General features: G+C 44.9%; 2 protein-coding genes across 2 annotated transcripts in view; both read right to left on the bottom strand.

The window, feature by feature from the left end:
* Positions 1 to 2,185: 2,185 nt before the first annotated feature.
* On the bottom strand, positions 2,186 to 47,911 carry SULT4A1 (sulfotransferase family 4A member 1). Its single transcript, XM_069102905.1, has 7 exons — positions 47,375 to 47,911; positions 21,916 to 22,046; positions 20,155 to 20,235; positions 19,941 to 20,067; positions 9,577 to 9,671; positions 7,575 to 7,713; positions 2,186 to 4,222 (listed from the first exon to the last, which is right to left on the bottom strand). The coding sequence occupies exons 1-7, from the start codon at positions 47,541 to 47,543 to the stop codon at positions 4,110 to 4,112; spliced, it is 855 nt and encodes a 284-aa protein (XP_068959006.1). The 5' UTR covers positions 47,544 to 47,911; the 3' UTR covers positions 2,186 to 4,109.
* An 8,711-nt stretch (positions 47,912 to 56,622) lies between these two features.
* PNPLA5 (patatin like phospholipase domain containing 5) overlaps positions 56,623 to 71,827 on the bottom strand; it is a 26,190-nt gene continuing 10,985 nt past the window's right edge. Inside the window, exons 6-12 of the mRNA XM_069102835.1 lie at positions 70,623 to 70,832; positions 68,169 to 68,229; positions 65,911 to 66,123; positions 63,019 to 63,151; positions 61,156 to 61,272; positions 60,592 to 60,707; positions 56,623 to 57,019 (exon numbers count right to left, since the gene is read on the bottom strand). Coding sequence (XP_068958936.1) covers positions 60,632 to 60,707; positions 61,156 to 61,272; positions 63,019 to 63,151; positions 65,911 to 66,123; positions 68,169 to 68,229; positions 70,623 to 70,832 — 810 coding nt within the window. The 3' untranslated portion in view covers positions 56,623 to 57,019; positions 60,592 to 60,631. The remainder of the gene's footprint in view (positions 57,020 to 60,591; positions 60,708 to 61,155; positions 61,273 to 63,018; positions 63,152 to 65,910; positions 66,124 to 68,168; positions 68,230 to 70,622; positions 70,833 to 71,827) is intronic.

Raw genomic sequence — 71,827 nt, forward strand, 5'->3', positions numbered from 1 at the left:
ACAGGACGCTGGCAAACCCTTTGGCTGAGCTTACATTTTCCTGTGTTCTTTGAACAAAGTTATTTCTTGCTTTATCTTTCAATGGATCTTGTATAATTTTGACCTGCACCTTGGAGGGGAGACTGGTACAGATACTGACTACTGGGGACCCTTGCTTACAGAAGTGTGCCTGAGGGGCGGCCAGGTAGCACAGCGAGTAGGAGCACCGGCTCCAGTGTTTGAGAAGACCTGGAGGTCGAATCCCAGGCTAAGACACTTAGCACCCACCCAGAAACACCTGGCCGTGTAACCTTGAGCAAGTTACTTAACCCCGATTGCTTAAAAAAAAAAAAAAGTGTGCCTGTTCCCTTCTGAGAGCCTTGTCAAGGATGTTTTCCATACATGTGTAGAATACTACAAGAAAAATTGTATAGATAAGTGCATAGGTTGGGCCTTTGTTTCAGAAAGAGGCTTAGCAGAAACTTAGTGGCTTCTTAAAAGCAATCCAGTCTGTCCTCCCAGAACCAGGGTTGTTCCAACTTGTATTTCTCTTATTTTTAGTGATTTGAGTAGTCTTTCATAAATTTCCTAATCGTTGGTAATCCTTCTTTTGAGAATTGTTCATTCCTATCCTTTGACCTCTAATCCTTGAGGGCTTATGTATTTATGTTAGCTCCCTGTGTGTCTTGGATAGCAGACCCTTTAGAAAGATTTTCCCCCCAATTGACTGCCTTCTCTTCTTATCCAAGTTGTTTAATCTTATTTGTGCAAAAGTTTTTCCATTTCAGGTAAATCAACATTATGTATTTTTTCTATGCTTTATGAGCACTTCTAGGACTCACCTCCTGGGCTATAGATATGAAAATACCTCCTCTGATACTTTTCTAATTCTGTTACCATCTGGCCTCTAACATTCAGGTCATTTTGAGCTTATTGTATAATATGGTATTGAATATATTTAATTTCTGCCCAACTGCTTTCCATTTTTCCCAATAATTTTTTGTCAACTAAGTTCCTCCCTAAAGAATGTATGTTGTTGGGTTTGTTAGGTATGGTTTCAGTGAGTTCAGCGGTCTCTGGTGCTTCCTTCTCTTTTCTGTCCCACTGATCTACTTTTCTAGTTTTTCACCAGTGCTAGATAGAATCTTGTAATATTTATTCATTGTTACTTTATAATATTTTATTTTTAAAATTCTCTCTGGTATAATTTGAAGTCTAAATGTACATCAAGGCTTTCCAAGTCGTTTCCTATCTTTTTCTTCTGAAGATCAAGCAAGCAAGCACTTATTAAGTGCCTTCTGTATCCCAGGTACTTTGCTCAGCTCTGGAGTAACAAAGACAAACAAAGAAACAACCCCATCTTTGGTGTAGTGGAGCAGGCATTTGTGGGAAGTCAAGAAAACCTGCATTCAGACCCCACCTCTAACATGTACTAGATGTGTGACCCTGGGCAAGTCACTTTTCCTTTCTGAGCCTCAGTTTCTTCTGGGTAACATGAAGAGTTTTGACTCAATGGCCCCAGAGATCCCTTTTGGCTCTAAACTTATTATACAGTAAGACGATGCATCCCATCAGGGGACACGACGTGTATGTACATGAATAGACCGTGAAGACCACAAGCTCCTCTAGTGCACATATGGGAAGGGGGTAGAACTCTGGAACTTCAACAGGCACCCAAGAATTTTTAATGGAATACAGGAGATATTAGAAGTTGGACTGCAAAGCCCCCCAGTGGATAGTAGGAAATATAGCCAAAACATAAGTAATAGGTAATTCGTTGACTGGAAACTCCACTTTTGCAAAGAAATTTGACCTTAATGTGACTGTGAGGAAAACTGGCTCTGACAGGGGTCTCACCTAGACAAAGGGGGATGGGCTAGAGGCCTGGATGTGTGATGGTCCCTGCAGCGATCTGCAGAGGTGAGCTGGGTTGGGAGCTTTGGCATGTCAGTGGAAAAGGAATGGAAAGGGTCAACCTTTATTAAGCGCTGGAGGCCCTAGACAGGAAACCTTTTCCCAAGGTTCCTTGAGCTTCGCCTTCAAGTCCTGGCTCTGAGACCCTCACCAGCAGGGGGTAGTGGGTGAGCCAAGTCCACTCACCTTGGCAGCAGCTTCTGCCCTGATGAAAATCCCTGGACTGTCTACAGCCCTTTGTGAATAAGAAAACATAAACTGTGAGGATGGAGGCATCCGAAAGGAGCCCAGGCACGGAACACATCTTTATTAGAGAAGCGAGCCAGCCAGCACAGAAAGGACATGCAGTGCTTAAGGTCGATACAATACGAAAAATAGAAAAATAGAAATAAAATTTCATGAAAAGCAGCCTCCCACACAGCTAGCCAAGAGAAGGTGCCAGGCCACGCTATCAGCCACCTGCTCTCCAAACGCCTTGTTCTTTTTTTTATTTCAAAAGGAATAAAAGTATAAACCCAGTGTTTATACCTGTGTTTCAAATAAAGCAGCCCAGAGCAGAGCCCTTTGGGGTGGTATCTGCCCTTCTAGTCCTAGAACCTGGGTAAGTACTGCATTTCAGCTGCTGGTTCATCATAGAAGAGACAGGCATTCTCTCAGTTCCCATCAAGAAAGTGATTCAGAACCAGACAGCAGCTGCCCACGTCCCCTCCCACCACCCTTCTGGCTCTCCTTTTCCCCGTGCTTTTCTCTGATGCTATTGAGAGTCTCTTTTCTTACCCCTCTGGGTTGTCTGTACTTCGGGGGAAGGCAATGATGATATAACCTTTTCCCTTCAGATACCATGAGGTTCAGGGCTCGTGTGAACAGGAGCAAGAACTGGTCTGAGGGAGGTTCAGTGTCGAGCTCGCAAAATGTTCCTCCTGCAGCCGAGGACTCAAGTACAGACAGAATGACATAAAGAGTATGGAAAAAGCAAGAATATTTTAGAAGTCTCATAGCGGCCAGTCGGCTTACCAGTTTCAGTTGACTGCTGTCTTAGGGGACAAAGAAAGGCAGCTGTGGAGTAAAACATCATTTCCGGTTGCAGTTTATGGCTAATGTTCTCTGTCGCTGTAAATGTCATCTTCCATGTAAATACTTCAGATTCTGTTACATGCCCATGTTCTGGATTCCCCTTGTCAGGCCTCCCTCACCGAAGTTCTCCAAACAGCATTCACAAGCCTCTAAGTCCACTCAAAGAAAACCGTGCAGAAAGCCCTCCCCGATCTGGAAAACCTAGTGGCCAGTTCCTGCATCTCTGGGCACACCCTGAATGACGTGGCCTCGGCCACCACCATCAACCCTGCTCTCACTTCGCACAAGCTCTCCCTGCTATCACTTGACTATTTGCCTCAGACCAGGTCTGATGGTTAGGAGTGATTCAAACCAGCCCTGGAGTACAAGCACTGTTAACCACCAGCCTTACTGTCTGATCCGTAATAGCATTCTGAGAGCATTAACTGCCCCTCTGGTATTGTTTTTATTAATGCCACACTTCCACAAGATCAAGGAACTATGTGAAGCAGGATCTGCCTACATTTCAGAAGAGGCACCAAAGACTGAGCCCTAGAAAAAATCAAAGAAGGAAGAGTTGTCTTCCAGATTCTTGCCCCATCCCCACCCCTCCAACTTGGAGCCATTACTCATCTAAGAACCAGATAATTGTGCCCTTTATGATACAACTACAAAAATAAATGCAACAGTTAACCCCTGAGTTCATTCTAGAATTCCATTTGGGCTTGTCACTGATTCCCCTCTGAAATGAACATTTATTTGGTTTACTATGTTTATTCAGAGTCTTGGTGAAAAGCTCTATAAAATACAATAAATAATCAGGATGGGGCAGAAAAGGTATACATTCTAATTGCATATATGTTACATACTTTGTACTTATATATAATACAGTCCATCACAGCCATATGTTTTTGTAACGGCTTACACTCATACGAGTAGATAAAGGACTTCAAACACTACAGGTTAGAGGACTGTTTGGGACTGAAGGTAATTACGTGGCCTACAGTTACTTAGCTGTTGGCTTTTTCCAGTTGTTTTACACAGAGCTACCAATGTTTGTCCAGCAAGTCATAAGGGAACGCATCAAGGGCTTCTAGCTAGTTGTACAGGACACGGGTGCTTCAAGCATGCAAAGTTTTTGTAGTTTCCGTTTTCTCTCTCTTTTATAAGTAAAAGTCAAAGACAAGATCACACTTCCCCATCTTCTGTTTGTATACCAGATCAAACTTCTCATTCATGGATACAGTAAAGATGTCCTTCCAGAGGCCAACTCTTCCTGAAATGAAAAGCAGAAGACGTGTCATTTGGTTTCTATATGCCTGCTGCATCAAATCCTCAACCACAGGGGCTCTGGGAACCCTGAGCAATGGAAACACCAGGCTCCAGACTCCACTCTAGAACATGGTGGGCTAGGGAAGGAGCCAGTAGATCATTTGTAGGACAACCATGCTTCAGTGGGAAATATGACTTGACCCCGGGCATATCTGAGTACAGGACCAGAGAACATCAGTGCTGGTGGGGACCTCCTCCCAGCTCATATAGCCCAACCAGGAACAAGTTACCATCCGGTCTCCTTTGAAGACCACAGGTGAGGAGGAGCTCGCTCCTCACAGTGCCTGGCATAGAGTGGTCACATAGTAAATGCTTGCTTATTCATTGACTGCTTGGCTACCTCCCGGGGCAGCCTGTGCTACTCTTGAATAATCTGACCTTTGGGAGCCAAGCAGGAGAAGGCTACTCCCTCTTCCATGGTGACCCTCTTGATTACATGGACCATTTCCTGCTGAATCTTCTCTTCACTAGGGTCCTAGAGGTGGAGATGGAAGCAAAGGTAGACTAGTCCAGCCCCCTCATTTGACAGAGGAGGAAACCGGGGACCAGAGAGGGCAGTGTGCTGCCCAAGGTGACACAAATAATAAAGTTGCAAGCTCAGCGCTTTCCACTACCTCATGCTGCCTCCCAGATGGGAGGGACCCCACAAAACATACCACTCTGCAGACATGAAGCTCTCAAGGTAGGACTCACACGTCCAGAATGTATGTACCAACAGACATCTGATGCTCTGATACAGGCACAGTTCAGTGGTGGACTGGTCAAACCCCAAGAGACTTTGAAAGAATTTCTCTGTATTACAATCTGACTTGCAACTACCAAGGAACAAAGGACCCCACCTCTGGTGCTCCCCTCTGTGCTATCATGGATAATTAACCACTTTGTGCTTCAGTTTTATCCTTTGTAAAAATGATTTCATTTGTAGAACAGTGGAGGGAATGAACTTCCCATTAGCATGAGGCATGTAGCACACTAAAAAGAAAAGCCTCTTTCCTGGAGGGATAACATAGGAACCTTCTCAGCCTCTAGGTTCTCAGGACAGACCTCGCCCTTCCCACTTTGCTCTCAGCTAAGGAAAATCTTCATACTGGCAAGACTGGATTGCCTTATCACATCTTTCCTCTGGATAACAATGAGAAAGAAAGGCAAGGACCACTCTGAGGCTTGGCCTTTTCTGCAGGAGAGAGATAATGGAAGACAACAGTCACCCGGTTTACAGAACTGTGCAAATGACCAAATCTGACCCAGAGCAGACTTTTCCCATTGTAAACTATTCAGTGTGACCATGGACATAGATCACCAAATCTGTATGATTGACAATGGACTGTTCCCACTAGCTTATAAAAGGGGCACCTCTACCTCAGCATTCAGTCACTAACAATGTAGCTCAGTTCAATGGATGTTTTCCAGCCCTTAAGCAATGGCTAGGATCTGATGGACTGCTCCGTGGTTGGCCTCAGATCATCAATTATTGTGTCCAAATCCAGGGAGAAGCAGTAGTCCTTCTTCTCTGGTCAGACTTCATTGGGAATACTGGGTTTAACTTTGTGTGCCACATTTTAGGAAGGATGTGGATAAGTGGGACAGAGCATGGAGGGGAGATTCACCAGGAAACCATACTATGTGATGGTCGATGGAGGGAACTGACAAAGGAGAATCTTAGGGGGAAATGCAGCAGCAGGCTTCTGGTATTCGAAGGGTTGGTGCAGGGTAGAAAGAATAATCTCATTTGGCTGGGTTCCTTAGGGCAGCCCCAGGAGCCTAGGGAGAGCTAAAGGACACTTTGGCTCAGCCCAAGGCAGTACTTCCTGACCGTTAGAGCTGTCCAAAGATGGGAGACTGCAGGCCTTTTGGGCAGCATGGAGTAATGAGAATGGTACTGGACTGGGAAGCGGGAGAAACCTGGTGTTGCCTTCCATCGCTGATGCATACTGCCTGAATGTTGATGGGCAAATCTAATTAATCCCATGTATCTGCTTCCTCCTCTGTAAAGTGGTGTTAAGACCTACCTGCAGCTCTGTTAATAAGACTAGATATATAAGCCACTCCACAAGTTGTAAAGCCCTCTAGAAATGCTAGCTGTTACTACTGGGCGTCTCCAGCACCTGGCACCCAGCAGGCATTGGTTGGCACAAGCCGCCTTGGCACTAAGGAGGAACGTTGTAGAAAGGAGCTGTAATTTGAACAGGAATGGACTGGAAGCCTCTGAAATCCAAGCCCACTATGAGGTTCTGGGATTCTAGACATTTGGATGCGGAACTCTGAAAGTAACTGGTGGTTTGTCTTATGAAAAACCTAGGAGTGAGTGATCCCAGGATTTGAAGCTAGAAAGGGCTGCATATTCACTTCAACTCAACAATTTGTCATATGGCTGTTATGGGCCAGGCCCTGTGCTTGGTCCTAAGAATCCCACCTCCCCAAAGAGGGAAACAGTCCCTGCCCTCAAGGAACATGCACTCTCCTGTAGGAAAATCACATGTGCACAGGTAAGTGTATACATCCTATATACAGAACAAATAAAGGGTCATTTTGGTGGGTGGGAGAGTAAATACAACCAGGGGGGAGTTAAGAAAGGCCTTCTGAGGAAGGGGCTCCTTAGCTGAACTGGGAAAGAGGTTAGGAATTGCATGGCCTAGGCAAAGGCCCAGAGTCATGGGAAGGTGCCGAGGTGGCAGATGGAGTATGGTGAGTAAGAAACAGAAGGAAGGCCCATGTGGCCTTGTGCCCCTTAGTGTTCAGGAATGTAATGAGACTGGAATGGTAGGTTCAGGCAAGATGGTGAGGGGCATCTAATGCCAAGCAGAGGACTTTACAATTGATCCTAGAGGCAACAAAGCACTCTTGATGCTTAGAGTAGGGGAATGACAGGTCGCACCTGTATTTTAGGAAAATCATTTTGCATCTGAGTGGAGGATGGCTGGCGTGGGGAGGAGACTTGAGGTGAGGAGATCAATGAAATGGCTCCTGCAGGGGTCTGGGCAAGAGCTGGTGGCAGCCTGGACCAGGGTGGTGGCCACGGGGCAAGGCCTGAGCAGCTGTCTCCTTCAGGACAGCATCTTTGCTCCCCTCTATCGGTGCTGACCTCCCCTCACCGAGCCTCCCCCTTACACGAGCCTCACATAACGCACTTAGAGGGCAATGCCGCGCACTTTTATGTTATCTGTGTTTGGATCTGATTGCCAAGATGGCGCGTTCTCTTGGGGCTGCCTCGGTGCCTACCACAGCACTCTACAGCAAGGGTGTGACAGAGGGTGGGCCACGTGCTGAAAATGGGGAGAAGGAAGGAAAGAACGCACCGCGCCCGACTGGAAGGGCCTCCGCGTTGCAGCACTGGTCAATGAGCTGGTGGCAGTGCTCCACCATGGACTCCAGCTGCGCCTTGTCATAAGATACACCCAGGAATCTCACCAGCTGCTCCACCATCGTCGCCAGGTCCTGGGGGGGAATACAGGAAGCGTGAGGGCTGTGCGTGAGCTGGAGGGCAGAGGGGCCCTCCTCCTCACCCCCTGCCCTTGTCGAGGTGGACATAGGCCAAGTCCCATATGGAACCAAGGAGGATGAAGGGAGGAACTGAGTCAGAGCTGAGCATGCAGCGAGCTGGGGCTGGGGACCAGCCTCGTCCCGTGTAGCAGGAGTCTGCTGGCTGGCCCAGAGCCCAGGACACTTGAGGATGCCACATTCTAAATCCCCAAAGAGGGAAGAGGCAAGATTTCACAAGCACTTTATCCTCTCTTAGTCATGGCATCTGGAGCTGGAAGAGGCCTGAGAAGTCAACCCCTCCTTTTACAAATGAGGAAACTGAGGCCTCAAGAGGGGAAATCAGAGTAACAAGGGTATACAGAGAAGAGTGGAGCTCCAGCTCAGGTCTCCAACTCTCAGCTCCCTTCTCCTGCCACTCTGAAATGCTAAATTTACGGGTCCTAAATGCCTGTCTTTTCAGCCTCTCGTGAGCCCCTCCAGGTGACCAGCTGCATGCTGGATGCTGAATGCTGTGGGGGAGACAAAATCCCCAGCCCTGAGTCACCTGGAGTTTTTGTGGGAGTCAAGACTTACTGAGTTGGAGCCATGGTATGGAGTGGTAGATTTGAAAGGCATCCTGGACTGTCATGGGGGGCCTGAGTTTGAGCACCAGCTCTGACATTTAAACAGCGTGTGTGACTGTGAACAAGTCACTTCCTTCTCTGGGCCTCAGCTGCTTCCCCTCAAAAATGAATCATAAAATTAGAAGCCAAAAAAAACCCTTAAAAATTATCTCTTTAATCCTGCCCCCTCATTTTACACACGAGGCCCAGAGAGGATCATGACTGGCCAAAAGTCCTAAGCACAGGTATCGAAGCCAAGATTCCAACTGCTGGCCACTTCCAGGAAGGGCCAGAGAGGAAGAGCCGAGGCTGAGGGCTTAACCCACCCCAGGGCAAGAGAAAAGAAGCTGAGAGCAGGACTTCCTGATCTGCAGATCTAACACCATCCTCTCCAGGCCCGACAGGCCGGTGGAAAGAACTAACCCAACTTGTCCGTTCTGCAGCAGTGAACACAATGGCTCTGGGCTGGGAGCCCAGGAGAGCAGAGGCTATACATGAGTGTGTGCACAACTGAAGGGGGACAGTGTTTGTATATGTGTATGGAAAAGGGCATGATAACATGTGTGAGCACATGTGTTGGTGTGTGTGACAGACGGGAGATTTGCACATGCACACACGATGTATGTGAGCAAGGCCAGTGAGAAGGGAACTGGGCTGGGGGCCAGGAGGCCTACAGTGCCACTTACCAGGTCTATGGCCTTGGGCAAGTCACATGCCTTTCTTAGACCTTAGTTTCCTCCTCTGTAAAATGAGGGGGTCGGCCCAGATGAGCTCTCAGGCCCCTTCCACTTCTGACATGATAACCTCCAAATCTCTTCATGTCAGAGACAGAATTGCTCCCCTAATTTGACAAATATTGTTCTCTCTGTTTCACCCTCCCTTTGTCTCTTTCTCTCTGTTTTTCCCTCTACCTTTGTCTCTGACCATGTCTCTGTCTCTCTCTCATATGCACACACATCCAAAAGCATATTTTGTGTGTGTGCTGAGGAATATAAGAATTGGTTTAATTCTTCATACCAGAAAATCCTCACGCATCCATTTTCCTGAAGAAGTCCTTCACCCCTGAAGGTGCCCCTAGCCATAAAGGATCTGATCCCATTTTAAAGTGAATCCATGGAAAGGTATGAGGAGGTGGGGCATGATGGGAACCTTGCCTGAGGGGAACAGGCAGTGCCTTCGAAAGCCCAGGGCACTGGTGCCTCCAGAAGCCACTCACCCGGTGCATGTCTTCATACTTGAGGAAAAGCACATTTGAATCCATATGATGGTCCCAGAATTCCTGGACATGCTCAAACCATGAACCGTATCCTACTGCAAAAACAACAGGGAACATGCTCGTTCACAGCAGGCCTGGGGCAGAGGAAACCTCTGTCCCATTGCCGGGTCCCCCCCAGAGCCCAGCTTCCCTGGTCTGTGGGCAGCTGCCCTGCCTCTGCTCCCCTTTGGGAGGCCTTGAATGACTCTTCCTGAGACAGGTAGGCCTGACACTGGCTTTCTTGTAATGACCACCACTAGTGCTAAACCTGCCCTCTGCAGTCCAAGAGCACAAGCCCGATGATGACTGTGATGATGATGATGATGGCCCCCACTCACCTACCCACCCCCATCAGTCTCCTCTTCTGCAAGCTAAGCATCTTTAATTCTTCCAGGGAGCTTCAGTCTTAAGGCCCTCCACCATCTTGGTGGCCCCCCTCTCAATGCTCTCCTGTTTGTTAATTCACTTTCTAAAAGAAACCCTGAGTGTGATCTAGGACCTGGGTTCAGATCCTGGCTCTGACCTTGGGAAAGCCACTTCATTTCTCTGGGCCTTGATTTCTCATCTGTCAGAGGGGTGGGAGGAGGGGGCTGATGAGATCCTCCTACATCCAACCTTCTTGTTCTTAGTTCTTAGGTCTCTCCAAACTCTGTATTCAATGCTCTCAGCCCTGATAGCCCATTGGAAGCCCTTTCCCCCTCTTTCAAGGGTCTCCTGATTCCCCTACCCAATATCCTCATTGCTGTCTTCCCTGGCAGCATTCCAGCTTCTCAGTCTCTCCTGATCTCCCTCCCTCCCTACTGACCACCTAGCAGCACTGACCTCTCCTACATTCCCTTCTCTGAGTGGTCTCCTCCCCGCTGGATCAGAGGAATGGGGGAAATCTGATCAGTTTGTGGGGATGGACCTTTCCCAGGTAACACATGTGCATTTTAATGATAGGCCTTCAGTTCCTTACCCCCCCCCACAAAAAAAAAAAAAAAAAAAAAAAAAACATTAGATAGGGAATTTTAGTTCCCATTGCCCTTTGGACAGAAGGGTCTTTAAGTGACCATGAAATCAAATCACATTCTTATGGCTTCTTTACCATCCATGTAGGCCCAGCTCTGACCAAAACTAATTCTTTATTTCCCTAAAGCACTGTGGTTCCAGCATGAGCCAACTCTGGATAAGGGTGAGGAGAGAGGTAAGGAGCATAGCTTCAGAGACTGCAAGCGTAACATGAGTTAACAGTGTGATGCAGAGGCCAACAAAAGCTATTGGGATCTTAAGAGAGGCCTGGCTTCCAGGAATAAAGGGGTGCCTGTGCCTTGGTCAGCCCAGCTTCTAGAGCATTGTGTTCATTCCGAGGAGGATATAGGCTTACAACCAAGAACAACTTACCCCAAAACAGAGTGTGATCCTGGAGCAGGGGGGAGGGAGGCAAGGGGGGGGAGGGGCAGGGAATGGATCTTTAATGAAAGAAAACTTCTAAGTATTCCTGATGAAAAGAACAGAACCGTGTAGAAAATGCAAAATGCAAACATATGACTCAAGGGAAGCATAAAAAAGATAAACATGAGTAAGAAATCATAAGAGACTAATGTTTACATTCTCATATGGGGATAATGTAACCTCTCAGAACTCTATTATCATCAGGGGTCTTACAGGGAGTCTAATTAGACAGAAGTCCTGGGTGTGATTCTGTTTTGTTTGGATGATCTTAAAAGAACAGTGGAAGGGTGGGGAGGAGAAATGCATCAGGAAAAGAGGGAAGAGAAAGGAAGAATGGGAAAATGATCTCATAGAAATTGGGTGTGCAAGAAAGTGTTAATACAAGGAAGGGGTGAGCAGGAGGAGTGGGCAACTCTTGAACCTCACTCTCATCTGAACTGGTTAAAGGATGGAAGAATACACAGATATACACAGTTGGATATAGAAATTCATCTTATCCAACAGGGAGGTAGGAAAGGGGTTAAGAGAAGGAAGAGAGAGGGAATAAGAGGAAAGTAGACTAAGGGAACCAGTAGTCAGAATCAAAACAGGCTCTCAAAGAGGAAATGGGGACAAAAGAGAAGGAAAAACATGATAGAATAAGATGGAGTTAGGAATCCTAATTGTGAATGCGAATGGGATGACCTCATAAAATGGAAAAGGGTGGTAGAATGGATTGGAATTCAGAATCCACCAATATGTTATTTATAAGAGGTATACTTGAAACAGCAAAATTCACATAGTTAAAATAAGGGGCTGGAGCAGAATCTAATATGTTTCAGCTGCTTAAAAAAAGAGTAAGGATAGCAAACATAATCTCAGGCAAAGCAAAAGCAAAAAACGATCTGATTATAAGAGATAAATGGAAACTACATTTTGCTAAAAGGTATTATAGATAATAAATTAATATCAACACTAAACATATATGCACCAAATTGTATAGCATCTAAATTCTTAAAGGAAAAGTTCAATGAGTTACTTGAGGAAATAGTGGGTGACTTCAATTTGCCCCTCTCAAAACTAGATAAATCTAATCATAAAATAAACAAGAAAGAAGTTAAAGAGATGAATGTAATTTTAGAAAAATTATATATAATAAACCTCTGGGAAATATTGAATGGGAATAGAAAAAGAATATGCCTATTTCTTAGCTGTACATGGAAACATCACAAAAACTGATATATTAAAGCATAAAATCCTCACAAACAAATGCAGAAAACCAGAAATATTAAATTCATCTTTTCCTAACAACAACACAATAAAATTTTTATTTTTAATAAAGACCTTTGAAATAAGGATTAAAAATTAATTGGAAACTAAATAAATTAATCCTAAAGAATGGGTACATCAAAGAAAATATCATAGAAATGCAATAATTTCATTAAAGATAACAATGAGACAATGTAACAGAATTTTCAGGATGCAGCTATTTAAGGGAAATTTTATATCTCTAAGCACATCAATACAAGAGAAAAGAACAAAATAGATTGGACTTGCAATTTAAAAAATTAGAAAACCAACAAATTAAACTCCCCCAAATTTAAAACCTAAAATGTAAATCCTGAGACCCAAAGGAGAGATTAGCTAAACTGAAAGTTTAAAAAAATAATAAATAAAACTAGGAACTTGGTTGTTCTTAAAACAGCAACAACAATCAAATAGATAATCCATTAGTTAGATTTTTAAAAAGAAAAACAAATTACCAACATCAAAAATTAAAAAGGTGAATTTGCAATCAATGAAGAAGAAATTATAGCAATTATTAGGAGCTGTTTCATCCAACTATATGTCAGTAAACCTGACAATTTAAATTAAATATATGAATATTTGTTGTTCAGTCATGTCCAACTCTATGTGACCACACAGACTTTGTCTATGGGGCTTTCTTGACAACGATACTGGAATGGTATGCCATTTCCTTCTTCAAAGTGTCCCCATTTTACAAATGACAAACTGAGGCAAATAGGGGTTAAGTGACTTTCACAAGGTCACACAGCTGCTAAATGTCTGAGGACAGATTTGAATTCAGATCTTCCTGATTCCAGGCCCATTGTTCTATCTGCACCACCTAACTGCACCAAGAATATTTACAAAAACATTAATTACTAGATTAACAGAATAGGAAATAGGATACTTAAATAGGCATATCTTAGAAAAATAAATTGAACAAGCCATAAATTAGCTCCAAAGGGGAAAAAAACGGGACCAGATAGATTTCCAAATTCATTTTACCAAACATTAAAAGAACAATGAATTCCAGTACTAATAAACTGTTTGAAAAAATAAGTAAAGAAAAGGACCTAACAAAATGCCTTCTATGTCAGAAATATGGTTTCCATGCCCAAATCAGGGAGGTTCAAAACAGAGAAAGAAAACTATGGACCAGTTTCCCTAGTATATATTAATGCAGAAAAGAAAATTGAATAAGAGATTACAGCAATACATCACAAAAAACAATCATACACCATAATCAGGCCGGATTTATGCCAGGAATGCAGGCCTGATTCAATAGTAGGAAAACTATAAGCATGACTGACCAAAACAACAACAAAAATCATATAATTATTTCAGTAGATTTAAATAAAAGTTTTTGGCAAAATACAATACCCGCTCCTGTTTAAAAAAGAAAGAAACTGGAAAGCATAGGAATAAATAGAGCTTTTCTTAAAGTGAGAAGTAGTATCTATCTAAAGCCAACATCAAGCATTATCTAGAAACCTTTCCAATAGGATCAGGAGTGAAGCAAGGATATCCATTATCACCATTACTATTCAATATTGTACTAGAAATGATAGATATAACAATAAGAGAAAAAAATAAATTAAAAGAATAAGAATAGGTGAAGGAGAAATAAAACTCACTTTTTTTGGTAGATGATATTGCAATAGTAATGGAATATAAAGATTCCCCTGTATTGTCTTGGTTTTCAAATTGTGTTAAAACCCAGAGCTTGTTAATCCCACCTGTGGGATGGACTTGTTGATGTGAAAAGAGAGTCCTGAACTGGGAGGAGCTGGTGAGGTAGATTTGGAGAGACAAGAGAGAGGCAGAGGAACTTTTTGGAAGCAGCACCTTGTGGAGGCAGAGAGAGACTGAGAGAATTGCTGGGGGCCACTTTGAATCGCCCTGGACTTTTGAGACCTGCCCCCTGAGCTGCCAAGGACTGAGAAGACATGGCTGTTTTGCTGGTACTTTGTCTGTCTGTTTTGATGTTGTTTTGCCAGATTTGTCCACTGGTGAAAGACAGTCCTTTTGTTGAAGAAGTCCTGGAACCTGGCTGCTGGCTAAGAGATCCTGAGACTGTCCTGCAGACAGAGAGTGAATACTGTCCACTGGTGAAGGACAGTGCTGTTGTTGCAGGGGTCTGGAGACTGTCCTGCAGACAGAGTGAATACTGTCCACTGGTGAAGGACAGTGCTGTTGTTGCAGGGGTCTGGGAACCTTTCTGTCGGTTCAGAAGCCCTGAAGAAGGATTTTCTGGTTGTATGTTTACAGAAATCCTGGGAGAGGGTTTTGCTAATGTTTTCAGGGGTTCTAGGACTGTTCTTCAGACAGAGGATGAATTCATGAAGGGACTGGCAATGTATCTTGTGGCCTTGCTAAGCCTTGTCTCCCCAGGAACTAAGATTGCTGAGAACTTGCCTCCTGTCCAGATGAAGAAAAGACCTCCATTTGGGTATTAAGTGCTGTGCTTAAACTTGATGTAACTCTGGGGTAGATTCAATTGTGATCCAGGGGTGGGGAACTTTTGACCTTTTTGTGCTCTGTGATTGAACAAATGAAGGTACTTTACTTATGTTTGGAAACTAATCTCCATTTGAGAAGAGGGGCTTTGTGGTGGACTAAAAAGGTGCAGCCTAGGGGTGGAGTAGTATTTAGAATAGGGACTTTGTAATTGATTGAATGAATGGAAGGTCCTGGGGTGGGGTAGTCCTTGGAGATTATTTAATCACACTTAGTAAATGCTGTATTTGGAATGATGTCATGTTTTGACCTTCTCTGTTCTTGGTTTGTCACTGAATAAAATGGAGAGCACCTATGCTGGTATTCTGAACCTTGGGAAGTTGCCTTTCCTTGGCATTATATTACAGATATGATGGTATATTTAAAGAACCCTAGAGAGTCAACTAGAAAACTAACTTAAAATGAACAACTTTAGGAAAGTTGCAAGACTAAAAAAATGAATTGATACAAACTATCAGTATTTCTGCATATTAACAACAAAATCCTGCAGGAAGAGCTAGAAAGAGAAGTCCTATTTAAAATAATTTAGATATTATATAATACTTGGGAGTCTACCTGCCAAAACACATGCAGGAACTTTATAAACAAAATTATAAAATATGTTTATACAAATAAAGGCAGATCCAACTATATACTCCAATAATTGGAGAAATTAATTAGTCATGGATGGGCTGAGCCAATAAAATAAGAATGACAATCCTACATAAATCAGTTTATTTATTCAGTTTCATATCAATCAAACTACCAAAGGACTACTTTATAGAACTAAAAAGAAAATCATCTAGAAAGGGAAAAATGTCTAAGAATATGAAGAGCATCAATGGGGAGAGAGAGACAGAGAGAGAATGAGGGAGAGAGGGAAAGAGAGAGAGGGCAGGGTATCTAGCAGTACTTGATCTACAACTATAGAATTATAATTGCCAAAACATTTTGGTACTAGGTCAGAAAAAAAGAAAGCTTAATCAGTGGAATAAATTATGTCTACAATATATAGAAGCAAAGCAGCACAATTGGCTAGTTTTAACAAACCCAAAGATCCTAGCTACTAGGGCAAAAACTCACGATTTAATTAAAAAAAAACTTGTTGGGATAACTAGAAAACAGTCAGAAACTAGGGATAGACCATCATCTCACATCACATACCAAGATAAGTTCCAAATGAGTACATGATATAGACATAAAGGGTGACATCATAAGGAAATTAGAGAAGTATGGAAGAAATTGCCTGTCTATGGATCTCTAGATAACAGATAAGGATAAGGATGATTCATGACCAAACAATAGAAAGAGAGGGTCACAGGAGGTTAAAGGGACAACTCTGATTATATAAAATTTAAAAGATTTTGCAGAAACAAAACAAATGTGGGTAAAAATAGAAGAGAAACGGGAAATCAGAATAAAATATTTGCAGCAAGTTTCTCGAATAATGGTCTCATTTCTAAGATATACAGGGAACTGACCCTTATTTGCAAGAATAAAAGCTAATCCCTAATTGATAAATGGTCAAAGAATATGAGGGAGAAATCAGTAACCATATGAAAAAATGTTCTAAATTACCAATAAGTAAAGAAATACAAATTAAAACAACTCTGAGGTACCATCTCAACCTATCAGATTGACTAAGTGAACAAAAAAATGAAAATTACAAATTCTGGAAATGTGGGGAAATAGGCACACTAATGCACTGTTGGTGGAACTGTAAACTGCCCTAATCAGTTCTGAACTAAGCCCAACAAACTATTAAAATGTGTATGACCTGTGACCCAGTAATATTGCTGTTACTAGGTCTTTACCCCAACAAGATTCAGAAAAGAGGAAAAGGACCCCTTGTAATGGGAATGTAAATTTAAAGATCTTCCCTGCCCCTAGGCTAAAGTGCACCTGGAGCCTGGGGAGGGAGGCTTGTTTTTCAGTAGATACTTTTTGATTAGCCAGTGGGTCCAGAAGGTTGTTACATTCTCTGAGCCAGGAGAAGGCTATATAAGCCCTGATGTGTAGCTTTGTTTTGGGGCTCACTTTGAGAAGTGTTCTGTGATTTGATCAGATGAGACTCTGGGAAGCCGTTGGTTGTTGAGACCCCTCCCCCTCCCCACCCCCGGCTTTGAAAAACCCAGATGTTGATTTGGTATGGATGTAGTGGTTGGACAGTTTGGAAATCTGTCTACTTGATCTGTTTCTGTCTTGATAATTCTGTCTGTATATTCTGAAGTTCAGGGTGCTGACCTTTTTCCCCTGAACTAGTTAAATGATACATATTTGACTGATTTAAGTAAGCTTGTTAACCCATTTTGAGTTGCTTTCCTTTAACAAAGCAGATCTAAGAACCTGTATTGGCAGACACCCTGGGGACGCTGGGGTGCTTGCTGATACACCCCTAGGTGCAAATATATATATATAGCAGCTCTTTTTCCTGTAATTGGAAGAATTGGAAACTGAAGAGATGTCCATCAGTTGGGGAATGGCTGAACAAGTTGTGGCATATGATATGATGAAATACTCTTGTGCTGTAAGAAATTATGAAGGAGATGGTTTTAGAAAGCCCTAGGAAGACTTTTTGATACAAAGTGACATAAGCAGAACCAGAATCGTTTCTACAATAGCAACGATATTGTAAGGATGATCAACTCTGAAAGACTTAGGAATTCTAATTAACACAATGACCAACCACAATTCCAAAGGACTCATAATGAAACATACCATCCACCTCCAGACAGAGAGAGCTGATGGACTCGGAGAGCAGATGGAAGCTCATTTTCTTTTTTATTAAATGACATACAATAATATGTTTTATATGACTATACATATTTGTAATAGACTTTGTTTTTCTTGCCTTCTCAGTTGGTGGAGGAGGGGGGGAGGAAGGGAGGAATTGAAACTGGAAATAAATTTTTAAAAAGAAATCATCTTGGGAAGGGCTTCCTTGAATGGAGGAATTGAAAGTTCCATTATTTAGTAGGCAGTGAGGAGTCATTGAAGGCTTGACCCTCATTTTAGTCACAGTGGCAACCTAAGAAAATTACTTGAGTTTGGGGAAGGGATCGACTAGAGGCAGCAAGGTTAACTGTTACACTAGTCCAAATGAGAACAAATGAAAATAACACATTCTCTAAGGTTTTAAAAGCATTTTTCTTCACCACAACCCTGTAGGAGGCACAACAATTACTAGTCACATTTTTCATGTGAGGAAACTTAAGCAGAAAGATGCTAAGGGGCTTCAGTTTTTAGCAAATACATATTAAGCAACTATTTTGTGCCAAGCACCTTGCTATAAGCTAGAGATACAAAGACCAAAAGAACGTGGTTGCTGCCCTCAATGAGTTTGTATTCTACTCGAGGAATATAAAACGTGCACAGATAAGCAAATAAAAAGTCATTTCAGGAGGGAGAGAGCACTGATTCTTGTGGAGGTGGGGAGAGGGAAGACTCCTGGTAAGAGATGGCACCTGGAAGAAGCCAGGAATTCTAGGATCTGGAGACCCAGGCATGGAGATGGGAAATGACCTATAAAGTGTAGGAAATAGCTACTGGGCCAAATTAACTGGAACAGAGGGCTTAAGGGAAATTATAGGAAAGGCACTTAGAAAGGTAGGTGGGAGATCATTAAATGCCAGTTTTTACTTTATGCTAGAGAAAATAGGAAACCAATGAAGATTTATTATTATTATTACTAATGATCCCATTTGCATAACAGTTTAACATTTGCAAAAAACTTTACATATGTTGTCTCATTTTATCCTTACAACTCTAGGAAGTAGGTGCTTTATTTCCCCCATTTTCCAGAAGAGAAAATAATGCTAAAAGATTAAAGCTAGGTGGCACAGTGAATAGAACACTGGCCCTGGAGTCAGGACGACCTGAGTTCAAATCTGGTCTCAGACACTTGACATTTAACTAGCTGTGTAACCTTGGGCAAGTCACTTAACCCCAACTGCCTTGACTTCCACCTCCAAAAAAATATATTTAGGGAAAAAAAAAAGATTAAAGTGACTTACTCAGGGTCACACAGCTAGTTACTGCCTGAAGCAAGACTTGGTCTCAGGTCTTTCTGACTTCAAGCCCACCACTCAAATCTCTGCATTGTAGAGACTTTCAGTGGGAGAATGACCTGCTCAGATCTATGTCTTTCTTAGTAATGCTACTTTTTGGCTATGGAGGATCGATAGTGAAGAAAGATTGTAGGTGTCTGTGGTAAAAAGACAGGCTAGAAGTGATGAGAGCCAAGAGTGGCATAGTTACCATGTGAGTAAAGAGAAGACCATAGATATAAGCAATGCCATGGAGGCAGAATTGATAAGACCGGGTCACCAATGTGATACAGAGAGTGAAAAAGAGAAGAGAGTCAAGAATAACTCAGGGGCAAACTTCAATCCCTGGAAGGATGGTGGTACCCTTAATAGAAGCAGGGAGATTTGGAGAAGGGTCCAGACTTGGGAGAAGCCTAGAGAGTCCTGAGGTGACTGTGCTGATTTTGAGAAGTCTTCAGGAAGTCCAAGTGGACATGTCCAGCTGGTGGTACAGAGCTAGAATTCAGGAGACAGTCCCCCTTGAGGCAGGTGAATGGGTGAGGTGACTAGCCATGCTTACTTCAAGTTTGCGATTACACAATGTTTTTAGTCTGAAGGACTAAATGGAGAGGTGGAGTGAAGGAGGAAGAACAAGGTAAAGGATGTCATAAAAGAAAGGGCAGACCAGAAGAGAAGGGCTGCTGAGAGTGGGCAGCCTCCACCCCACACTGCTCGTACCTCTGAGAGGAGGGCACATTTGGCAGCCTCCCTTTGGCAACCTCATGGACAAGCATGAGATGGGCAGGCACGGAGGAGCTGTGATCCACACCCCATTGAGGGAAGCCCAGAACCACAGTGCTCTGGAGTAGAGTGAATTACATTCCTCTCCAATCACCCCAGCTAGCCTGGGAGTTCCATTTGGGCAGGAATTATAACTTATCTACCTTTGCATTGTTCCCAGCACCCAACTTAAGGCTTTGCATATAGGACTGGCTGACAAGTATTTAGGGAAATGAATGACTGACTAACCAGTTGTAATTTTTAAACAAAGCTAAAATGCCTAAGAAATACATTGGTCAATCCCACAAAGCAATGCATTCTTACATTTATCATTCATGAACCTTCGACAGAATTCTTGGAATGTTCCCCTGTAGCTCATGGTCCTCAGAGAGCGGTGGAACTGGTAGTAAGACACCACCAGGTCTTTGGGGTTGCGTGCCATGTAGATCACCTGCCAACAGGAAGACACGTCGTTAGCTTTTCCCTGACCTCCCGAGGGCTGGTCCTAGCGGCTGAGAAAGCACTTGGGGGTCGCTACCTTGGAGTCGCCATTGTGGAGGTCTGAAGGCAGGAAGCGGTAGGGGAGGTGGCTTTTGATGAGTCGAGGGGATGTGAGCTCCTGCAAGAGAATATGGATAGTAAGAATGATGATTAGTATTAATAATTAATAATAGCTCACAGCTTTAGAGGGTTCTCCTCACAACAATCCCATGGAGTAGGAAGAGAATCTTCACCCTGTTTCCCCTTCTGCAAAATACTCATTGATCCCTAAGGACTCAATAAATAAATAGTCAATGACCTCTAAGGACTCATCTGTCTTTGAATATTGTCATCGAGTGTCATGTCACTTTTCTGAGCCTCCGTTGGCTCATCTGTCAAATGGGTATAATCATGCTTGCAGGATTTCATTGTTTACAAAGGGCTTGCCTTGAACAACTCTGTAAGGGACAACATACAAGCAATGCTAATGCAACACATAATGCAACAGCAATGGCATTTCTACAGCCCTTAAAGGTTTGCAGAGGGCTTTATGAAGATCTCACTCCATCCTTCCAGCCCTGGGAGGGAGGTGCTATCATCTCCATTTTACAGATGGGGAAACGGAGGCAGGCAGGGGTTAAGGGACAGGCTGGATCTCACACAAATAGTAAGCATCAGAGGCAGGCTTTCTAGTAAGCATCAGAGGCAGGCTTTGGATTCAGGTTTTCCTGGCTCCAGCCTCTCAATCGGGGCCCCTCGCTGACCTAGACTTATTTCTGTGTGTTCTGTACATGCTTATTTATGTGCCTGATTTCACCCTCTCATAGAATGGGAATTCCTTCAGGGAAGGGACTCTCATTTTTGTTTTTGTATCTCCTGGCTCTGTGCTTGGCAAACAGTGGGTGCTTAATAAATGCTTATTGATTGATTTGTATATCATCAATTTAAATGTTCCCACCTATAAACCACAACTCACTGAGCACCTCTCTTTTACCTTCCTCATGTGGGTCCATTCAGTTCAACAAGCATTTATTAATCACTTACTGTGTGCAAACAGTCCCCGCTCTTAAGAAGGGGATGAATGTAATCTGTACTAGGACACACTGGGCATCTCACAGAATCACTGATCTGAAGAATTGGAAGGGACCTCAGTGGCCCCCTGGGCCAATCCCTGCTCACCCCACCACTTGATCACTGCCACCCCCACGTCTTCAGACAGTCCATTCCACTTGAGGACAGCTCTAACTCTTAGGAATCTTCTTAATTACTATTTATTAGGTTATTTCATGAAATATTTATAAGACTATGTCTTACAGGCATAAATATTGATTTCAACATTTGTAAAATTTTATAAAATATACTATTACTTTATTTTCCATTTCATTATAGCTATTTGTGTTTATCTCTTATGCCTCTGCTAGACTGTGAATTCTCTGATGCAGGGATTGATAATAATAACAATAGGCTTTCATACTGGGCTTTAAGATTTATCAAGTGCTTTACACAGAGCCTCTCCCTGTATCCTCACAACAGCCCTAATTCTGAGTTAAGTGCTACCAGTATCATCACTCCCATTTTACAGTTGAGGAAACTGAGGCTCAGAGTTCACCAGCTTCTCCAAAGTCACACAGTAGTGAGCAGCAGAGGCACTATGGGAGCCTCGAGACCTCTTAATTCCAAGTCTGACATTCTCCACTGCATCCTAAAGTTTGGCATAAACCCAGTACCCAGAGCAGGAGCCCCCATGGCTGGTATTCACTGAACCGAAGCTGATTGTGACTCAGACAGACACAGGCACAAACAGAGAATGGTCAGTCACCTTGATGATGTCCAGCCCTGGCTGAGGGTACTCCAAGACAGGAAGCTGTTCATCGATGTTCATCAGACCAATTTCATCCGGGTCAGCCCCCTGACTCACCAGGTACACCACTTCCTGGAGTAAGCCCGTGCCTGAAAAGAGAAGGAACAAGCCACCGCAACATGCCTGTGTTATCATTTGGCCAGGACTTTACAGATTACATTGCCTGTCACCCATGTTATCTCATTTGGGCCACATAATCCTGTGAAGTAGGCACCCCTTGTCTTCAGCTTTTGTCTGTTTGACAGATGAGCCAGAGAAAACTGATTTGACTGAGTGGGCCCCAGGTCCCCAAGACATGTGTAGATAAAGACTGATAAACCTGGAAAGTGAGCTTGACTTCTCCCTCCCCCTAGACTCTTGCACACATGGCCCAGTTAAGAGTTAGGTTCTTTGGGTATCTGCCCTTCATTCCTCTTCCTTATTAGGTCATTCAGAAAATAACCTCACTTCCCTGCTCCAGAGCATCTTATAATCTCCTCCAGTGGATGCTGGGACAGTCTCCTGTTTGTACTAGGTCAGTCATTTGTCTAAAAGTCTGTGTATGTTTAAGCCCTGAGGGCCCTGGGGCTTCCAGCTAGAGTCTGCTTGTTATGGTACATCCTCAGCCTGCTCTCTCCTCTCCGAGGGCCATGACGGCTGCATGCCAAGACTGCATCTGGCCTCTCCTCCCTCAGGAGTGTGGCATCGGAACCTCTCCCTTTCTTTCTGAACGGCAGCTCTGACACGCTTCTTTTCATGAGGGAAGAAAAGCGGGTCAGATCCGCATGCTTCAGTCTGGTAGCCAAGCTTTCCACCGTTCAGCCCCAGCAGCTCTCCTGAGCACAGCCTCCACACCTTTACTCCTGTCAGGCCAAGATCCATCTCACTGCCCCTCCCCAATCTGACAGCCTCCTTCCAGCTCTGTGATTGGGCCCAATCAGAAGTATGTTCTCCTTTCCCCACCTGCTGTCCAAATCCTTACCATTCTATGAGGCCCATCTTAGTCTGCACCATGCCATCTGATCCGACCCAGGGAATCCTAGAATCACCAGACCTCAGAATTTATCCATTGTAACACTTACCTCTACAGCCTCCCTGACATTGATGTGCATAGAGCCTGGACTGGCCCATGCTCCATGCTCACCGACAAATGACCACCCAGCTTTTCTTGGAAACTTCCAGTCACAGGGAACTCACTACCTAGCAAAGTGGCCCATTCTACTTTGGGTTAGCTGTCATGGTTGGGAAGGTCCAAAGCTGCCTCTATTTAACTTCTCCTTCTTGCTCCCAGAACCATCATTTGGGGCCAAACATAGTCCATCAAATTCCTTTTTCACATGAAAACCTTTCATTACTTAAGGACAGTTTTTAGCCTCCCCCCCCCCACTCTCCCAAGTCTTCTCCAGTTATTTCATATGAAACAGTTTTGACCTTTTCTCACTTTCTTTCTTTCTCTGACATTCCCTACCTTTGCTCACACAATTATTCCCATGCCTGGGATACCTGAACCCTCCCCTGCCCACTTTTCTATGATCCTCACCCCTGCCCCCTTCCAAGTCTTTAGAACAAGATGGTACTGGCCCACAATCCACAGAACTTGGTAAGGTATTAGAGGAGGAACAGGAAAGAATCAAAGGCCACATCAAGACTTTGAATATCCTCAATTCAGTGATGCCAGATGATGCCACCATTGATAGAAATAAGGAGCTCAGCGCCTGGAGACTGAGGATGTTCAGGATTTCATTGGCTCCTGACTCTGGAGCAGTCTCATGTCTCTACCCTGCCCCCATCCCTCCCCATCTCCACCCCTCAGATATATAATATCCATACCCCCCAAATTTTCAAGTTATAGGGATAAACATCAAGGAAGTTCCCAGGCTACACACACACACACACATATACACACAAACATGCACACACACACATATGCACACGCTACCCAGTGCCCACTGTACAATGTCTAACAAAAAGTAAATTCTTAATAAATGCTAATTGACTGGCTGCCTGACTACATCAACTACGCTCACCAAGCACAAACCCTGTTTTAGGGTCTCTGGGGGATGCAGGTCGAAGAGGAGTGTCAGTGACAGGAGAGCGAAGCACCTGGGACCGTTGGGCAGGAAGGCTGTCCAGTCCACACTCTCAGCCCTCTGCACTCGAGTGCCCTGTCCTCCAGGAAGCTGTAGCCAACAACCTTCCCTCTCGCGTGTTTACCTCCCCCTTCTTGGCACTTGTGCAAGGCGGAGTGCTGGAGTTATCTGGGTGTTTGTCTTCTCCCTGTACTAGACTGGGAGCTCCATGAGGGCAGGGACCGTCTCCTCTCTACACTCTCTATGTCCTCTAGAATTGTACATGTTCAATAAGTCATTTCTTAGATCAAACCTCCACACTTTCCGTGCTAGGGTGGGTGGGGAGACAAGGAGCTTTGGATTTGGAGTCTGAGGACCTGTGTCTGAATTCAGGCTTCTCCACCTACATGACCTTCTCCTCACTTCCCAGGGCCTCAGTCTCCTCATCTCTAGGACGGGCTCTGAGGCCACAACAAATTCCAAGTCTGTGATTGAAGCTGGCCAAAGTTAGTCATGGCAGTCATGGGGGGGGAGGGGGTGTGAGACTTTTTAAAGTAAATCCCTTAAAGTTTCAGGGATGAAGGCAGGAGGGCCTTCTAGGTCAGGGAAATAGCATGGGCAAAGTGTCCGGGAGTTCCAGCCTGCCTCTGGGGGCTGCTGACCACCTACAGAAGATTCCAGCCTGACAGAAATGGCATTGCCATAATTCTCTGCCCTGTTACCTGCTTCATCTTCAGTGCTAACTTCCCCTCTCTCCTCCTGGTGAGCAGGAGGAATACTTTGAACATTAATATTCTCTTATGGACCTTGGCCACTGCATCTCGTCCTCATGAAATATTAAAGCCAGAAAAAGGAGTGGGGGAAGGGAGGATCCTTCATTACAAGGAAATCTGCTGCTTCAGCATTTTCTCTCTGAGCTGGCAAGGAGACAGGCTCCCCGGGGCCTTTCTCCCCGAGCCCCGGGATCACGGCACCTCAGAGACGAAGAGACTGGAAGTCATGTGGGCCAAATCCTCCCCTGCAATGCCTTTGTCTGGCAGCCATGCAAGGCCTGGGAGATCATTCATCCCCAAGGAGGCAGCAGGGGGTCACTGCCCAGAGCTCATCATTGGGACGTTCAATGCCTGTAGGTTACAGTCTTCCTCATCACTTCCACTTGGGCCCAGGCAAGCCATCCCCTCTGGAACCTCACAGTGCACGTCATCAGTCCTTGTCTTGTGATAGCCCCTCACTCATTTCAGCAGACGTGGCCCTCCCTGAGTCTCCTCTGGCTGATGCTCAGGTACCAAGGTTTCCCTTGGCTGCTCTCCAAGGTTCTTCCAAGTGTAGGAGCTGGATGGGCCTACACTCCATATGTAAGGATGAGTGTGTGGGGACTGTCCTATGGTGCATGCAGAGCCTCCCCGGCCCCTGCTGGGAACACAACAGCTCAGCAACCTTGGAGCTTTGGGATGACACTGTGGCCCCATAATGGCAGCAGGGGGGGGGGAGGGAGGGAGCATCAAAAGAGGATCCACCAGTGAGCCAGGAAGAGTCACCCACTGAGCAGACTGAGAAGGGAAAGGCCTTCCTCTCCCACTCTCTTCTTCCTCTCTCCAGAGCATCCTGTGGGCGAGGGGGAGGGGCATCCTCTGCCCTCACAGCTGTGGGAGCTGGAGCATGGGCCCTTCAGAGGAGCCCGAGCTGCCCCCAGCCTCTGGCTGCCTCTCCCCTTGTACTCCCAAGCAGGGAGAGCTGCCATTGGGCCTGAGAAGGAGGCTTCCTTCCTAGAAGGAAACCTCGGGAGTCTGAAACTGGGCACCAGCAGCACCAGGAGAGGGGCTCCCTGCTCCTTCTCAAAGAAGACTGAGGTGAGCTCAGTCCAATGGGTGCATATGAGGGAAGTGGTGTATGTGTGTATGAGGTGTGTGTGTGTGAGTGTGTTTGTGCTGTGTGTGCTGTGTGTGTTGTGTGTAGTATATGTGTGTGCATGTGAGTGTGTGTGTTTTGTGTGGTATGTGTGGTGTGTGTGGTATGTGAGTGTGTTTTGTGTGATGTGTATGTGTGTATTTGGTGTGTGTGATGTGTGTGTGTGTGGTATGTGTGGTGTGTGTATGTGTGTGAGTGTGAGGGCCAAAGAAAGAAGGAACTAGATTCCTCACTAGGGGCCCAGGCTCCCCAAGGAGCAGCTCAGTCTGCATGAGGATAGAGCTGGGGCCCTTTAATGAGACAGGGCAAGTGTCCTAGCCACAGACATGTGCCGAGCTCCCCGGAGGGGAGGAAGCACTAAGGGCTCATTGGAATCGGGCAGGAGGGAAAGGGAACAAGCATTCCTAGAGTATGTGCTATGTGCCAGGCACATCTTACAAATATCTGGTCTGATCCTCACAACAACCATGTTATTATTCCCATTTTACAATTAAGGAAACTGAGGTAAAATGTGCTGGAGAAGGAAACAACAAACCTCTTTGCCGAGAAAACCCCAAAAGGGGTCACAGAGTACCAGACACACTTAAAATTCCTGAACGACAAATGATTAGAAAATTCTTCCTTATATTAAGCTAATATCTGCTTCTATACGTTACACAGGATGGAGAGCAGAAGGGACCATTTTATCCAATCATTGATCCAATGTCCTTATTTTACAGAAGGGAAAACCGTGGCTCAGAATGGAGAAGTAGCCTTGCCCGCAGCCCTCGTTCTGCCCCCTCAAGCCGCACAGACTAAGTCATGACTTGCTCTTCCCGTCTTGGGGGCACAGTCTGTCTTGGTGCCTGGAGCTCCTCCTCAGAATCCCCAGCTCCTTCTAGACTTAGTTCGAGTCGGCCTGTACATGAACCCTTTCCTGTTCCCCAGCCCCAGGGCCTTGGCAAACCCCCAGTTACTTTGTATGTGTTTCATAAGTTACCTTCTATCTACTTATGTTTGTGTGGTGCTTCCCTCTAGTAGAAGGTAAGCTCCTTGAGGGGCAGGGACGATTTCAGTTTTGTCTTTGGCGCTTCCTAGCACAGAGGCAGCGCTTATTAAATCCTTATTGAATAAAATTGCAAAAGGTCAGTGGGAAACTGGAAGTAGGACCCAGTTCATAGATTCAGAATCTGAAGGGACCTTGGAGGTCACACTCCACCTTTCTCGTTTGACATGTAAGGAAACTGAGGCCCAGAGAAGTTAATGAATATGCTGGAGCTCACATAGCTAGTGTCTAAGGCAAGATTTGAACCCAGGATTCCTTGAGTCCAGCTCTAATGCTGTCTCCATGGTACCAAACTACCTCTAAGACTCTGGAGAGTTGGAAAGACTCTTCTTGTCGAATCAGGTAACTGTTCTGCTTAAGCTCACAATACGGTCAGACAACAGAATACTGGACGGCTAATACCAAGCACCCGCTATAGTCACTGCCCTGTGCTGGGTAGAAAGAGTAGCCAAAGGGACTGGTGAGACGAGTGGCCCCTCCCCTCCTGGCAGGAGGCCCCTCCTGGGCACTGCCCTGGCAACAGCTGCATATAAAATACTTAAGCATTAAGGGGCTCTGTTGTTAAGGAAGTTATTTTGGGTCTGGGGCCCATCCAAGAGATCATATGTCAGTGTCCTCAGAAAAATAATTACAAGCCCGCGTGCTTAGAGCAGGGCATTCTGTCCTTCTGTTTCACAAAGATTTGGGGCATCACTGAGACTCCCTGATGAGATTCATAACTGGAACGCGGGTTCTAAAATCCACTTCATGCTAGGACCCCATTCAGCTGCCCTCCTCTATTCCTTAAGCCCTTTTAGCAGCAGTGTCACCCATTGTCTCCATCCCTCTGGTCACTGAGGCCCTTCTCTATGATACCCACAATCCCATTACTTCCTCCTTCCTGAGGACAAAGTACTGTATCATGGAATACACAAGTGCAGTGAAATGTTACTGTGCCATGAGAAACAATGGACATGATGGAAGGGAAAACATATGAATCGATGCAAAGGGACCAGAACCAGAAAACCAACCTACACAAAGACCAGGCTTGACCCCAAAGAAGAGATAGGAGAAGGCCCCTTCCCTGTGTCTTTCTAAAGAAAGGGAACTGTGGATATGGACCACTGCATGTCTGTAGCAGCAAGCACCCCAGCGTCCCCAGGGTGGCTGCCAACACAGGTTCTTAGATCTGCTTTGTTAAAGGAAAACAACTCAAAATGGGTTAACAAGCTTACTTAAATCAGTCAAACATGTACCTCGTTCAAGGGAAAAAGGTCAGCACCCTGAACTTCAGAATACACAGAATTATCAAGATAGAGAAACAGATCAAGTAGACAGTTTTCCAAACTGTCCAACCATTACATCCATACCAAATCAACATCTGGGTTTTTCAAAGCCGGGGGCCTCTCAACAACAGCTTCCCAGAGTCTCAAATCACATCACAGAACACTTCTCAAAGTGAGCCTCCAAAACAAAGCTACACATCAGGGCTTATATAGCCTTCTCCTGGCTCAGAGAATGTAACAACCTTCTGGACCCACTGGCCAATCAAAAAGTATCTACTGAAAAACAAGCCTCCCACCTCAGGCTCCAGGTGCACTTTAGCCTAGGGGCAGGGAAGATCTTAAAAATTTTCATTCTCATTACAATGTCATGTCAGACTTTTTTGATACTGGTTAATTTTGCTGAGCTGTTCTTAAAAATCATCTTTTATTTTTTGCTGCTATAAGGGATGACTTTCTGGTTAGGGGAAGGGGAAAGGATATACTGAGAAATGTGGATGATGTAAAAAAAAATCAATACAAATCCATTTTCCAAAAGAATTTCATTTTGTTATCAGTGTGAAAGATGGACTGGGGAGAGAAGAAATGAGGCAAGGAGACAGTCAGAAGCTATGTACCACAGTCCAGACAAGGGGGGTTGAGGGGCAGGGTAGTTGTGATGTGAGTAGAGAGAAGGGAACATAGGTGAGAGATGTATGAAAGAGGAATCAACGCTGACTTATGATCGATTGACTATGGGGAATGAAGGGGAGGAAAATCCCGGGATGACCCCAAGGCTATGACTCTAGGAGGGTTGTGGTACCCTGGGCAGAAACAAGGAAGTTGAAGAATGGGGTGTGGCTACCAAGTGCAAGGATGAGACTGACTGATGCTAGCAGGGTTCTTGGAATGGGAAGGCATCAAAGCTGAGAAAATTAAGATGCTCAGAAGAGGGGGAGGACACACCTTTCCTTCTCCTCTGTCTACCTCTTCCCTCAGGGCAGACCTTGGAGTTTGCTTCTGAGCCAGGACAAAGTCTTGCAGTAAAGACAGCTCTCTTTCTCCCCAGCTCTTTCAATGTCCCTGTACCTCAACTGCTTGAGGCCCACTTAGAACCATGTCAGATGCCACCTTTGCAGATCCAGGCTCAAGGTTGCCCAGCTCCGCCCACCCAAAACAACATAGTGAAAAGTGAGGAAAACTGAACCTCAGGCCCTGCTCCCCCACCAGCCCACCAGGGGACCTTGGACAGAACTCTTCCCCAAGCTTCCTCCTCTAGAAAATGAGGTGATGTCCAGGGTCCCCCTTAGCTTACCCGGTGACCCTTCTGGTCCCAAAAGTCCCACTAAAACCCAAAAGTCCACGATTCCATGGCTTTCTCACTGTGCCAGACACTCTACTCCCAGAACGGTGCGAGCGAGCCTGGGAATCCTCTGAGAGGAAACAAATGGAGGAAACCAAAAATAACTCTGAAGAGAACCCATAAAAAACCAGAGTGCACATTGCCTCCCCTTAATGGACTGTTTCAAAGCAGGCACATCGATAGCAGGCCTTCAGCTGCCAAGAGGGCGCATCTCTGTAGGAGAGAGTGAAGATTGATTCTTCCCTGTGTTGAGCCAGCCAGGCCCTCTCTCCGAAGGCTTGGCTCCCTTTAAGCCCCCTCCCCAACCTACTCCCCGAATATTCCTGGGGCCTCGATCAACGTCATTCCACAAAATGATGTTCCTTCTTGTCTTTCTAGTCCCAGTACCTAGCACGGTCCTCAATATCATAGGGGTTTAAATCAGCGAAGATTGATTGGACAACACCCCTTCACCTGAGGTTGTGAGGGTCTGATGAGACCAGGTATGTTGCCTGCTTGGCATACCTCATGGCAGCCTTCAGAGAACAGCCCAGCCTCCAGCACTGCCCTTGCTGGGGTTCACAGAGGGAGTCTCCTTCTAGGAAGGCCTAGCACTTTCCTGTAAAAGCCTGAGCTCATGGTTTGGGCTCCCAGTCCCTCTGTGGGGACTTCCCTCAGGAGTCCTGGGAGGTGGGCTGGAAACACTTCTATGTGCCCCAGGACCACCTCCGTCCCTCTCCCTGCAGCCTGCGCAGAGCCCAAGCTATGGAAGCGCCTTTCTCACAGAATGATTTATCTGCCCAGCAACTTGCTCCTGGGTTCTTTCTTTGGATTGGGTCTCTCTGAGTGTAGGCTGGACAGGACCCTTGCACCCACTTGCCAGCCTCTACTGGATGCAGCCCATTTTGTTGGGGGAGAGCTCTTATTTGGGTGAAATGGTTCCAATACCTTCTACTCTGGAGCTAGGAGGGAGATTAGAGTTGAGGTGGTCCAACCTCCTTATTTTAGAAATGAGAAGCCTAATGTCCAGAGGAGACAATGACTATCACAGATGGGGAGGAGCAGAGTCAGGATTCAAACTGAGGTCCTGTGACTCTAAGTTCAGAACTTTTCCTGCTATATATCACTTCCTCTTTTTGCTTCTATTTCTGCCCTCGAAGGTCAAGGGGAACCAGTTTTCTGAATTGTTCCTGCCTGGAATGCCCACCCCTCTCATTTGGACCTAAGTCCCACCTACCCTTCAAGGCTTGACTTACCTACCATGCATATCTGTCCTGAATCATTGCACAATATTCCAGCTCAAAGCCTTCTCCTCCTCCAGAGAGCTCCTAGAGTCTGAGCCAAAAGCACTTCACACCACACTCATTGTCTCCATCAGACTCCACGTCATTATGTCTCTTACTTACATACTGTCCTGCCCTTTCCCACTACTCCCCCATTTCTGGGATGGCACCATCGTCCTTCCAGTAACCCAAGGTCAAAACCTTGAAGTCATCCCCAGCCCATCACTTCCCGTCACCCACTACCAAATCTTGCTGTCCACATCTCTCACATCCATCGCCTTCTCATCACTCACAGGGGATGCCATCCTAGTGGAGTGTCCTGAATGACCTTGTAGAGGCCTAATTGGTCACCCTGCCTCCCCTCTCCAGCCCTTCCTTCCCATCCTCCCAAAGCGATATTCCCAAAGCACACGCTGCCACGAGGATGTTTAAGCCACTGCCCATTGCCTCTAGGATTGGTTACAAACAGCTCAGTCTAGCATTTAAAGACTTTCACAATTGACTGCTACCCTTTCTTTCCAGTCTTATTTCACAGTTCTCATAAATTCACAAAATTCGAGAGCTGGAGGGGACTTCAGAGACCATCTGGTCCAACCCATATGCAAAAGGAACTTGTTTTGCAAAGTATTTTCCTCCTAACATCCTGGTAGGGAAGGTAATGCAGGTACCAGGGGCCCTATTTTATAGAGGAGGAAACCAAAGCTTATAGATCAGACAACTAGAAAAATGTCAGGTCCAGGATTCAGAGCCAGCTCTTCAAGTGCAGGCTCCGGCCTAGGCTAGCTCGTGCCTTGTGAAGCCTGCCCTGGGAGGTGAGAATGTTCACTGCAACCCCACTCTGCATTCTCTGAGGTTGAATCCTCCAAGTGCAGCATAGTTAGGGAGGAAGCAAAGGCACCTGAGCAGCTATGGGCCAGCAAGGCCAGAGCTGCTTCCTGATGGGCCCGAGGATACGTGAGAAGCATCTCTGAGTCAGGAAACTGAATCCCGGAGGCAGCGCTGGTGAGCTCTTTCCTTTGGATCTGAGCAGACTCCAGCTCATGCCCCCATTCCCTCAGATCAGAACTACCACGCAGAGGGGCTAAGGTTCAAGCCACTTTGGAATCCAACCACTACCAAGGCACTTGGCAAGGATTTTCTCTCTGGGTTGTGAAACCAATGGCCAATGGCTGCCCCCAAATCTTGCCCCACTTACCTCCTTGGCCTGCTGGCTACATGACACATTTTCTTCCTTGGTCTCATCCCTTCCGGGATGTGTCTGCATGACCTCCAACATCCCTCCCAGCTCTGAGAGGCTAGGGTCTGTGATTATGTGGCTCCCTAAGATAGCTGGCACCGTCCCAGTAGGCACAAGCAGGGAAAATGTGAGCCACAGGTTTGGAGGGGACTACCAGGCCTCTCTGACTGACTTCTGCAGCAGGAGCTACCTGAGCCCCCATGGGCTTTCAGGCTAAAACTGTCACACAGATACGAAAAGGATTCCAAAATGTATTTCCATTTCCTCCCAAGTGGTTCTCCCAACTCTGTCACCGACCCCCACTCCACACTCTCTAAACTCCAGTGGCTCCCTATTACCTCCAGAACCAAATACAAATACGCCCTTTTGTTTAGAACTTAAAGCTCTTGCGGCCTGGCCCCAAATACATTTCCAGATTCGTACCAAACACTCCTCTTCATGCACTAGAAGCTTTGTCACTGCTCTTTCTACATAGCCTCCCACTTCTGAACCCTGTGCCTTTGTACTGTCCTGCCCTCATGACTGACGTGCCCCCTCCCCTCGGAGAGTTCCTGGTTCCCTTCAGGTCTTAACCCCAGTGTCACCTTCGACATAAATAAAACTCCTCCCCCAATTACCTTGTGGTTATCCTGTACATAGATGTATGTCCGCATTGTATGTATGTGTATATACATGTATGTCTGTGTACAATGCATGTCTTCACGTGGTGTATGCATTTTCATATTTTCTCCCCAATAGAACATAAGCTCTTTGAGGGCAGGGGCTGTTTCACTTTTGTCTTTGCTGTCTCCATTGCCCAACAAATTGCCCTGGCACGTTGGTCAATGGATGACCACTTGGTTGGAATGCTGGAGGGGGATTTCTGCTCAGGCAAGGCCTGGACTAGGGGTCCTCAAGGTCCTTCCTGGCTTGAGATTTGCTGTGTGGCTGAGCCAAACTTTCCAGTCCAGAAAAGGACTCTCTCTTGACTAGAGGGGTGGACAGCTAAGGGTGCAGAAGCTGCCATGCTGCTGTGCTCTGCCACCCTGAATTTAAAGACCCCATGGCCCCGTCGCTGAACAGTTCATATAAAATTCAATAATCTCTCCATCACTATGGATATCAAGGTTCAACTACAGCACTGGGCACTGGCGACGCGAGGACAGAAACAGTCTCTGCCTTCCAGCAGGTTCCGTTCCACTGGGGATATCACGTGTGTGGGAGAGCACAAGCCAGAAGGGCGGCTTGGCTGGAGGAGAGAAACACAGAAAGCACCTGTGACGTGCAAAGCTTGCACAGAGAAATGAAGAAAAAGGGCGAGAGCTCTGCACCGTCCAATAGCGGACCTTCCATTTTCGTTTGATTGTGTCCAACAAGCATTTGTGAAGACAGATACAGACAGCAATGAAACAGTGCCTGCCTGCAAGGGGCTTACTCTCTGCACACAGAGAAGCACAGACAGCATATATACTGAATAAAAACAAAGTCATTCTAGGGTGGGGAGCACACATTTAACTGAAGAACTCAGGAAATCATCCACGTTCTAGCTGGAAGGAGTCTCTGAGGTCCTTCGGGCCAATCCCGGCACTCTCCAGATGGGGACGAGGAGCCCCAGTGTTAATAAGACCAACAGCTGCTTATTAAGCGCCTATTCTGTGCTAGACCATGTGAGCTAGGGCACAAGGACAAGAATGAAACAGTCCTGGCCTCTTGTACATGTGCAGGTCTATAAAAAAAGAGAAAGCAGATTTTTTAAAAGGTAGTTCTGGCTCCAGCAATTAGGAGAGGCTTCATATGTACTACATGGGGTTTAAACTGTGTTTTGAAGGGAACTTGGGATTCTAAGAGGCAGAGGCAAGGAGAGAGTGAATTCCTGGCAAAGGGGACAGTGAGTGCAAGTGGCAGATGGAATGGGCATGAGGAACAGCAGAAAGGCCAGTTTGGCCAGATCACACAGGGCAGTAAGGGAAGTAACACTTAACAGGGTTGGAGATGTCTGTCTGGACTAGGTTAGAAAGGGTCAGATAGAAGATGTCACCTAGGCAGCAAGAGGAAGAGCCATGATTTGAGATGAGATCCGCGAGGATCTAAAGGCAGGGTCTGAATGATCACAGGAGTATGCTGAGCGTTTTCCTGCTCAGGTACAAGTTTGGGTCAGCCTGCCCCCTCCTGTACAGCCTCCTCTTGAGCTAGGGCCATGCCAGACTTCTGGAACTCTGCTGGACCTGAGAGTTTATGGTGCCTTCTCTGAATGGGTTAATGCCTTCCTGGGCTCAGCAGGGAGATGCAAGTCTATTTAGGCTCCTGAATGAATAGGGGTGGAGAAGGAGGAGGTCCCAGGTCAAACAAAAGGCCTGAGCAAGGACAGGTGGCTGAGGGGGAGGGCACCTCTTCCACCCGCTGCTCATACCCTCCCCCTTATCAAGCAGGAGCCCAACCCCAGAGAGGGGGCTTGACTTTCATAATTGTGACTGCAGATGCGAGGCAGTCTAATTGCCACAGCAAATCCAATTTGATGTCAAGAGAAGGCTAGGTTTAAAAATAGAAGCGCAGGAGGGCGTTTGTGCTTGGAGCCACCTTGCTGCGTAGGTAAGAGGAGCCAAAGCGTGCTTTAGTCAGATGGCAGCCTTGCTGAGCCCCACAAAGGCCAAGAAACCAATGGCTGCAGACTGGGCATTAATGATGTTGGAGGCTGGAGTGGTAGGCTCCATTTGAACCCCACTGGAATGCAAGATGAGAAGCCATAAGGATTCCCGGGAAGAAGACAATTGGAACTTTGGAGCTAGCTCTGGGGTCAGAAAGCAGTGGAGCCCATCAGAATTCTGGGGCTATAAGGAATTCACAGGGTTGTATCATCAGACATCTAGAGAAGGGATTCTTAGCCTAGGGCAGCCAAGGGGTAATGGATGTAGCGCCAGACCTGGAGTTAGAAAGACAAGTTCAGAGGGGTGGCTAGGTGGCATAGTGAATAGAGCATGGCCGAGGAGCTGAATTCAAATCCAACCTCAGACACTTAACACTTACTAGGCGTGTGACCTTGGGCAAGTCACTCAACCCTAATTGCTCTGCCTTCCCCCTCCAAAAAGCAAAAAAGAAAAAAGATGAGTTCAAATCCAGCCCCATACATTTACTAGCTGAGTAACCCTGGGCAAGTCACTTAACTGCTGTATGCCTCATTTTCCTCATCTGTAAAATGGTGATATGAATAGACCCTATCTCCTAGGGTTTTTGTGAGGGTAAAGTGAGGTGTTTGTAAACTGTAAAGTGCCACTTCAATTCTAGCTCTTATTATTAAACTGACATTCATGATTTTAAAATATTTTGCTAACAGTATTTCACCCTACTCAGTTTTCTTTGTAATTCTCTGCATTCTGTTTTGTGCATTTAAAAATACAATTTCAAGAAAGGCTCCATAGGCTTCAGCAGACTTCCAAAGGTGTCCATGTCACAAACAAAAATAGGAATCCCTGGTCAAGTTCAAGGGGCTTTTGAAGCCAACAAGTTGCACATGCTCATTTTATAGATAAGGAAACTGAGGGCCTTGGAGGATAAGTGATTACCCCAAGGTCACATGGGTTGGAAGTACCTGGAACTCTGAGACTAAAAACCTCTGGAATCTTTCAGATCTGAGGGCTAGAAGGCATTGGATCTCTGAAGATAAACCAGCTTATAATGACTATCCCTTCCCCCCAAAAATGTATTGCAGAAGTGAGGGAGCTCAAGTATGGAACACTGAATATAACATCAGACTCAGTTGATATGTTAGTTTTGTCGGACTGATTTTTCTCCCTCTTTTTTATTCTTTACTATAAAGGCTGGCACTCTGGGAAGGTGATAGAGTGGGAAATATAGGTGACATAAAAACAAAATATAACAGTAAGAATTTAAAATGAAATAGTTTTCCATTTTCATTCATTTCAGTGCCTAGACTTTCCCATCTTTTCCCTCCCTCCCTCTAGGTTGCCATCACAATTCTCAGTCTATTCAATCTCATCCCCTTTCCCTCTGGTGATCTTAGCATGCTTTCCCTTCTTCTGGTGCTGACTTTTTGCTTTGCATGACTTACCAGCCTTCACTGCATCATGATGTTCTCTATATAAGTATGCAAGTCATTTATGCGCTCTCCTAGTGAACATTTTGTGCAATTACATATAATGCTGAACGTTGAAAAGTGATGACAATATCTGAGCAAAGCTGATTTTCATTGCTGTTTTTATTAATATTCTTTAGGTCTATGCCCAAGAATAGAATCATTGTGTCAAAGGATATGACTCTTTTTGTAACTTTGCATTCTGGTCAGTTGTTCTCTAGAAAGAGAACATAAATAAAAGAAAATTCTCTATGAATTTGCAATTCCACCATCAATGAATGAGTGTGCCTATTTCTCTACAATCCAGCCAGCACTAAGTTCCTTCGCATTTGATTGTTTTTGCTGATTTGATGGGTGTGATGTAGAACCTTGAAGTTATTTTAATTTGCATCTCCTTGACTATTAATGAAGATGAGGATTTTTCAAGTGATTGATAATAGTAATATTATTATATTAATGTATTCTCTCAACTTGTTTCTATGTTACATTGCATTTAAACCCTTTCCCTGGGGACTCATCAATATCTTTTAATTGGAATAGGGAGGATGAGGTAAAACCCAACCATGAAATCTGAAAAGTCTCATCCAGCTTCAGAATTAAGTGAGCTTCCTAGGTCCAAAGCAGACATATCAGTCTAGATTAAACTATGCTTTGCACAATTTCCTCAGCAGGGAGAAGTGCACAAGGAGAAAGAGGGACAGCTGGGATTCTCCATACAACCTGTTCCTCCTCACCCCATGGAAATCCAGTCTTTTAGATTCTGGTCATTCAGTCACTTGACTTGTTTCATAAAGTCCAACCCATACCCTGGGCAAAAATTTAAGCAGAGATACTTAAATTTAAAAAAAAACTGAATTGATTCTAGAATTTCAGTTCTTCTTTTTCTTGAGATGAGGATGATGAGCTAGAAAATAGCCCTCTATTAAGAAGGGGAAAAGACTTGGAGTCTGGAGATAAGGGTCTCTAAGACTAAGCCTGTGAATTGGAACAAGTCCCCACTCATCTCTGAGCTCTAGAAGAAGAGGAAATTACAAGAGATGATCCCTAAGGCTCCTCCCAGGTCAGACAGCCCATGACTTTAGGACAAAGGAGGGATGCCGTTACTTCACAAACACAGGATTGCCTAAAGACCCTTTTCAGGGACTCGGTTGTTTGCCTCTTCTCCTGCCCATCCCCATCCCTTCCAAGAGGCATACTTGGAGTCCATGTCTGATACTGACATTTCCCTTGTGGGATTCAAGGCACACTCATAAAAACTCACTTTTAAAGGACTCTTCTCATGTCTTGTGAACAGGAATGTTGTATCCCCAATGCCTGTCACACAGTTGGGGCTTAATAAATGTTCATGATTCTGCAGCTTAGTGCAATTAGTGCAATCTCATCTCTAAAATTGGAGTGTATAGATAATCTGGCCTTTAAAGCTATATAGATGGCCTTGTGGACAGAGCCCTGGCCTTGATTCAGAAGGATCTGCATTCAAATCTTGTCATGGACACTTAGAACCATGCAACTCAATGTCTTTAAATTCTAGTACCTTCCCTCTGTTTATGATTTATTATTTGTCTTGTATATGGTTTATTTGTACATATTTGTTTGTTTATTGTTTTCCCATTAGATTGTAAGCTCCTTAAGGACAAGAACTTATGCCTCTTTTGGTATACTCTGTGCTTGGCACAGTGTGTGGCATACAGTAGGTGCTTAATAAATCCTTATTGACTGGCTGCTTCTAGGTAAGTCCTTTAACTGCTTACAGCCTCAGTCTCCTCATCTGTAAAATAGCAGTGATAATAATAGCACCTAGCTCACAATGTTGTTGTAAAGATCAAATGTATGTATGTAAAAGGCTCTCCAAACTTTGAAGAGCTTTATAAACCTGAGTTCTTTATTATTATCAATAGGGATCTATAATCTATATGCTCTATAGAATTATATCTGTAGAAGACTGAGCAGTATGCCCCAGGCCCTGAGTGCTGCACGACTTCAAAAAGGGAGAGACTCATATGGACTACAGTAGCTGAATATCCCCATAAAAGCTCCCCCTTTCTAGGGCTTGAAATTCCACCACTGGAATCACAGCTGCTGTCAGAGCAGAGATTCTAACCCAAGCCTCTCAGTGGCCAGTCCAATGCTCTTTCCAATACACCGTTACATCCCTTCATGAATAACATAGGTGGCCCCTGCAAATGGATACCAAGTCCAGGACTGAATGGCAAGGAGATGGCCAGGTTGGATCTCATTTAGGAAATCACACAGAACTGTCCATCACCCAATGTGACCACTGCCACAAAAGCCTATCTTTTTAACACCCAGACACAGAAGTTTATCTTGTTCACCCCAGCATTCTACTGGTGTTGCTGTCTATGACTATGGGACATGGGATGCAACAGTCTCCAAAGAAATGAAAAGGAGGGTCACACAGAGAGTAATGAGGGTGAGCAGGCTGAAACAAATAACCAATCAAGAACCCCAAAGAACAGGATAAAGGATACTCTCAGGGAAATGTATGATGGGAAAAAAAAGACTGGTCACATAAAAAGGGCAAGGCATGACCAGGGAAATCCAAGTGCTGCACAGTAGCCTTGTGACATCAAGAAAAATTAAGAAGAGTTTCCAGTCCTTGGGGAGAACCCTCATGGTGAAGTTATGGGCAAGAGTCTCAGAGGATGGGCAGGCACAGATTCATTGCAATCTCCATCCATCCGGTCAGTCAATCAGCAAGCATTTCTTAAGTGCTTGTTTGGTTCCAGGCTGTGGGCCAAGCACCAGAGACACAAAGAATTTGGAAAAACACAGTCCAAGCCCTAAAGGAGTTTACATTTCATTTAGGGAAACAACGTGAAAACAACTATGTATATAGTATAAGATAGATAGAAATCAGTAAACACTTATTAAACTCCTACTATTTACCAGGCACTGTGCCAAACTCTGGGAATACATTGAGAGGCAAAAGATGGCCCCTGCTCTCAAGGAGCTCACAATTGAACAGAAGAGACAAGCACATAAATGTGTACAAATAGGCGACATTACAGGACGAATAGGAAATCATTGAGAGGGGAGGCACCAGAATTAAGAGCGGCTGGGAATGGCGGATGGACTGGAACAGGAAGAGACTTGAGGCAGTCAGACCCCACTTACCAGCAGCCTATTCCAATAATACAGGCATGAAGTGATGAGGGCTTGTGCCAGAAAGGTGAAAGTGAAGAGAAGAGGGTGTGTTCTAGAATGGTTACAAAGGTGTCTATCTGAAAGACAGCTGGAGAAGAGAGATTAAAGGTCAGCAGAGAGTTTGGGGTGAGGCGGGGTAAGTAGACTTGAGAATTATCAGCATAGAGATGGTACTTAAATCCAGGGAAGCTGATGAGTATGGAGGGAGAAGAGAAGACCCAGAACAGAAACCTGAGGGACACCTATGGTTAGAAGGTCTGATCTGGAGGACAATCCAGCAAAGGAAACTGAGAGGAAGACGTCAGGTAGGGAGGAGGAGAACCAGGAGAGAGTGGCACGCTGAAAACCCAGAGAGAAGAGAATATGAAGGAGGAGGAAGTGACTGTATCAGAGGCCACGAAGAGCTGAAGAAGAATGAGGGCTGAGAAAAGACCGTTGGATTTGGCAATCGAGAGATTATTGAGCTCTAAAGCACTATTGATTAGGGAACTGCAAATTAAAATAACCTTGAGGTACCACCTCATACCTATCAAATTGACTAACATGACATAAAAGGAAAGTGAGAAATGCTTGACCAGAAATGGAAAAGCTGGGACACTAATGTGCTATTGGTAGAGTTGTACATTGGTTCAACCATTCTGAAGAACAATTTGGAACTGTGCCCCAAAAGCTGTAAAACTGTGCATACCCTCCCACCCAGAAATACTAGGCCTATATCCCAAAGAGATCAAACAAAAGAGAAAAGGACCTATGAACACAAAAATATTGATACCTCTTTCTATAGTGGCAAAAAATTGGAAATTGAAGGGAAACCCATTGATTGTGGAAAGGCTGAACAAGTTGTGCTACATGACGGAATATTGTGCTATAAGAAATGACAAGCAGAATGGTTTCAGAGAAAAATCTGGGAAGACATACATGAACTGATGCAAAGTGAAGTGAGCAGAACCAGGAGAACACTGTACACAGTAACAGAAATGATGGTCAGCTATGAAAGACTTAGCTAGTCTGATCAAGACAATGATCCAAGATAATTCTGAAGGACTGATGATGGGAAATGCTATTAACCTCCAGAGAGAACTGATTAACTCTGAATGCACATTGAAGCATGATTTTTTTCTGCCTAGAGGCCTCATCTCTCAAGACTTCCCCTGCTTTGGTGCCCTTCACAATCTGACTCCTTCCCCTTATACATTCTTCTTCAGGAAAGCTGACCTCCTTGACATACCTGGCACATTTCAGTCTCCTATCTCCCTACCTTTGCTCCCACCCTTCCCTTAGGTATGCAATGCCCTCCATCCTCACCTTTGTCTTTCGGAGCCTTCCCTGTTCTTTCCAATTGCTAGTGCTGCTGCCACTGCCGCCATCACCATCATCATCATCATCATCAAATTACTTTGTAAATATAGGCAACTTAGTAGCCTAGTGAATAGAGCATGTAACCTGGAGTCAGGAAGGCAAGTTCTAATCTAGCCTTACTAACTGTGGGACCTGGGCAAGTCACTTAACCTCAGTTTGGCTCAGTTTCCCATAAGTAAAATGGGTATAAGATTAGTATATCCCTTTTGGGTTCTCATGAAGAGCACATGAGAGACCTCATGTAAATGGGTTTCCCTACATTAAAGCCATATAATGATATTTTGTATTGGCTTTTTTGTAGACATACTGTGTTCCTCCAAGGAGAACTGAGTTCCTTGAGGGCAGGGATTGATTCCTTTTCATCTTTCCATCCCCAATTCAATGCCTAATGCAGTGTCTGGAACATAGTGACTAATAAGTGTTTGTTGAATGAATGGAGGAGAGAATGAATGAATGAAGTGCTGATTCCTCCAGGCATGTGTTTGTCATAGCCAGGAATATGTGCTCACAGCTACTGGGCTCTAAATGATGCACAGACAGAGAAGGGAGCTTGTGTGGGGATAGGATTAGGGTACCATTTATAGTAATTAATGCACCAATTATGATCAGAGGCAGAATGCGGCACTCTAATTACCATTCCTGACCTCTGCCCCTATCTGGAGAAGGAAAAAGCTTGGTTTCCATCTGGATGAAGCCATAGTGAAGGTTCACAAATGCTATCCCTTCCAATATCCACAGGCTGTTTCAGCAGATTCCAAGCCATTTGGGATGGTTTAGGTACAAGCAGAATTAAGGCAGGAGGATGGACTGAATTTCAAAGACCCTTCCAGCTCTATGATTCTATGATTTCAAAGGTCTTTTGGGCCCATGATTCAAAGAACATTGGAGATTGCATACCACCTTGGGGACGGGGGGAGAGGAGGGAGAGAGGGAGGAAAAACATTGTAGCTTGAAATCTTATAAAAGTGAAACTTGAAAACTAAAAAACAAAACCAAAAAAACCAAAGAGCATTGGTCTGGAAGTTAGATGAACTGGATTCAAATCTTGTGTTTGAATCACACTTACAAGCTATGTATAACCTTATATAAGTTAAGTAAGTGACTTCTCTGGTTCCCACTTTCCCCTTCTGTAAAATGGACACAATAATATCTGTTGGATATCCTTTTAAGGGTAGATAGGTCTTCCTAACTAGGTAATATGCTACTGGAGAAGATGGGTATTTTATACATCCTTGTCCTTCAGGAGGTATTTAATTTAACAACTTGCATTTCTCTAGGTCTTTAGAGTTTACAAAGGACTTTCTCCACAGCAAGCTTAGGAGGTAGGTCCTATAAGTATTAATCTATTTACCATAATTAGGAGCAAATGTAAGCTCCCCAAAGTAAGGGTACTAGCCCAGGGTCACTCAACTGGGAGCCATCAGAAGCGGGATTGAGATGAAAGCCCCTCCTGACCAAGTTAATGATCTTTCTACTACACCATAACTACTCTTGAAAATGCTTGCTGGCACTAGCCTTGACTCATTGGGCCTGATTGGTGACACAGCCTTGAATGGCAGGCAGCTCTTTGCAGGGTCTGAACAAACCAGTATATTTAATCAAGACTTTTTTCCCCTCAACCTCCCCTTCAACTAAGTTGCATCTTGTTTCGTCCCTTGAACCCAGCCTAGAAAACTGGTTGACACTCCTTGACTGATTTCTCTGGGTCATATTCCCTCTCCTCACAAGAGTGATGGAGCTAGCTTAAAAACCACTAATTGTTAAATTTTTAGTCGAGGCATTTGCCCCTATAAATCAAGGCTTGATTTACTGTTTTGTTGATTGATTGTCTAGTCTTAATAAAGTGATGGGGACATTATTAATGCTGATTAAACTGAAAAGTGGGTGTGCTTTTCAGAGAGCCAATTGTTAAATTATTTTATCCCCATCTCTGGCTCACTGTAGGGACTGAAGTCCATGACAGACTAGAGCTTAGACAAAGAGAAGGCCACTCAGTTCTTCTGGCAGCAGGTCACAAGGTTAAACATGGCCCCTGCCCTCAAGGAGCTGACTGCATGGTGAGGAAGAGAACTATAATGCTAGGTAGAGTAAGCGCCAGAAAATAGCTAAGAACAAAGTGTCCTGAAAATGGAGAGAAGGAAGTTGAGTGCTTCTAGCTTGGGATCAGGGAAACATAGGGACAGCAGACTTGGAAACTCATCACCACCAGTTCCATTGACTAAAGTGTATGCATCAAAGGAGACACCTTCATGACATAACACAAAGCCTATTTATTCTTATTTTACACATTGTTTGACCAAGTTTGGTGCTCTCGGTTTTCCAGCTCACAGCAGATTATAAGCAGCTAATCGGAATATATCAGCCAGAATAGGCAAGAGAAAGGCAGGAAAAGGGGCCATGCTAGGAGAGGCAGGCACACTGATGGCAACAGTGAGTCACCTGATCATAGATGGGGCAGAGCCTCTTAACAAGGAGTTGGTCACATCTCATACCAAGATAAGGTCAGGATGGATAAATGATTTAGACATGCAGGGTGATAGCCTAAGTAAATTAGGGGAATATACTGAAATGTACCTTTCAGATCTATGGATAAGGAAAGACTCTATGACCAAACAAGAGATAGAGAAGGTCATCAGAAATAAAATATATGATTTCCATTACATGAAATTAAAAGGCTTTTGTACAAATAAAACTAATGTAGTCAAAATTTAAAGGAAAACAGGAAACTGAGGTGGGGGAGAATTTTTACAGGAAGATTCTCTGATAAAGGCCTCGTTTCTCAAATATATAGGGAATTGAGCCAGATTTGTGAAGAAAAAAATAGAAAAAGAAAAAAGAGCCATTCCCCAATTGATGAATGGTCAAAGGATATAAACAGGCAGTTTAAAAAAAAAATCAAAGCTATCAAGTCATATGGAAAAATACTCTAAATCACTATTGATTAGAGAAATGCAAATTAAAATAACTCTGAGCACCACCTCACACCTATCAGAATGACTAACATGACAGAAAAAGAAGATGACAAATGTTGGCGGGGGTGTGGAGAAGGAGGGACACTAATGCACTGTTGGTGAACTAGTTCAGCCATTCTGGAGAACAGTTTAGAAATAGACCCAAAGAGCTATAAACTATACATACCCTTGACCTAGAAATACCACTACTAGGTCTGGATTCCAAAAAGATTAAAAAAAGGGACAATCACAAAATAAACTCTTTTGGTAGTAGCAAAGAATTGGAAATAGAAGGGATATTCATCAACTAGGGAATGGCTGAACAAGTTGTGGTATATGATTGCAACATAAGAAATGATGAGCAGGGGGCTCTCAGAAAAATCTGGAAAGACTTACATGAATTCATGCAAAGTAATTGAGAGGGTTACTGGATGGAACAGTGGATAGAGCATGGGCCTAGAGTCAGGAAGACCTGAGTTCAAATCCGACCTCAGACACGTACTAGCTGTGTGACCCTGGGCAAGTCCCTTAGCCCTATTTATCTCAGTTTCCTCACCTATAAAATGAGCTGGAGAAGAAAATGGAAAACACTCCAGTATCTTTGCCATGAAAACCTCAAATAGGGTCTTGTTGAGTCCGATATGACTAAAACAACTGAACAACAATGAAAATTATCTGGAGAAGGAAATGGCAAACCACTCCAGTGTTTTTGCCAAGAAAACCCCAAATGGGGTCACAAAGAGTCAAACATGACTAAGCAACAACAACAAAACCAAAAAGCAAGTGATCAGAACCCGAAGAACATTGTACAGCCACAACAACGATGTAGGGATGATCAACTGTGGGAAATCTAGCTACTCTGATGAAGACAATAATACAATTAGACAATTCCAAAGGTCCCATGATGGTAAATGTTACCCACCTCCAGGGAGAAAGCCAAAGGACTCTGAATGCAGACTGAAGCAGACTTTTTAAAACTTTATTTTTTTGTTTGATTTTTTTTCTCTGTGTTTTGTTTTTGCAACATGGATAATATGGACATATATTTTGAACAACTTCATGTGTATAATCGATATCAAATTGCTTGCCTTCACAAGGAAGAGGGAGGAGTTGGAAGGAGGAAGAAAATTTGAACTGAATAATTTTAGGGATTATTTTAAAATGTTTACTGTAATTAGGGGATATTTCATGAAATTAATAAAAATATATAAAATTTTAAAAGCAAGAAATCAGTCTATTTCAGGGGACTCCTGAACATGGGTGGGAAAAATGACATCTTTATTTTCACTAAGCTCTAACTGAAATTGAGCACTCTCTTCAATTATTTAAAAATATTGTCCTAAAAAGTTTCTCCCAAAAAGTCCATGACCAAAATAAGGTTAAAACCAGAAGATGAGCCCTCCCCAGCCCATTGGGTGACCTTTCCCCTCTCTGGAGGATTTTCAGGAGGACATTGCCAAGACACAAGATTAGCAGGCTTGGATAAGGGGTGGTCTGTATCACTGAAGCAAGTGCCCACATGGATGAAATAACAGAAACAGTGGAGACTCAAAGGAAGCTGATATTCAAGATACCTAAATCTTTGTGCCCCCCAACTACATTTAACTTTCTTGGAAGGTGGTGAAGACTTGGGAGGGGAAAAAATGATAACTTTTTTTTTAATCCACTCATCTGAAGAAAGCATGAGGCTTATGTGGATCCCCATTATAGAACCATTAGATGAATTGTGTATGTACTCAAGACCTGCTCTGTAGGAGGGACAAGGAGCCTTGGTCCTTGGCAACCATCAAGAGGGATCTTTTTTTAAAACAACAACAAATTCAAAAGCAGAATTGTCTGGAGCAATATAGGGAAGGGGCAAAGAGTCCAACACAGCACCCCTGGGGAATTCCTGGGCCATTCATTCTGGAAATCAGCTTTAAGCCCCTACTGTGTGTAGAGCTCTACAGGTGTAGAGACTGGGGAAGATGCAATTTAGAGGATATAGGTTGTATGCCATTGGTGAAGCTCATGGTCTCCCACCCAGTAGCTCTAATGCACTTCCTGTCCACATTAGTACATTGGACAGGGGCAAACAGTGCCAGGTTATGTTGGAGGGGAAGTCACAGAGTGCTTCCTGAAATAATGTTGCCATTCAACTACATCAGGGAAGAAGAGGCAGCCTCTGTGGTCTCCTGAGATACTTCTCCATCTCTGATATTCTCATGCTATCTTTCCTTTTCCCTCAACTACATTATAAGCCCCTTGAGGGCAGAAACCAGATCTTATATTTCATAGAATCATACAGTCTGGATGAAATATTAGATAGCATAGAATCCATCCTTCTCATTTTACAGAAAGAGAAACTGAGATCCTGGTATCATGTAGCTAATTAGTGACAGAACCCAGCATAGAACCCAAGTCCTTTCCCACTATGCATCCCTGTTTCCCCCACCCCCATTCACCAGAACACAATTCACACAGTAAGCACTTGGAATATAGTGACTGATGAAGATGGATTATCCCACCACATTTCTAACTAGACCAGTTACTCAGAAGACTCCCATAGCTGTTTTCAAACAAGCATCTCTTCCTTTCCAATATGGTTGGAGGTGAGGTAGAAACAGAGCTGAAGTGAGTTGCCCAAGGTCACACAGTAAATCAGGGATGGAACTGGACCCCTAGATTCTGAGAAGGGCTAAGGACATCATACTTCATTCTTTGCAAATACCAGGAAGACACCAGTTGAAGAGAGCCCTGGACCTACCCAGGTGGCTTTAATTGACACAAAACTTTGAGATTTCGGAGCCACACAAGGCATAACAGTAAATCACAACCAATTTTTAACCTGCCAAGTGGAGCCAGGGTGATACTAAATGATGCTAAAATGTTAGGAATGGAAGATACATCAGAGTCATCTGATCCAACACACTAGTTTTTCAGGTGGGTGAAAGGGCCCAGAGAAGGGCAGTGACTCACCCGAAGTCACACAGCAAGTTAACAGCAAAAGCATGACTCAAACCCAGATCTCCTAACTTCCAGCCTTGCATTCAAAGAATGTTGCAATTGGAAAGGGACCTGCAAGATGGTAGCTCAGTACCCTCATTTTAAAGAAATGAGATTTTGTTGCACAGCATTTTGAGCATCTACCCAACCCTGCACTGATCAATCTGGATTCCTGCTTTTGGATGGACTGACCTAAAGTACAAGAAAGCCCAGGGCCTGCCAGTGTCTTGGGTAGTCAGAAGCACCTGTTAAATGTGTCTCTTCCTCCCTCAATTTTGCACTCGCTCACACACACACACACACACACACACATACCACTGCTTTCCACAAACAGCCTGGCCATGAGAAGAACCTGGGGTTTGGAGTCAAAAGATGTAGGTTCAAATCCTGCCTCAGGCCCTTAGTTTCTGTGTGACCTTAGGCCAACCCCTTACCTTCTCTGGAACTCAGTACCCCCAATATCCTTGCAAAACAAGGAATTGAACTAGAATCCCTAAGATTCCTTTCTATTTTAGATCCATGACTTCTTCTCTGAGAGCCAGGAGTCAAGCTTCTCTCCCACCTGCTGCCCTTCCCCACCCGGACCCAGGCTCCCAAACCTTCCCCCATCCCCCTCTGGCCCCACCCCAGGCTGAGTGCAGCCAAGTCCTCCCACAGCCCCACCCACCCTGTCCGAAGAAGGGAGATGTGGGAGAGGATCTAGGGATAGGAGTGGGGGAAGGGCACCCTTCTGGACAGAGATGACCCCACAGAGGTTGGATGAGAGAAGGAGTGAAGCTCCCACCTGACTTGGGGTAGGTCACGATCCAGACGTCGCTATCCCTCACTGGGAAATTGGCAATCTCCTCCATCTTTCCCCTGCAGAAAGGCGGCAGCCGAACCCCGTGGTGCTCAAAGTATTTGCTCTCGAACTCGCCTGGGGTGCTTGGGGTCTCCGCCTCGCTCTCTGCCATCCTGCCCCCCCACCTCACCACCGCCGCTCCCGCAGCTTCAGCTGGAAAGATGTTGCTGGCCCTGGCCCCTGGCCCTTAACTATCCTGGTTCTCCTCTCTCCTCCAGCTGCGATGTATAGGAAGGATGCTGCTCTGGGCCAGAGGATGCCGCTGTCCTTGGTCCTTCGTATCTGGCCCCTGGTCCTCTCTCCTTGGGGCACAGTCACTGCCTCCTGCAGATGGAGGGAGGGAAGGATGCTGCACTGAGCCAGAGGAAGCCGCTGTCCTTGGTCCTGGGTCCCCGGCCCCAGGTTTTCCTCGTGCCGCCGCCTCCTGCGGCTGGTTGGAACCCTGACTGGATGCTCAGCTGGTCCCCAGGCCCCCTCCCTCCCTCCCTCCCTCTCCCGTGCTTCCTCCCCCAGCGAAGTCTGGACGCTCCGGGGGACAGATGGACAGACACGCAGAGGGACTGAGCTCCCTGGCCAGAGGGGGTGCGGGGGAGGAGGACCAAGTGAGACTCTCTCCAGGCTGACTGGGTTCTTCCCCCACGACGCTCACACACACAGACACACAGACACACAGACACACACACACACACACACACACACACACACGCAGACACACACACAGAGCACCGCGCCCCAGAGAGGAGCCCGCACCCGCAGCACCAGGGCTCAGGAGAAGGTGACGTAATGCACCCGTGGCTCCTCCTCTCCTCCTCCTCCCCAGTCCTCGGAACCACCCCATCCCCGAGCCCCGCCTTCCCTTAACCCTGCACCTGCCACCCTATTCTGGATCCCAGGCTTGCAGGAATTAGAGCTGAATGAAACCTTATATATCACCTAGTCCAATAACGAAACTGAGGCCCCGAGAGTGGAAAGGGGCTGGCCTTTCAGGTGTCACACAGGTGCGGAGATGCTCTTAATTTCCACAGGTGAGTTGAACACTCCCATCAGCCTTCTCTTTCTCTCCTGGATCAGGACCAGGGGTCAAGTGCGTCCCACTCGATAAACACTGATGACGTCCCTGTTGTGTTCAGTGCTCTGTGATGTGAAAATAAGTTTATATAAGAGACCTGGTCACACCTCTTGGAGCTTACAATCTAGCAAAGGAGACTTTCCCTAATTTCAGGAAACACATGATAACAGCAGCAATAATAGTTGGGTGCAGGGCTGGAAAGTGCCTTAAAAAGTAGAAAATGTTTTGTTGAGGACCCTTAGAACCTACACTGTCAGAACTGAGAGGGTATTTAGTACATGGAATGTCACAGATGAGATAAACCTTATACTATAGAATATCATAATTGGGAGAGACCCTCCCAATAGAAATTAAGACTTGAAATGTACCTTGGAACAGGAATGTCAGAACTGGGATAGAACTTAGAACAGGGAATGGGAAGAAGGGTGTTAAAACAGAGAATGTCAGAACTAGGAGGGGCTTTAAAACAGAAAATGAGGGGCGGCCAGGTGGCGCAGTGAGTAAGAGCGCCAGCCCCGGTGTCAGGAGACCCGGGATCAGTTCCAGCCTCAGATACTTGGCACCCACACAAAATAACTGGCCATGTAACCTTGAGCAAGTTACTTAACCCCAATTGCGGTGTAGCTAGGTGGTGCAGTGAGTAAAGCACTGGTCCTAGAGGCAGAAGGACCTGAGTTCAGTTCCGGCCTCAGACACTTAACACCCACACAAAAAAACTAGCCGTGTAACCCTGGACAAGTTACTTAACCCCAATTACCCTCCAACAAGGCAAAAACAAAAACAAAAATGGAAAATGAGTGATCTTAAAAGATGCTTAGAACAAGGAATGTCAGAACTAGGAGGGACCTTAGAACATAGAGTGTCAGTGCTAAGAAGTTTCCTAGAACAGAAAATGTAAGAAGTAGGAGGGGCTTTACTTTTACTTTATTACTAAAGTAAATAAAATATTTACCTTGAAGACATACGTTTTCTAAAAGTTTTTATGTCTGGTATAGAGAATGTTCTGTTCTGAGTCCAAATGCAGGAGGGATTCCCTATAGATTGCAAGGTCTTGTTTTGCAGGTAACACTGCATTGATTTTGTGGAGACACAGAATACTTCAGAGACTGATTAAGGAAACCTATAGCCACTCAAAAGAATACAGTGCCACAAACTACCTATAAAAACCAAGAGGATGGGTTAGATAATGCAGTGTGATTGGAGGGATGCCTAGCAACTAGATTGTTCCATCAATAAACATATTTTGAAAGGACACAGAATTAAATGAGAGGAAGAGACTAGGCTGGTTTGAATTGGTAAATTTTGTTTTCAATGATCCCAAGTTGTTTCAAACCATATGCATTGTAAACTAACATATTATTCACTAGAAATGTGAACAGTGCTGGACCAGCTCATAGAATTGGAAACTCAGAGTTGGAAGGGACCTCAAAGTCCACCAGGTCCAACTTTTCCAAACAAGGCATTCCCTCAGTAACTTCTATGTCCAGTAATCATTCATCTGCTGCTTGAAAGTCCCTAGTGCCAAAGAAAGGGCAGCTAGCAGTGTAGTGTATGGAGTTCAGGCCTGAAATCAGGAAGATTCATCTCTGTGAGTTCAAATCCAGTTTCAGACACTTACTAGCTATGTGACCCTGGGCCAGTCTCTTAGTCTTGTTTGTCTCAGTTTCTTCATCTGCAAAATGAGCTGGAAAAAGAACTGGCAAACCACTCCAGAATCTCTGCCAAGAAAACCCCAAATGGGATTGGACACAACTGAAATGACCGAACACCAGTAATACCAAAACAAAACTGTACATAATGGAAAATCATGGATTCATGCATGTTAGTTTTCTGTTCTTCATCGTATACATAAATATTCATGCTTGTTGCTGATGTTTGCCTACTTCAGGACAACAACAACAAAAATAAGACATTTATTTTCAACAAATGTCTCTAGTTCAGGGACACCTATTACTTCCCAAGGAAGCTTATCCCACTTTTGGACAGTCCCTTCTCATACTGGATCTCAAGGAACCCACATTCTTTCCCATCCCAGTGATCCTGAACTCCTGGAGTAGATTGTATAAACACCATTTCCCCATCAAACATTGAGTATTCCCTCAGGTTTATCTACTACAATCCTACTGCCTTCCTAATTTCCCACTCTAGAAGTACTCACTCCTTCCACTGTGCCCTCTGGAATGCCTGTTGAATAATTAGCAAACATTCATCTTTCTTTCTTAACTCATTCAGTCTTCTAAACAAAGCTGAGGTATGAATATCTCTAACGACCCTTTTTCCCTTGGCATCTTTTGTAGTACTGGCTACAATTTGTCTCATACTGCCACTGGATCTCTAGTCAAAATTCTCCTTTCCCCTGTTGCTTCCCTCCCTCGATCACTTCCTTTTTTAAAAAAATTTTTTAATTTTTTAAAATTAATTTGTTTGTTTACTTTTAGTTTATAAGATTCAATCACACAATTCCTTGAGTTTCGCATTTTGTCCCCTTCCCTCCCCCCCCAACCCCATGGTGGCATATAGTCAAGTATAGGATCTGTAAATACTTTCACATTATACATTAGTCAGGTTATAAAGACGGATTGTATCACATGGAATGAAAAATGGTAAAGAGGACATAAAACCAAACAAAAAAAAAGGAAAAAAGATCAGGTATTTTGCTTCCATCTGGATATAAACTCAGTTCTTTCTAGTTCTTTCTCTGGATGCACACATTTCTCTCCATCATGAGTCTTTTGGGATTGACTTATATCACTGCATATGAGAAGAGTCCAGTCTATCAAAGTTGGTCATCATACATACGTTGTGTCTGTAATTGTGTACAAATTTCTCCTGGTTCTACTCTTCTTAGTCAGCATCAGTTTATATAAGCCTCTCCAGGTAAATATGAAGTCCATCTGCTCCTCATTTCTTATAGCACAGTAGTATTCCATAACATGCATATACCACAACTTGTTCAGCCATTCCCCAATTGATGGGCACCCCCTTAATTTCCAATTCTTTGCCACCACAAAAAGAGCTGCTATAAACATTTGTGCATATGGGTCTTCCTCCCACTTCTATGATCTCTTTGGGATATAACCCTAGGAGTGGTATTGCTGGGTCAAAGGATATGAAATTATTTATAGCCCTTTGGGCATAATTCCAGATTGCTCTCCAGAAAGGCTGGATCAGTTCACAACTCCACCAGCAATACATTAGTGTTCCAATTTGCCCACATCCTCTCCAGCATTTGTCATTTTCCTGTTTTGTCATCTTAGCCAATATGACTGGTGAGATGTGGTACCTCAGAGTTGTTTTGATTTTCATTTCTCTAATCAATAGTTATTTAGAACATTTCTTCATGTGCTTATAGATAGCTTTAATTTCTTTCTCTGAAAATTGCCTGTTCATATCCTTTGACCATTTATCAATTGGGGAATGACTTGTATTCTTATAAATTTGACTTGATTCTCTGTATGTTTTAGAAATGAGTACTTTGTCAGAGACATAGGTTGTAAAAATTCTTTCCCAATTTCCCACCTCCCTCTTAATCTTGGTTACATTGGGTTTGTTTGTACAGAAGCTTTTCAATTTCATGTAGTCAAAATTATCCATTTTACATTTCATAATGTTCTCTAATTCTTGTTTAGTTATAAAGTCTTTCCCTCTCCACAAATCTGACAGGTAAACTATTCCTTATTTTCCAAGACTGCTTACAGTATCAACCTTTATACCTAGATCATGCACCCATTTAGATTTGATTTTGGTATATGGTGTTAGATAATGGTCTATGCCCACTTTCTGCCATACTATATTCAAGTTTTCCCAGAAGTTTCTGTCAAATAGTGAGTTCTTATCCCAAAAACCAGGGTCTTGGGGTTTATCAAACAATAGATTACTATAGTCCTTGACTTCTGAATCTCGTGTGCCTAATCTATTCCATTGATCCACTCCTCTATTCCTCATCCAGTACCAAGTAGTTTTGATGACTGCTGCTTTATAATACAGATTGAAATCTGGTATAGCTAGTCCACCTTCCCTAGCATTTCTTTTCATTAATTCCCTTGATATTCTGGACCCCTCAATCACTTTCACTAAACAATATTTCCTCCATTGAAATTTCATGTTATCTAAATTTATCATCCAATCCAAATTCTGGTGACTGTTACTATAGACCTCCAGGACTATATAGGACCTTCCTTCCTCACGGAATTCACTGTTCAGCAGGTGAGCAGGTATGGAGGGAGGGAAGGAAAATTGGGAGAAATCATGAATGAATGAATTTGTTGAATAAACAAAAGCATCAAATGAATGAATTAATGAATAGATAGCCTCCCTTTCCTCCAAATGACCCCTGCAACCTTGGGTTCCCATAAAAGAAGACAAGGCACAGCAGAGAGCTCACCCACCAAGCCTTTTGTCCCCCTCCCTTTGTCAGGAAGAGTAATGATTACGAGGGAAATCCAATGTGTTAGACTTGGTTTTTATTTATTAAACTACCTCGGCTGAACATTTCCAGCTTCTCTTCCTAGTCATAGCCTGTGACTCAATTCTCATTTATCTATGAGGGGGTGCTGAAGGCTAGGCAGGAGGACCTGAGGAAAACAGTGAATGAAAAGGAAGAGAATGTAAAAACTGAATTCCTGTGGGTGGGGGTGGAAAAGGATGCCTGTCACATCCCTATAATTAATGAGGATTTGGGTCTCTCTTGTAGTGACCTAAAACAGAGGGGGGAAAGTGAGTGAAAATGGACCCCAGAGGAAAAGCTTGATCCTTGCAGTGGACACTGGAGTGGGTATCAGGAAACCTGGATTCTAGGGCTTCTTCAGTCATGACTTTGCCAATGCCCCTGGACTGTGTGGACTTTGTCTCCATGCCCCATTGAGGGCATGTGCCTTCTGGTCTTTCATGTACCCCTGACCTTTCATCTCCCTCTGTGGTTGTCTTCCCCCATGAAGCTCCTTGAGGATAGGGCTTTTCATGGCCCCAGTAGTTAGCACAGGGCCTATTAGCACTTAGAGAGCATAAAAATCATGCTTTTCTGCTCTGATATGTTTCACCTAAGGCCAGCTCTTTCCTCTGGGTATTAGTTTCTTTTATAATATGAGAAGATCAGAATATAGTCTTTAAGACTCCTCCCAGCCCTGACATTCTCTGTCCTAAGGCCCCTCCCAGCTCTAACATTCCCTGTTCAAAGGCCCCTCCCAACTCTGACTTTTTTTATTCTCATTTAGGCCTATTTTGTGAATGTGAGGTCATACTTCAGAGTTATTTATTGTCATTTACATTTTTTGGATTATTATGGGGATTGAAAAACTTTTCAACTAAGTGTTTGAAATTTGTTTTTCCCCTTTCAAAAAATGTAGGCTCATATCCTTTAAGCATTTAGGCATTATGAATGTTTTCCTTGAATTATATGACTTCCTTGTACATTTTAAAGGCCAGATTTTTTTCTACAATAAAATATAATTTTTTCCCAATTTGTGATTTTTCTGTTCATCTTAATTGCATTGCTTTCTATTGCATAAATAAATAAATAGTTACATCTATATTGTCCCCCTTAAAAATCGACATTAGCCTAGGAGCCAAAACACCATCTATCACTTAGTAGGTATGACCTTGAACAAGTCAATAAACCTGTCTGGCCTTCAATTTCCTCATCTGTAAATTGAATATAGTAATAACAATACAATCCTCCTATTGTGAGGGTCAAATGAGATAATCTTTATAAGATAGCCCATAAGTATCAGCTATTATCATAATTCTATTTCTTCAATAAATAGAAATTTGTTTTCCACTCACAGTTGAAATAAAGGCAGTATTATCTTTTTTCTAACTTTGCTTATGCCTGAGTCTATAATCCAAATGTAATTCATTGGGGCCCATGGTTTCAATGCCCTGACAGGATGCTGAGGCTTTCCATCAGTGTACATAGCCCTAATAAGGTTTTGCAGATGGGCCAGGAGCCAGTCCCAGAAGGGAAAAGGAGGAATCAAGTGTCTGTATCCACCAGGAAAATTGCTCGGAGCTGCCTCCTGCTACCAAATCCAGACGGTGAGGGCGAGATCTCTCTGGTCAACGAGTCCACAAACTCTCGGAGGATCTAGCCTGGTTTGGTTGGACATTCTCACTCCATGAAACCAGAAGAAATCTCTATCTCATGGAGATTTTCTTCAGGAAAAGAGTCAGGAGGCCCTCTGCATGACAAGAACTAAATACCACAAACACAAGAAAAACAAATGGACTGTAATCTAACAAACAGGAAGCCGCTGGCTACCTAGCTAATTAGGAAATCAATTGTTAGAAAAATAAAAATGAGACGCTGTCTCTGATACGTCAATGGATCTGTGATCTCACAGATAGGGACCCTCATTTATTCAAGCCCATCCATGCCTGCCCATCCTGTCTGACTCTTGCGTATCGCCTCCCACAGATCTGCCCCAGACAGTCTGTCCTGCTTGCTAGAGGTCTCCCTCTACATCTTCTGATGTTGCATGGATGCCGGTGGAGCGCATGGGCTTCCCATCAATTGTCCTGCATTCTTACTCCATGACCAGTCTCTCCTTCCTCTCAGTTGTACATTTCCCTCATGGCATCCTCTCTGCCACTTCTACCATACAGTTCTTTGTAATGTATTGCCACTTGCTCATGCCTACCGCCCCCCTCTCCATTTATCTTTAGCAGATCTTCACCTTCAGTTCTTAAGAGAGAGGGATATTCTATAACCCATAGCTCTGAAGCAAAGCCCTAGTCACTCCAGCCTAGCTCTAGCTCTAGCGGTATTCCACACTAGCATGGTGAAAAAAGGACTCAGGAGCCCCCCTCTGGGCCTCAGTTTCCTCATCTGTAAAATGAGGGGTTTGATCTAGACAGCTTTCAAGGTTGTTTCCACTTAGAGATATAGGATTCTGTGATTCAAAGTCATATAGAATCATTGGTGTAAAGATAGACTTTGGTTTCAGGAAGAAGTTTGGAGTCATTAAAAGAACTGTGAGATTTCCCAAAGGCGACCCATCCTTCCCTCCTCCTCCATAATTGAAATCTAGGAGGCCCAGCTCATTGTCCATTTATGGGGTCCATTCCAGACATATGTAATCATGAGCCAACTTTTTGGCTGACCATCCAACCGCATGTGACAGTCTGGACAACAAAAATCTTTCATCCATTTGGTTTTTTTAGTGTGAATCATCAGGCTAAATTCTTTTGAGTGTGAATAGATCTCATATTGGAGTCTCTCAGCAGTGCACTCTTGAACTTGGTCTGCTCCTATCAACATGTTGTTATCTATGAGCAGGAACATCTGAAGATCTTGCTCCACCTTCAACCTGGATGGCTCTAGACCTGCTCCATGATGGCGCCACATGCCTTTAGTGGGCCTGTATATCAGTTTTATGATGCAATCAATAGTAATCATCAGAGGCACAAATAATGTTATCTGTGTTGTTCCGGTTTCAGTGAATCTTGTCCAACTTGAACATATGCTCGGAAGCTGCCTTGTTGAGAGGAGGGCATTTGTGGTGGCGTTCACCTTACTGAGAGTTAGGATTTTCTGGTCACTAAGCTAATCCCAGTGGAGTGTTGGATACTCTCTGCCTTTCTGACAATTTGTGATGGTAAAGATGTGGTCACCTATAGAACAGCGTTTGGAAAGCCTGCCTGCTCCCTTCTAATGCACTCCTCAAGGAAGGCCTCCACGCCAATATGGATTATTCTCATGAAAGGGGTGCAAAGAAAATGTTCCATGAGCTCTGAAGGGAAAAATTTTCCCTCACTGGGGGGAATCGTGGAAGGTTTCATGGAGGAAATAACATCTGAGCTGGGTTTTAAAGAACAGATGGCAGGGGAGCAGGCACACCAAGCAGAGGAAACAATGTAAATGAAGGCAGGTAGTTGGAAAAGGAAAAGACACATCTGGGGAAATGGAGACTCTCCATTTTGCCTGGATTGTGTAGGGCCTGGCAAGCCATCACATAAGATAAGGCTGAAAAGATCAGGTCCAGACCAATAGCAGAGGGTCTTGAATGTCAGGCAAAAGCGGGGAGGGGAAAATTTACCGTGTAGGCCAAAACTATGGGGAAATATAAGCAAAGGGGTAATGTAAACAGTGAAGGAGAAGGGGTTGGAACAAGACTGAGTCATCAACCAGTCTACATGTGTTTATTAGTACTTCCTATGTGCCAGGCACCAGATCAGGTCCAGAAAGTACAACAAACAGAAGGCATCTCCAGGGCACCTCATGATTAACGAGCTGTGCCCACTGCCCAGACAGACAGCACCCCCAGAAGCCAGGACTGGCTGACAAACACTCCCCATTCTGAGTGTTCTCTGGAAAAGACAGAAGATTATGAGAAAAGAAGAAGGTCAGTGACTCCAAAGGCCCTGCCACCATATCAGCTAGCTCATGCCCTCCGTGTTTGGGGTGGCAGAACAATCTCTGCCAAGGAAATGTGCATCTTGGAGTGGTCAGGGTATGACAAGCCTGGCTGGGAGGGAGTGACTGTGTCATGCTGGAAAAACCAGAGGAAGAGAGATTCTGCAACCTGGAAAGAAAGGAGAGATCATCAGGTCCATCAATTTCAGCCCACCAGGGCTCTGATTTAAATAGAATCACTGATTCACAGTGTCTGAAGGGGCTCCAGAGAGCAGTCAGTCCAACCCAAACCTGAGAAGTAATCACCTCTGAAACATTCCTCATTTGAAGACTTCCAGTAATGATGAGCTCATCACCTCCCCAGGCAGTCCACTCAAGCTTTGGACAGCTCTGATTATTAGGAAGTTTGCCCTTCCCTTTAGCCAAATTCTGCCTTTCAGTGCCTTCCTCTCCCTCCCCACCATTCCCCCCATCATTGCTTCCCAGTCTGCCCTTCAGACACGGGAAGGCCAATATCCAATGACCGTCCTAAGCCTCCTCTCCTCAGGGTTACCCACATTCTGGCTGCTAGCTTTGCCATCTTCTGTTATCTGAAGGGCTATTGTGGAGGCAAGAGTGATTCAAAGGAGATGGCAAGGGGTAGAAGGAAGCCCTGAACACAAAGTCAGACAAGCCAGGTCAGTGTCCTGGCTCTGACATGCAGAATTAATTGCTAGCACTGATGTACTGTATTAAGGTTTGCAAATATTATCTTATTTCTTCCTCACAACACCTCTATAAGGTAGGTGTTCATTTTCCCCATTTTGCAGATGAGGAAATTGAGGCACAGAAATGTTAAGTGTCGGGTGGCACCAAGATGGTGGAGTAAAAGCAGGAACTTCCATGAGATCACCCCACAACCACCTCCAATACCTGTAAAATATGACTCTAAACAAACTTTAGAGCTACAGAAGCCACAAAGTGACAGAGAGAAACAAGCCTGTCCAGTGATCCCACGGTTTTAGCCCCAGGGCAGCCCTGACTAGCAGCGGCTGGAGAGGACCTCAGGAGAGTGGATCACCAGCAGCAATGGTGGTTTCCAGACTTCTCAACCCATAAATGCCAAAGGCAAAGTAAAAGGTCAGTGTGGACTTTGTGGGTTCAGGAGGACCAAGAGTGTGGTCTGGCCTCTGCCCCTGGGGTGAGAAGTGGTGGAGGCCCAGTGGCTGCAGCTGCTGCCATGTGGCTGCCTTAGGAGTTCCTGGCCTGCAGATTGTAGAGGGACCAAGCAACCATACAGAGGGTAATCCTCTTGCTTTGACCTGCTTGGATCTGTATTGCAGTCTTGGGTGGTGGTCCTGGGGTGTGTGGCCAGTGTGCCAAAGCTTGTAGTGGCTGTAGAGAGGGTGCCCTCCTCATAGCCCTGACAATATTTGCAAAACCCCTATCAATTCAGGACAAAGCTCTCCACTCTGGAAGCAGAGTTCTACCCTGGCAAAGAGCTCAAAAGTCAAGTAATTGGCTGGCAAGATGAGCAAGCAGAGGAAGCACAATCAGACCACAGAATCCTTTTTTGGGGACAAAAAGGATTAAAACATGGAACCAGAAGAAGTCAACAAAGGCAAAACTCCAGCATCAAAAGCTATGAAAAATATGAACTGGAGGAGCTCAAGAAGGATTTTGGAAATCAAGTAAGAGAAGTGGAGGAAAAATTGGGAAGAGAAACTAGAATGATGAAAGAAAATCATGAAACATGAGTCAGCAGCCTGCTAAAGGAGACCCCCAAAATACTGAAGAAAATAACACCTTAAAAAAATAAGACTAACCCAAATGGCAAAAGAGGCCCCAAAAGCCAATGAGGAGAAGAATGCCTTAAAAAGCCAAATTTGCCAGTTGGAAAAGGGATTTTAAAAACTCACCGAAGAGAATAATTCCTTCAAAATTAGATCTGATATTCTAGAGCCAGAGGGCAAAATAGAAATTGAAAGACTTCATCGAACCCCTCTTGAAAAAGATCCCAAAAATAAAACTCCTAGGAATATCATAGCCAAATTCCAGAGTTCCTAGGTCAAGGAGAAAATATTACAAGCTATCAGGAAGAAACAATTTGAGTATTGTGGAAACACTATCAGGAGAACACAAGATCTAGCAGCTTCTACACTAAAGGATCGAAGGGCTTGGAATATGATATTCTGGAGGTCAAAGGAGCTAAGAATAAAACCAAGAACCACCTACCCAGAAATACTGAGTATAATACTACAGGGAAAAATTTGGTCACTCAATGAAATAGAGAATTTTCAAGCATTCTTGATGAAAAAACCTGAGCTGAACAGAAAATTTGACTTTCAAATAACAAGAAGCAAGAGAAGCATGAAAAGGTAAACAGGAAAAAAGAAATTCTAAGGAACTTATTAAAGTTGAACTATTTACATTCCTACATGGAAAAAACAGTAACTGTAACTCATGAGACTTTTCTCAGTATGAGGATAGTTGAAGGGAATATATATGTATGTATAGGAGGGTGTAGGTATGTATAAACACATATGTGTGTATATGTGTGTACATGTATACATACACAGAGGGCACAGGATGAGTTGAATAGGAAGGGATGATATCTAAAAAATAAAATTAAGAAGTGAGAGAGGAATATAATGGGAGAAGGAGAAAAGGAGAGATAGAATATGGTAAAATTATCTCATAAAAGAAGCAAGAGAAAACTGTTACAATGGAGGGAAAGAACAGGAAGGTGAAAGGGAATGGGTAAACCTTACTCTCATTGAATTTGGCTTAAGAAGGGAATAACAAACACATTCAATTGGGTATCTTACCTACAGGAAAGTAGGGGGGGGGATGGGGATAAGAGGGGAATGATAGAAGGGAGGGCAGATTTGGGGGGAAAAGGTAGTTAGAAGCACTTACTTTTGAAAAGGGACAGGGTCAAAGTAGAAAATAGAATAAGTGGGGGTGGGATAGGATGGAGGGAAATATAGTTAGTCTTTCACAATATAACTACTATGGAAACATTTTGCATAACTACACATGTACAACCTATATTTAATTGCTTATCTTCCCAGTGGGGGGTGGGTGAGGAGGGAAGAAGGGAAAGAATCTGGAAATCAAAGTTTTAAAAACAAAAGTTAAAAAAGATTGTTTTTTACATGCAATTGGGAAATAAGATATACAGGTACCAGGATACAGAAATCCATCTTGCCCTAATAGAAAGTTGGGAGGGGGGGTACATAAAAGAGAGCAGATCGGAGGAAGGGGTATTCAGTAGACTTGCTATTTTGGGTTGGGGGTAGGGCAAAGACAGGGAGAAAAACTGTAACTCAAAATCCTGTGGAAATGAATGTTGAAAACTAAAAAAAACAAATGAAAAATTTTTTTTAAAAAGGAATGCTCAGTGTCTCGCCATGGTCACCTGGGCTAGTGAGCACCCGTCAGAGTGACTCTGAGGCCAGAACTGTAACTGTAGAGCTTCCCAGCTCTTCTATTCACTGTGACCTTGGGCAAGTCTCTTAACTTCTCTGTGCCTCAGTCTGCTCCTCTGTAAATTGAGGAAATGACCTTTCAAGCTCTTACATGTTTTTCTGAGCCATAAAAGGTAGAATTTAGATCCAAGACTTTAAAGTAAAGAACAACTAGAGAGGTGTTATGAACTTCCTTCCTGTCAACAAAGGTCTCTGAGCAGAAACTGGTGATTGCTTGTTTAGGATCTATCAGTCAATTGATCAACAAGCATTTATTAAATGGTATACTTACTGTGTACCAGACCCTATGCTCATGTAGATATGATTCCTGTTCAGGTTGAGGGTTCAATTGCCTGGTCCTTGAGCTCTAGATGGAAAAAGCTGGGCTTCGAGTCCCCTCTTGGTTCCCTGGGAAGAAGGAAGACAGTTTGGAGAGGTGGTGGGGGGGGGGGGAGTTTACAGGCCATTGGCATCAAACTCAGTCACTGTCATAACAGTGGAATTCCCAGAATGCACCAGCAGTGCTGGGCAGCAGTCTGAAGGGAGTAAGATGTTGTGGTATGGTGTGGTGTGGTGGAAAGAGCCATGGATTTGGAGTGAGAGAGGCTGCACCTGACTTTTTGTACCATCCTTAGTAGGCCACTTCTGCTCTCAGGGCCTCAGTCTACTCCTCTGTCAGCTCCAGATCCCCAAAGAGATAAGAGATAGACCAGAAAGTGGAGAGATCCAGGGTCAAGAGAAAAGGGAGCATTGTGTTGTTTTGTGTTCCATTAGGTGGCCAGAACATACATAGAGAGGCGTGGAAGGGATCCCCTAGGGAGATGGTGACTCTGTCAGGCCTCCCACCCCTGCTTACCCAGATGACCCCAGAAGTCTGTCTTTCACTTCAGCCAAGACAAAACCACCAAACTTTTTGAGTTCACGATGCATCCACTGGATATCTTCCGGAGCATCTGGAATCCAGCTTATTAACCTGCAAAAGATGGGGAGGAAGGGACTGGGAGTTGGCAAGCAAGGAGAGGCAGCAGAGAAAAAAACACTAAGTCTGGTCCTGCTTCAGACAGTTACAAGCTGTGTGACCCTGGACAAGTCACTCAACCCTTCAGCCTTTTTTCTCCTATGTAAAATGAAGGGAGCTAGATAAAATGCCATTTAACATCCCTTCCAGCTTTAAATTTATGATACTATGAATTAAAGGAGAAAATTGTATTTGAGGGGCGGCTAGGTGGCACAGTGAATAGAGCACTGGCCCTGGAGTCAGGAGGACCTGAGTTCAAATCCTGCTTCAGACATTTAACACAAAAAAAAAAAACTAGCTGTGTGACCTTGGACAAGTCACTTAACCCCAACTGCCTTTCCAAAAAAAAGAAAATGGTATTTGGGCCAAGATTACAATGAAGGGGTTGTTAGCAGATCTGAGCTCAGGGCTAAGAGGAAGGAGCTCCCACCGGACACCTTGGGGGAGCTGGGAAGACACTGATGAATCAAGACTAAAGGAATAAAGGGTTTGTAGACTGAAGAAGAGAAAGGAGAATAAAAGCCTGGAGGAGCAGAATGGCACTGAAGTGCCTAGAGATGTGTGAAGACTGTCAACAGCACAGCCCACCTCCTGAGGACTTACAATGGCATAAGAGCCTTGGGAGAAGGAAGGACTTAGACCCTGGGCAAGTAAAATGACTTCCTTCTCTGGCCACAATTCTCTCATCTGTAAAAAGAGATGCTTGATGGGGCGGCCAGGTGGCACAGCGAGTAAGAGCACTGGCTCCAGTGTCAGACTGACCTGGAGATCGAATCCCAGGCTCAGACACTTAGCTCCCACCCAGAAACACCTGGCCGTGTAACCTTGAGCAAGTTACTTAACCCCAATTGCTTAGGGGCAGCCAGGTGGCTCAGCGAGTAAGAGCACCAGCTCCAGTGTTGAGATGACCTGGATCAAATCTGGGCTCAGATACTCAGCACCACACACAGAAATAACTGCCCGTGTAACCTTGAGCAAGTTACTTAACCTTGATTGCTTTAAAAAAAAAAAAAAAAGAGATGCTCGGACAAGAACTGAAAGCTCCCTCCCAGCCCTGCCATCCCCTGTTCTCAGGCCCTCCCAGCCCTGTTATCCCCTGTTCTAAGGCCCCTCCCAGCCCTGACATCCCCTGTTCTCAGGCCCTCCCAACCCTGACATCTCCTGTTCTCAGGCCCCTCCCAGCTCTGTTATTTCATGTTCTAAGACCCCTCCAGTTCTGACATCCCCTGTTCTAAGCTCCCTTCTGGTGCTAAGTCTATGTTCTACTTCCTAATATTCTGTGTTCACTTCAAATCATGCTCTCTTTTACAGTGCAAGGCTCTATTTCCTATTTCCTTTCTGGTTATAGCTTCTAGGCTTTCTTGACACTTTGGCCTTCCTCAGCCCCAGCAGCTGAGCCTCAGCACTGGGTTTTCAGCATCTATTTTCTGCAGCCCACTACTCCACTGTGGACATTCCTTGGAGAAAACCAAGCCCAAGCTGCCCTGACCCCCTGCCAAGGCATGGAGCCCAGCCTCTGTCAGGCTCTCCCTGTAGCCTTCTACCTTCTCCTATCACAAACCTTAAAATGTGATCAAAATAGGAGTTATTGTAACAATGACAGTAGTAGTTAGCATGCCCTTAACGCTAAAACATATTCATTGTCAAAGTGTCCAGCCCCCTCCTCACTGTGTCTCTTGCCAGGGACCAGATCTCACTCACCTCTTAGTCTTAAAGTACACATACTCCAAAGGCAGTGTGCAGGGCAGGAGCGCGTAGGTCAGCACTTGGCCAGGAATTGATCGGGAAAATCGGGCAAAGAATCCATTGGGTTTTTCACATGATTTCTGCAGGGCTACAACAACACATGGGCATTTGATTGAGACACCTAGAACCTCAAAGCTGGGACAAGTCTATAAAAGAGGGAAGGGCATGACTGGGAGGAACATTGGAATACAAAATGTCAGGCCCGGAAGAGGACCAGGAGATGATCTGGTCTAACCTGCTCATTTTCCTGTGGCTGAGAGCAGGGATTTGCTTAGGACAGTCACTGAGCTTTATAGTAAGTCAGCAGACTTAAGACTAATACTCCAGCCCAATGATCATTCAGTACAAAACCAATCCTCTCATGAGAGCCCAAGCTCATGGTCATTTTTGAATTGTCCACAGACTAAGCTCGTCCCCATCCTCTCTGCAATCCCCAAATCAGTCTAAAAAAACAAGCCATGAGGTCAGGGCTCCTTGTCATCTAAGAAACCCATTTCTCAAGGCTCAGCAGAGCTCTGGCACTCCCTTCCAAGCATCAAACAATGCCACAGTCACTGTCAAGGACCTGCACACCAGGCACAAATCTAGTTAGGTCCCCTTAGTGGCCAAGAGGCCCTACTTTGACTGCTCCCTGAACCCCAATTTTAAATGAAGATGCCTGCCCTTTCTCTAGCAGTTAAAGGTTTACAAAGAGCTTTACTCACAAATGCCCTGTAAGGAAGGAAATACAGGCACAGTTACCACCTTTCATTTTGTAAATAAGGAAACTGAGAGACCTAGAGAGGCCAATGACTTGCCCAGGGTTGCACTGGTAGTTAAATTTCAGAATCAAGACTCAAGCTGCAATCTCTGGATCCCAAGACTCGCCTGGACAGCCTTGGTGAACAAGTCAGCAAACAAGCCTGAGCCTGAGCTATCTTTTCTGTGAAACAGTGATTGTAACACTTATGGTGCCTGCCTGGGCACAGATCCCAGATTCCAAGCTAACGGGGACCTTCAGGTGCCGTCCCATCCAGCCCATTCACTCCACAGAGCCCAGGGCAGTGAAGTCACTCATTCAAGACCACAAAGGTAGCAAGTGGAAGATCTGAGATTCAAAGTCAGGTCCACTGAGTCTAAATCCAGGGCTCCTTCCACTCCATCAAACAAAGCATAAATGTCAGTCGTGATGATCATGGAAAGGGAAATATGAGGTAAGGACCATAGGAGAGATTCAAGATAAGTGCTATGGGCATCCCTCTAAGAGAAAAAGCAAATGGGTAGGTGGGGACAGAGGGAGGGAGCCTGGCTGGCTTCATCAAAGAGATGGCAGCTGAACTGGAACTCAAGGCACAAACAGGATTTCAGCAGTTGGAAAATGGATCCTGATCTTAGATGTGGAAAGGAACTGGAATCCAACCCCCTCTTTTAACAAATGAGGAAACTAAGCCTGGCAAGGGCAAGTGATTTGTGTAGGGTCAGACAGCTAGGAAGTTCTCTGAGGCAGAAGTGTAATGGAGAGAGATCTGGGTCAAAGTCCCACCTCTGACACCAAAGGCTGTGTGGCCCTTGGCAAGTCCCCTAACCCCCTCAGTGGTGTCCCAGCTTACTCTCTTAAGACAGAACAAGAGGCATTGGTAAGGGAATTTTCCCATCTTCTGCCATTAAAATCACAGATCTAATTCCTGCCTCCCCCCCCCAAAAAAATGGGAAAAAATTGGGAAAAAACTCCAAGTGAATAATCCAATTTGGCTGAAACAAAGAACACACAAAGCAGGAAAGAGAGAGCAATGTGGGGATATTATGATGGGACCGGATTATGGAAAGCCTCTTCTGGCAGGCTAAGTATTTCAAATTTATCCTCGGGCCACAGAGAGCCATCGAAAATTTTTGAGCTGGGGAGTAACATGATCAAGCCTGTGTATTTGGATAATTCCTTGGGCAGCATACATTGTATGGATCGGAGAGGAGAGAGACTGTCTATATGAAGATGAATTTAGAGGCTAAAGGAATGATGCTGATAAGAAGTAACGAGGCCAGATTCATGGTGCTATTAGTAGGAGCGAAGAACAGGGAGCAAATGTGGAAGAGACTTGGGAAGCAGAATCAGTGACAGGGAAGGAAGGTGGTGCGTGGAGGACTCTGCAGCAACAGTGAGAAGGAACACAGGCAGGCTCCAGGGTATGCTGGATCCAGTTGGAGGTGGCCCTGAAGCTCCAGGGGAAGATGTTCAGTGGTCTGGATCCCAGGGTCTCTTGTGAGCCACAGCCAGTACCCAAGGCTGAAATGCCCATTTAGGAAGTAGGGGAGAGAGGGAGACCAAGTGGGAGTAGTTAGAAAGGTAGGCAGAAAGCAGGGAGAGAAGAAAAACTCCTGGAGGGGAAAGAAGATCTTATCTTCCTCTATAACACCATGGTAACTTGGACAGGGCACCGAGCCTTGAACCCAGAAAAGACCCCTAAAACTCCCCCAAGTCTAGATTATTCTTCTACTATCCCCAGAGCCCATCTCAGTGTCTGCTACATATTATATGTTCATTCTCATTGTTGTTCAGTCATTTCACTCATGTCTGACTCTTCATGGACCCATTTGGGGTTTTCTTGTCAACAGTACCATAGTGTTTTGCCATTTCCTTCTCCAGATCATTTTATAGATGAGGAAATTGAGACAAACAGGCTTAAGTGACTTGCCCAGGGTCACACAGCTAGTAAGCGTTATCTGAAGCCAGATTTGAACTCAGATAGATGAGTCTTCCTGACTCCAGGTTGGCACTTTGTTCACTGACACTTATCTGCCCCCTATAAATGCTTATGAAATGATTGATGTATTCCTCTTGGATGGATGGATGGATGGATGAATTAGCATTACCTGCTTCAAGTTCTGGAGACAGGAGCTCAAATTTTGCTATGTCTCTGACCAACACATTGTGCACTCTCAAGTTGATATGTAGTCCTTCTGATTTTCCCTCTTCCTCACTACCAACATTTCCTCCTTGATTACTGCTGACTGGCCAAATTACAGAGCTAGATGATGGCATCACCCCACAGAGCAAGGTTGGGATGACTCCCTCCTTTGTAAGACCTGAGGAAAGAGAAAAGATGAAAAATGATATGCCAGTCACAGTGAAAGAAAAAGGCTATAAACCACACCAACTTCTTGGTGGTCTTGGTGTCACATATGTGCATACCCACACCTGTATAGAGATGTGGGTAGGCACAGGAGAGTGCCAGGGCAGGAAGTAGGACCTGTTACCTCCTTTGAATGTTTAAGATTTATAAATCACTTCACAAACCTCTGGGAAGCTGACAGTCCAAGAATTGCCATCCTTGTTTAACAAATGAGGAAAATGAGACTCAGAGAGTCTATGATTTGGAGTCATAGATTTCAAGCTGAAAGGAAGCCTAGGAGTCACCTAATCTAACCTCTTCATTTTATAGAGAATGAAATTGAGGTCTGGAGAGGGGAAGAGACTAGTTAAAGGTCACCAAAAACACTCCCATTTTCCATATTTGAGCAGAGTCTGAACTGTGGAAAAGCAAAAGGAGTATTGAACTTGATGTCAAACATCCTGGGTTCAAGTCCGAGCATTTGCTTTACTAAGCTGTATGACTTTAAGCAAGTTTCTTTGTGCTTTCTGGGCCTCAGTTTCCTCGCTTATAAAGTGGGGTTCATTGTCCTTGTTCCTCCTACCTCACAAGGAGGCTGTGATGGAGAGCTTTATGGACCCTGATGCGCCACAGAAAGGGTGGCCATTGTTATGACAGAGGGTTCTAGCCCAGGGCAATCAAAACTGGAATCACCAGGGGTCACAAAATGGAAAATGCTTTCAGACCTTGGAAGAAATATATGAACTGAAGCAGAATGAGGTAAGCTGAGCCAGGATTACCATCTGCACCATAACAGTATTGTAAAGACAAACAACTTTGAGAGACTTAGAAATGTTGATCAATATAATGACCAGGCACAATTCCAGAGGACCCAGGATGAAGCATGCATTTCTGACTTCGTTAGCCTGGATGAGACCCCAAACTGGTTCTTAGAGTCACAGAATCTCGGAAATGAAAGGAACGTCAAAAGCCATCTTGTCCAGCCCACAGTGGAACAAGGAGCTCATCTGTGTTTTTCCTGTCAAGTAGGCATCCAAGCTCTGCTTGATGATCTCCATGGAGAAGGGACCCACATGGCAGCACATTCCATTTTGGGGCAGCTATAATTATTAGGAAGTCTCCTGACTCCCCTTTCAGAATTCTCTCCACCCTTACAGAATGACTATCATCAAGGTGGACCAAAGGCCATGACAGGATTGGCAAGAACTATCCATTTCCAGAATATACAGGATCAGGGAGAATGCTTCACATCTGGAATCCAGATGTTGTTTATAATTTTAAGAAAAAAAACTTCCATATAATATCTATGATGTTATCACTGAATCCTCTCTCCCTTCATTAACACGGATTGCAGCATCCCATCCCCTCCTCTCACTTTAATAAATTTTCTTCATGAATTGCTGTTGTTGGAAAATTTAGTTCCCTTGTGGCTATTCCACACTTGGCCAGCCTGGACCTTGCACAGCAGCTACGTGTTCCTCTCCAGGCCCGCAGCAGGCCTGGGAAGAGCTTGGGCCTCAGTGGCACAGCCTCCTGGGACCCTAGGGGCATCTCTAACTAAGGAAGGGGTTAGTCAGCTCACATTCACATAGCACTTTGCACTTTCCTCAGAACATCCCTAGGTGGACTGTAATATGTGTGTCATCACTTCCTTTTCACAAGAGGGGAAACCCAGGATTTGAGGTAAAGTCTCTTGCTCAGGGTCACCCCGTAAGGAGAAGATTCTGTGTTTACAGATTGAGCTCTCGAGCTGGAGGACCCCCAGAAGCCCTCTAGTTCAATGCCCTCATTTTACAAGTGAGAAAACTGAGGATGAAGGTGACTGACCCACACTCACCCCAGCAGGAGGCATTGGGAGGGACTTGAACCCAACCGTCTGCCTCCAGATTCTCCTATGTACCACACTGCCCATGCTGCCCTGAACACATTTTCTCAGTTGGTGTTGAAGACTCTTTCCCTTACATGATGTTTCCTCTGCTGGGAACCCCATTACCAAGATCCCCAGCAGCTAAGACTTACCTCTCCTTTCCAGGAACCTCAGAGCATCTAAATAGCCTTGTCTGCAAACATCTGCCACCACCTGCAAACACAGAAGACAGCCAGGAGCCCCTTGGAAGCGCAGCTTGGACACAAGGAGAAGCACCTTTCTGCTTTAAATGCCCTGCCCCCTCTCCTCCCTCCCTCCCCCACACAGCCCTTGCCTTTCCTGAGCATGCTGATACCAGCCCAAGAAATCCTGACTGTGCAGCCAGTCCTAAGATCAGGCTGTGGGAGGTACAAAAGAAGAGGTGTTCCCCAGCTTGAGGGGTTTCTACCATCGTTCATCCTTAATGACATCCCCATGGAAGCATGCCCCCATCACTCCAGCTTGAGAACATGCCCAGGGCTTGAACCCAGAGTGGAGGAACATTGAGTTTTGAGTACCACCTGGCCGGGGCAGAGCTTTTGAGTTTCATCCAAGTTTCATGTGCACATGCACTCACACAACCACACACACACACATACACACACACATTCTCACATACACACACACATTCTCACACACATACACTCACTCACACCCACATTCACACACTCACATACATTCTCACATACATTCACTCACACACACATTCACACACACTCACACACATTCTCACACACACTCTGATACACACATTTTCACATACACTCACACACATTCTCTTACAAACACACACTCACTCACACATTCACACACACTCACACATACATTGTCACACACACTCACTCACACACATTCACACACTCACACACACTCTCATACACACATTCTCTTACAAGCACACACACTCACACACATACATTCCCACACACAGTCACACACACACACGCTCACACACTCTCATTCACACACACTCACACATTCTCACACACTGTCACACACACATTCTCACACACACTCACTCTCACTCACACATACATTCTCTTACAAACACACACTCACTCTTACACACACACATTCACAAACACACATGATTCTTTAGCTCTGACAGGAGTCTCTGTCTATGTGGAACAGACTCCCCAAAGCAGCTGAGGCATGCCCAGGATCCCTCCTAGCAGTGGGCTCCTTTGCCAGACCATAAGGATCCTCTGGATCCAGCAGGCACCCCCCACCTCATTTCTTCAGCTGTCCAGACTCCCTCCTGCTCTGTCCTTCCAGTCCCAGCTTGAGCTCCCTTGGCTGCCGGAAGCCCTTCTTGATCTGACCTGGCCACACAGAGGGCCTCCCTCCAGGACCACAGACCCTTGTGTTTGTAGCCTGCCCTTCAGTGCAGCCTGGTTTGGACAGTGCTCTCTCTGCCCAGTCCTTTTGTTCTGTTATCTCACTCTAGCACAGACCGTCCCCAGCTCTCTGCTCTGCCTAATGTCTCACTCAGCTTTTTCTGACATGATGAAAGGCTGGATTTTGCTTTTTTGCCAGGATGATGGCCATCAGGCTGGCAGAGACTGCCTGGCACAGTGCAGAGAGAAGCCTGGAAGTCCAGCCTGGGCCCTGCCACTGACTAGCTGCGTGACCATCGCCCTCTCAGCCTCAGTTTCCTCATCTGTTAAATGGGCTGAATGAATGAAAACCCATTCATGATGACCACCACATGCCAAGCACTGTGCCAGTAACAATCCTTGCACTGCCAGCTTGGTGGACTTGGAGAAAGAAGTTCCATGGTGATGACATGGTCAGGATTTCCATATAGTCTGAAGGCTCAACAGCGTCCAGTGGGCCTCAGTGAGATTCACAGCCTCTTAGGGGCTCAGAGGGCTCTGCTCAAATGCTGCCTCCTTGAAAAGTGGCCACCAGGCTCTCCTTGAAGACCCACAGTGATGGGACGCTCACTACCTTTTGAAGCCGCCTAGTCCCCACTGGCTGACTGCAGCAGCTCAGACTAGGCTTCTCCTCACCCCCTCTGGAGAAGTGCCATCTGGTGGGGAAAACAGCGCCCCCACACCGTGAACTACACCAGCTCATCTTACTGGCCCAGGGCGGTCACAGGACCACAGATTTAAAGACAGAACTGAATGAGAGAATCTAGGTCAACTCCATGAAAGCACCTCAATGAGTCTGGAAGACCTGAGTTCAAATCCTCCTTCAGACACTTGCTACTTGTGTAACCATGAGCAAGGCACTTAAAAGCTCTCTGCCTCAGTCTATCTGCAAACGGGAGGAAGAAGAGTCTTTATTTCACAGGGTTATAGTGGGGATCAAATGAGTTAACTTACGTAAAACATTTTGCAAATTTTTCTAAACCCCTCATTGAACATGAGGGAAAACTGAGACCAAGAGAGGGGAAGCCACCTGGCCAAGGTCACACAAGGTCACGCGGCCCCTCAGCTCTGGGGGCAAAGACTGACCCCAGGATTTCTGCTGTTGACACCAGGTTAACTTCTCCAACTCCAGGTGCCCTCGCACAGAAAAATGAAAACAGGCCAAAGGTAGCCAGGTCGACTGGTGTGTACCTCGGGCTCTGGAGGGATGAGACTCAGGATCCCGAAATGGAAGTTCTTTGTGCACATCTGGAAGCTGGCATTGCACAGGTTCAGCTCATGGAAGCTGGCAGAACTGCTCTGTGGGCAGATGTCCACAGTCCCGTGGAAAGGGGAGATGGTGATGGTGCTCTTTGAATCGGTGAAGGGCAAGTTGTTACTCAGAGCTCCGTCCACGTAACGCTGAGGGACAGCAAGAGATAAGGTCATATGGAAGGGCGAATGGCCTTTCCTCCTTCCCGGGCTGCCTCCCTTCTGCCCTCTGTGTATTAGCATGATGATAACAACAGCTGCCATTGCTGCTGTGATTCTAGGCTGACCAAGCCCTGTCCTCGAAACCACTCCAGGAGGGGTGATGCAAGCATTATGAGCCCCAATTGACAGATAAGCACACTGAGGCTCAGAGAAGGAAAATATCTCACCCAGGGTCACAGCCAAGAAAGCTGAAAGGCATTTGGGGGGGTCCTTCCACTATGCTCTCAATTATTTATTCATCCCTTCACAAGCATGTGTTAAAAGTCTACTCTGTTGGGGGCAGCTAGGTGGCACAGTGAATAGACACTAGCCCTGCAGTCAAGAGGACCTGAGTTCAAATCCAGCCTCAGACATTTAACACTTACTAGCTGTGTGACCTTGGGCAAGTCACTTAACCCCAATTGCCCTGCCTTCCCCCCTCCAAAAAGACAAATAATAATAATAATAATAATAATAATAAAAGTCTACTCTGTGCCAGGTGCTGTGCTTGGCACTGAGACCAAAGAGAAAAAAGCAAAGCCACCCCTGCCCTTCTTTGAAGGAAATGACATATTTGTAGCTCTTGTTTCAGGCATTTCAGTCCTGTCTGACTCTCCATGACCCCACTGGGGTTTTCTTGGTGATTCTGGGTTGGTTTGCCATTTGCTTCTCCAGCTCATTTTACAGATGAGGAAACTGAGGTAAACAGGCTTGAGTGACTTGCCCAGGGTCACACAACTAGGAAATATCTGAGGCTGGATTTGAACTCAGGAAGAGGAGTCAATCTTGCTGATTCCAGGTCCTGTGCTCTATGCACTATGGTGCCACCTAGTGGCCCCAAAATAACATGTACCCAGAGAAGTAAATGCAGACTAAGTAATTTCCTTCCAGGATTCCTTCTCTTTCTCCTGAAGTCATCTCCAAGCTGCTTGAGGACAAGAATG

This window comes from Petaurus breviceps, unplaced genomic scaffold (assembly GCF_028583685.1).
Source record: "Petaurus breviceps papuanus isolate PSGF00001 unplaced genomic scaffold, PetGlider_PUasm1.0 558, whole genome shotgun sequence".
Lineage (NCBI taxonomy): Eukaryota > Metazoa > Chordata > Mammalia > Diprotodontia > Petauridae > Petaurus > Petaurus breviceps.

Bases quoted from the DNA above. Each gene is read 5' to 3' on its own strand.
- SULT4A1 (XM_069102905.1), bottom strand. From the start codon at position 47,543: ATGGCAGAGAGCGAGGCGGAGACCCCAAGCACCCCAGGCGAGTTCGAG. The intron at 22,047-47,374 runs GTGGGAGCTTCA...TTCTCTTTTCAG, and splicing joins CGTGACCTACCCCAAGTCAG to GCACGGGCTTACTCCAGGAA. The intron at 9,672-19,940 runs GTAAGAATGCAT...TTGTTTTTGCAG, and splicing joins AAGGTTCATGAATGATAAAT to TAGGATACGGTTCATGGTTT.